At 42.1% G+C, this 62,576-nt stretch overlaps 1 long non-coding RNA gene across 2 annotated transcripts; it reads right to left on the bottom strand.

Moving 5' to 3' along the window:
- Window positions 1-1,981: 1,981 nt before the first annotated feature.
- On the bottom strand, window positions 1,982-21,711 carry LOC109310575. 2 transcript variants are annotated; one of them, XR_002101255.1, is made up of 4 exons: window positions 21,571-21,711; window positions 18,071-18,154; window positions 16,301-16,390; window positions 1,982-5,684 (listed from the first exon to the last, which is right to left on the bottom strand). It is a non-coding gene; the product is annotated as an uncharacterized LOC109310575 (long non-coding RNA). The 2 variants fall into 2 exon arrangements; XR_002101256.1 differs by lacking the exon at window positions 16,301-16,390.
- Between the last annotated feature and the right edge of the window lie 40,865 nt (window positions 21,712-62,576).

Below are 62,576 nucleotides of genomic sequence, written 5' to 3'. Positions count from 1 at the left end.
CCTTTAAGAAAAAAAAAAAACAATGGAGAAAAGACTTGGGACTTTCCACTCCTGCAGCATCTTTGGGGCTTTGGGGGGCTTGTGCAGAGCCCCCCCACACAATGCAGGGCAATGGGGCCAAGAGGGATCACCCCCCACTGGCAGGAGCAGTGAGTCTGGGGTTTTTTCATTTTTTTTTCTTAAAGGGACGGATCTGTAGCAGGCGGGGCAGCCATGGGGGGCGGGTTTGGGGCAGCAGGTGGGGGGTCAGGGGGCTCATGCACAGCCCCCATGCAGTGTGGGTAAGTGGGGAGCAGCAGGGATTGCCTTCCTCTGGCAGCACCTGCTGAGTCAGGGATATTTTTTAACAAGTGCTCATTCCCTGAGCCACTGTATCAATTCCCAGCATTCCTCAGTCAAGTTGTCATTAATAATAATTTCCAAATTGTCATTAATAATAGTTCTAGTAGAATATTTTACAAAGTACTTTTGGTTGTGAAAGCCCTTAAAAATAGTAGCAGCTCTTCCTAGGATACACATTATTATACCCAACCACAATAGAGACATTAGGTGAGCTGCCCAAGGTCACACAACAAATCAGTAGCAGAGCTGGACTATAGCCAAGATGCCAACTCCTAGTCTACTGTGTAACTACTAAACTGCCCTCTCTCTCCCTTTGCTATTAAAGCATTACATGACCCAGCTACTGCGTTCAAGCATCACAGAAACTGGTGTAGAAGAAAGGGCATGATATCAAAAGAATCAGTTGTAGGGACTGGGCTTGGAAACTTTGGCATTGTGAGCTTTAGTATATAATGGCAATTCTAGTGTGTCTTTATAAGAAGTCGACAAGGTAAGACTGTGAGATGCTAACATATGTCTTAAAAGCGCAGAAATTAAATCCTGCTCACTGACACTTGACTAAAAATATAACTCAAATGACATCAAAAGAAAAACAATACACAGTTGCTTAAGGATGCAGTACAATGTTGCCAGTGATGTGATGCATAATAGGCATTTTGATCTCTAACACTCTTCTGAGTGTTAATGAGAAATAAATGTTAAAATGTAATGTTAAAATTATCAGGAGCAATTAACAATAATAGTATCTGTAAGTCTCCATAGCAATTAGGAAATGAATCAGATTGCTATAGCATTGTGCAGGCCTTCTTCCTCCCCCCCGCCCCCCTATCCCACAACACACACACACACACACACACACACACATATGCACGCACACGCACAATTGGCAGTTAGCTGATCTTAGAAGGCCTCCTTGTTTGTCTCCTACCTAATGTTTGTTTGTTTTTTTTCTCTCCCCCTTTCCAAACAGTAACTGGACTCAGATCAGGCGTTGTGATCTGTAATCTAGCAGCCATTTTTCTGAACATAAGCAGCTTGCATTTAAAACTCTCCTGCTCATCTGTCTTCATTTGAAGACTGGGTTAAAAAATAAAATTAATGATTGCTATCAGAGAGAAGATGAGCAGCATCACCAGTGAAAAGTAGCACTGCCACATTTTGCCAAGGCTAACATTTTTCACTGGCTGGAAATGGCTGGATATACTTGTAAACATTATTAAAAATAATAACTTAATGTTTCCTTCCTGTGACTAGCTAGCATTAGCAAGGTATTTTCAATTAGCATTTCCTCCAAGCAATGTAGGTCTTTTACTTCATTTTATTTAAAAAGGGATTTGTTTTCTAATTTTTTTACTTCTGCTGTTGTCAATAACAGAATTCAGTGGAATGGCTGCAGCTTTTTCCGCCCATCACTTACAGTTTGTAAGTCACTGAATGGGAATGTATGTGTTTGATTTTATTTGCTTTAGCATAGCTGTCCAATGAAATGCAAAGGCATAAGTATGCATTCCAATCTACTGTATAATATTATGCAAGGCTTTAAAATACAAGTAAATAGCATTGCACACTTATATCAAGTCATTTTATTTTTAGGGTAAATAAACAAATAATAAAAAGACAAAACAATATAGATGCCTTAGCAGTTTTTTTTAAATGTGCATTATGAACAAAAAAATAAAATCCTCCAACCAGCATTTAAAGCTCCTATATAGCGAAGATTATTACATTCTGCAGTTGTAACAAGTCTCTCCTTAATGGACTAATCTTACTTCATTAAAGTAAACTATATATATGTTTTTGAATGCTAAATAAGGCACACATTATTGCAAATGCAAAGTTGTATCATGGATTTGGCAGACTCAAGGTAATAATTTCCTTCAACTTCAACACAAAGTTGTTGAATATTTCAATTGATTGCATTGGGCAATTCACTAGTCATTTAACCATATTAACATACAACTTGCATATTCAACATCTATGCTATCTAATTCTATACAGTATGAAAAGATTGAATGCTATATGAAGAGCTCCAAAATGCTCACTTTTAGGTTTTCACTAATACATATATATTACATAATTGATAACTGATTTTGTGTTTGTATTTATACAATAAACCTTTTGAAGAGAAAAACTGATTCTTTAACTGGAAGTAAAGAAGCATGCTTTATTTTAGTTTTTATTCATAGTTCAAGAAAAAACTGCCATCCCCTTTATTCACACATGCAGCACCTACAAACTAACTTTGCTTTTAATTACAGCATGGAACCCCACTGTTAGTATATATTTCATATACTCCTTAACACTAAAACACAGTGAGCTATGCAGTAAGTTTGCAACAGTTTTCAATATAAGCCCCAATTCAGCAAGACACTCAAGTATATGCTACTGTCTCATTTACTTCTGATGGTTTCTAAACAAAACACGCCCAAACTATTATGAAGTAGAAAGACATACAGCTTTCTCTCTATGCATTAAAAAAAATCCTTAGTACCTTATTCTTTCATGTATAAAGACTGGACCCAGTCCAAGCTTTTATACAACTATATGAAATCAATGGAAATTTAAGTATGACTAAACAAGTTCCATTTAACAGCAGTCTTTTCGCATGAGCAAAAAGTCCCAAGTAACCATAATTAGATAAATAATATTAGCCACCAAACAACAGACTGGACACATGCTAAAATCAACTCTTAGTTCACCATCATAAAGCCACAGTTCCTCCATGGGAATGATTTTGTTGGCTTAATAAAGCACCACGCTTAAGTACACAGAACAACTTCAACTTTGATCCTGCAATTGGCTGCATGTGGAATAACTGTACCCATGCAGTTACTTTGGAGTTACCCATGAAGAGAGTTGATCCATCTACCCTACCCTGCAGTAGGCAAACTGATATATATTGCGTGTGTTACATATACTGTACTGTATCAAGCACAGTAGGGCTCTGTTCCCAAACTGAGGCTTCTGGGTGCTGTCTTACACAAAGAAATAAGAAAATATTCAGTTCTCCACCTGGTAACTCCATTGGTATAATCCATTCCAAAATGTAATATTTGAATTTTACATAAAAATCTAAAACCAATATCAGGGCAAAGTTGACGTTGTTCAGGGGCTGGGTCAGTGAGACCATGCCTATGATGTTGTAATGGTTATATATTAGTAATTGCACTAGTTCAGGTCTGGGTTATATGCCAGACTCTCCCAAATTCTTAGCTTCCACCCCTTTTGGAAATACTGCTGATGGAAAAGAGATTTCTGTAACCATAACAGCAAACAAACAAATTTTGTTTGGAAATAAGTACAAAATGTATGTGTGTGTATCCTATGCAAACACATACTTGTTTCCACACTTGCCATAGAAAGGAAACCATTATATGGCAAGGATCCAATCCTTCACATTATTTCTCTGGCAAATGCTAAAATGTCTGTCAACATCATGTAAACAGGCTGCCAGGGAATTTTGAAGAAAGAAAATGAAAGCTGCCATTTATTCTGTGCATGACACCATTCAAACATTTTTCAAAACATTAAATGTTGCATTGCCATTTAAAATTTTGAATCATTCATCAACATGACATAAGGTGGAATGCACATCCTTATAAATTTAAACAGATCAATCCCACAATGACCTACTAAAAAGCAATCAAGAACCTCAAAGCAGGTAAAGGTGTTATGGGCTATGGCAGATAGTGAACTGCTAAGTGGGTGCTAAACACCACATCTGGTTTTGGTCCTCCAAATGGGACAGTCAGCATTGTGGAAGAGAGATACCGAAGCCAGGACAATTAGTGCTTCTGTGAGTGCCTAACAGGATGGCTACTTAAACAAGTAGCCTCTTAGCTGCCCGGACTTGTTAGATCAGCTTAGATCATTTCGGAGGTTGATGTTCCCTTGTGAATAACAGTCCTATACCAGTAATGATGCAAACCAGGCCTCAGAGTCCTTACTTAGCTGAGCAATAAACAAGCTTTGTCACATAGTACCCTTCATTTCTAAGCAAAGACACCTTGCTTGGGGCACAGAAGAGTTATTTCAGCCATAACTTCCCACTTTTTGTCTTCTATTGGGTGTGGCTTATGGCCAGCTAGAAGTTGCAGACGTGGTGTCAAATTGCACACTCACTCCAGTTCTGAAGTTTCAGTAAAAACTCAAGCAAGAAATAATATCATTTAAACATTCCTTTGAATACATGCTGCTGATCCTAATGATTTGTTGGGTACCTCAGTGTTTGTTGTGTGACAAGTTGGACTTTGGACAAGGTCAGCTCTTGAATCTTGATTATGTTTTTTTCCCCTTGAGCCAGAAGACATTGATTTGTACATCTAGTTTACCTTGTTTTCTTAGCCATTTGTGACACAGTACAACAGTTCCCATCGAAAAAAGTGTCATGTAAATAAATTACAACTTAGGACGTATACATTAAATAATTTTATAAATGAACTTTAAAAATGAAGGAATAAAAAATGCCAGTCCCAGCTTCTATGGCTGTAGTGATTATTCTGATCATGTTGTCATGTGTAATGAAGCACAGTCCCATCATTAATCAAAAGAACCAATCAGATAACTAATTTAGGCAATATTCTTTACCACAGGACATGTCGGTCAGTAAAAATGCATTAAAATAGCAAAAGATCAATAGTAGACACTAGGGACTGTGTTTACAAACCAGTCTTAAACTTTAGGGTATTATATTCTCAGTCATACTGGCCATCTGTTTTTTTAAGGTGAAGGAAAACTTCAGGCAAATGCCAGGATTTTATTTTACCTGATAAAATACATCAGAAGTTTTCTGTTACAAATGTATGAATTGTTTCATTATTTAATGATCTATAAACAAGTGTGCTCAGGCCCCTTCTAAAGGCAGGTAAAATATTAAAAAAAATACAATAGAACTGAACCAAACAACAAATGGTTGGCAATCCAAAGATTTACTGATGTGTGCCTTCAAAATCTTAAGTATGAGCCCGCATCGAATACTATACCTGGCAAACACTTATTTATGTGCTGCCGGAGGCGGCCTTGTGTTTTACATAGTCAATACCTTTATTTAAATGCAGATGAAAAGGACCCTGTTGCTAATGCCAAACCACACTTTTTTTACTTGTTATTCCTTACAATGAGAATTTTCTAAAATTTATTTTAATCTTAAAAATGTGCAGCCTACGTGTGAAATTGCTCTATTAATTTTAATCCTGTTGAAAAGTTAAACAAAAGAAAAGAAGACAAACATGGTGTGAGGAGCTGTTGTAGTCCAGTCACTGTCGCCATTCATGTAGCACTGCTCCTACAGAAGAGTTTCACAGGTTGACTTCGTGGTGTCTGAGAGAGCCAATTCAAGTTGCCTTTGTCAAAAAGAAAGAACAATGATCAAATCCATCACATAGCCGTGGCACTGAGCCACTATTATAAAGTAGAAAAAAAATCCTGGAATTAAGAGCAGAAGCAGCATTCTCAGCACCTCACCTCACAATCACAGTGAGGTACCTTTTAAAACTTTAACATTAAATATGTGAAAGAAGGGACAGAAAGCAAAATGAAGTCAAGCACACCATGAGCAGGCAGGATGTATATAAACTGTATATTTGGAACTTCGCACATGATTTCAGAAATTCTCAGAGGTTCCTATCGCCTTTGAAAAATTAAACTCAAGAACATCTAAGTAAGAGACAGCCCTGCAATAAAGCTAGGCATTTGTCACCTTTAGCTATATTGCTATGGGCAGCTACAATATGCAAAGGCAAACTGGGAGCCCAGCCCAAGGTCTCACTTTTACGTGCCACTATGGCAACTGAAGTCAGGTGCCGTTTTTTAGCAGGTCCTAGATTTGACCACCTACAACCAGTGACAGAGAGTTCTTGGTGCAGGGCTCTTAGCTTATACCACATATCTTCTTTCTTTGGTGGGAGGAAGGCGAAGAGCCTCACGACCTCATTAAGTCAAAGTCATTATGTCAAATTATTTGAAATAATTTTGCTTAAAAAGAAAACATTGAAGCACTAAATTATAATTCACAGACTACCAGTTCTACACAACGAAGTGTATGGACACACACAAGGAACAGTCTCACTACCAGTATTAGAATCAGGAAGCTAATCAAATGGACCCCAAGTACAATTGTTCTTTTTCCTCCACAGATGGGAAATGTCTTCAGGCCTTGTTTTTTAACACTGATTTCAGCAGGATTTTAGAGGCCCCTGAACACAAGAAAGCCCAGATTACTATAATTTGAAGGTAAAGGCTATAAGAGAGGGTCTGTGGATGTGCTCTCTTATTTTGATGATAATCAGGGATCCAGGTTTTCCATTTGACACTAAAAAACATGGTAAAACACGGATTTTCTCATTTCAAGAAGAAAAACGCAGATGTTCTAATTTTAACATTACAATTAAAATTTTAATGTTAAAATTAGAACATCTGGCAGATTTCTGCAAGGGGCTGGGGGGAGTGGGAGGAGGGCAGTCAGGCAGGGGGCTCCATGCACAGCTCCCTGCAAGTAAGTTTAGGTGGGATGGAAAGATTGAGGCTCCCATAGTGAGAGAGAGCGTTGGGCAGGGCTAGGGCTAGAGCTAGGGCTAAGGCTGCTGCCCAGCTGGGCTGGTGCGTGGGGTTTGGAGCCTGGGGCTGGCATGCATGGCTGCAGGGCCCAGGCGGGGAGCAGGATGTAATGCAGGTGACTTGTCTGGGGAACTGGCTCCTCACCACTGTGCACACTCCCAGGACTCCACTGGGGACATGTGCCCCCTAGATTTGTGAATGGGGCAGGGGTGGATGCCGGCTGCCCGCTGTGGGCTCAGGGCTCCCTACCCTGCTGTCCTCCCCCTGGGGCCTCTGCAGCACTGCGGGTGGGATCTGGCATGGCAGGGCAGAGCAGGGCAGAGAGGCTCAGTGCCACGGCTATGGCAAGGCATCCTCTGCCCACCCAGCACTGCCCGCCTGCCAACTCTGCACTGCCAGCCTTGCTGCTGCCAGGCAGCATGGGGTGCCTTGCCATGGCAGCACAGGGCTCCTAGCAGCAGCACTGAGCCTCCTCGCCCTGCTCTACCCTGCCATGCCAGGTCCTGCCAGCTGGGCCATGGAGGCCCCTAGGGGCAGGGCACCAGGGCAGGGAGCCCCAAGCCCACTCCAGGCAGAATACACCCCCACACCATGGGCTCCAGCCATGCCACCCATGGAGGAGGGGGAGACAGGCTTCACTGCAGCAGTTACCACCTCCCATGGGCAGCAGGTGGGGCGCAGATGCTGCGGTGGGGGGTAGGGAGCTGTTGACCCAGGTCCCCGGACCCATAGCCCTAGCAGCTGGGGGTCCCCTCCAGCAGGTCTGGTGGGGGCAGGGGGTTGTGGGTGGGAAGTGAGGGGCACCAGCAGGGCCAGGAGGCTGTGGGTTGGGGGTGAGGTGCACCAGCAGCAACCAGGGGGCTGTGAGTGGGGAATGATGGGCACCAGTGAGGCTGTGGGGCTGTGGGTTGGCAGTGAGGGCCAATGGCATGGGCAGAGCACTATCATGTCAGGGCTGCTTAGCACAACAAAGCAGTGGGGGGATAGCCGCAGCTGGACCTGCATCCTGGTGAGCAAAGGGGACAGGGGGAGCTCTGATTTTACAGGATAAAAAACACAAAAGCAAATGCCAATATGTATAGGTATTTAGAATTTATTTTATTATAGTAATTGAGACACTAGTAAGCTTCCAAATTGCTTTAAAATTGTCAATATATCCATAAAGCATTGTGTTCAACTGATACCTTTATAGTGGTGTTTCATTTTAAATTGTGAAAAAACATAGATTTGGGGTTTTTAATCATAATTTGTGATTTTTCTTTCTAAATCAGAGAATTTGCAATTTTTAAACAGAGAAAACTAGGATCCCTGGTGATAATGTTAAATGTGCTTAAGGTTAAGCAGGTATCTAAGTACTTTGTTTGATAAAGGCATGGCAAAGGGGCAGCCAGAAGTCTAATATAGCAGCCTGAAACATATCTAGTAATATTTGTTTCCAGAGGGATAAGAGGGCAACTAAGAGGTACTTTAGCTGCTAAGGAGCTCTGTGTTTGGCAAGTATTCTCCTGTTGTTCTGAGGGTTTTCCCTAGATCATATTCATCTTTGTTTTCCTCCAAAAAAACCAAGAACTTATTTTATTGTATGTAATTCAATTACTTTTTTCCACCCAATAAAATAATCTCATGCAAATAAAATCAGGATTTCTTTCCTTTTTTGGCTTGGGTACAGCATCTTTTGTACCCAGCTAAGCAATCTTCACAGTGCTTGGCAATGATCCTGCTTAGAAGGGCAGGATTTAGAACAGATGCAGACTTCTCCATGCCGGGGTGCTACCAAGTTCTCTTTTGATTAGTAGGATGCATAATTGAGTATGACAGAATATAGATTTCTGGCAGAAAATCATTTCTAATGGGAGAAGCCACTTGCTTCATTGCTGTGGACACCCACTTCAATTAAAGGAGGACCAAATCCTTAAGTTAGGATGTTAACCCTGTGACTTCTTCAATATACACCATGGCTGATTTTGCATTCAGGAACCACTGTCTGGTTACAATTATATTATAGAAAACTGACAACAAAATAATTCAAAGCCAGGAAGAGGGGAAAAAAGGTTATCATTATATACCGTTTCAAGCCTAAGTTATTTTTGATCCTACTACCAAGTTTGACTCTAATGACATGCAAATTTTTCAGGTGGCTTCAGGCAGTGTTGACAGCTTTCATGGACAACCACCTCCTTGTAACCCAGTGGTCAGGGACTACTGGTGTAGATGTATGCACAGTGCTTTGTTTGTGCAATTACAGGTACTAAAAATACAAACTGATCACAAAAGTCCTTCTTGACTGTGCTTCTCCTTCCAGCCCAAGTCATCCTTACACTTCGGCCACACAGAAAATTTCTAAAAACTAGAGAATGTTTTCAGTATTGAAAATCTAAAGCCTAGTCCAGGAATGTCTTCCTATCAATTACAGTGGGATTTGGATAAAGCTCATGGTGCTTACCATCTATTACTATAATACTTTGTACACTAGCTATTTCTAAAAATGGTAATAGCAAACAAATTTTATCTCAATTTAACTAAGTCATTTAGTCTTTTAAAGTTAGTATTAAAAAGGAGGAAGACAAGGGTGAAGAGGCATCTAATTCATGTATTCCACAGGCAGACAACTCAGATGTTCCAGAGAGTTGGTGATATCACAATTACTAGTTAAATTTTAATAATATATGATTTCTATAACATAGCTTCTACTCTGAATTCCATGGAAGACTTGCTTCTAAAAGGCAGCAAATTTTAGAGTAAAAGTACATAAAGTGCTAGTAGCTTAACAGGACCTAGTAACATTACAAACCAAGATATGAGGCATATTCATTTGACACTAGCAGGGAATTTTAGATGCAGAATGTCTGAACTGAATATGTCCAAGTTCAAACTGGAATTTAGCCAGCTGCACCACCTTAAAAAAATGAAACAAGTCATTTGAACCAAAAATAACTAGGGCCTCCTCAAATTTATGTTTTACAAGTATCTTAGCATAGTATTTCCAGCAATAGTCTCCTCCTAAGATTATTTGGGACATGAGTTCTGTGTTGACTCACAGGGAAGAATAACATCAGCACCACTACCTGATGTATAATGAGTCTCTTTAAACATCCGTTATTGAAACAGTGATGCAGCACAGCTTGTGAGATCTACCAGCACCACAGCATTAACTGGTACAGTTACACTACAAAGTCCTAATAATGCATCTTATAAAAGGATCTTTCAGAGAATCACGATTTCTTAAAGTAAGCTTTTAAACAATAATGTCATATATTTCTATTGTACATGCCATGTGCTTAAAATAATAAATGACAATAAACTATAGAACTAAAGTAAATTGTGATGTGTGGCATTGGTTAATTTTTCATTTGCAGAGCTGAACATTTTTCATCAAAAACTATTTTAAACAAAAAGCTGAGTTTACACAAAAACCTGGAAATGCAGGATTTGGGGCTTTTTTGCTTTCCTCAAAAAAAAACAAACAAACCTGATTTTGTTGGAAAACTGAGCCAAAGTGTTCCAGAGAAGGAAAAAAATAATTCTATTAGCTCTTGGAAAAACGTGTACTGGTGGAGTTGACCGTCAGAGAATAAATAGAAAATGGTAAACCAATTCCCTTAATAAAAGCATGAAGCAAGAAATTCTAACCTAAATGCCTGTGTACAAGATGGCATAGCTGTTGTAATGCATAGGAAGCCTGCACTAGCAGAGAACCCATGTTATGACATTCATGCAGGATCCCTTTGCAGAGAGTATCAGTGTGTGACCAAAAGCAGTGGCTAAGTTCAACAAGTCTTAGCCTCCTAAAGAACTGAGACACTGGCAGCCTGCATTATTTGAAGACTGCCTTAAGTTACATGGGGAAACCAGATCAATACAAAGCTGTTTTAAGATACAAGCAACTCAATGGCCAATATTATAAACTATGCTCTTGTGTTGTGCTATATGGTCCTCAGATATAGCCAAGTACCTAGCCCACCATTTGGAAAAATAACTTGAAAAAATAGAAAAAAAAAGAAAGGATGGCTGTTCGTTGAACTGTCAAATGCTGCAAATATGTTTTCCTGCAGAGAAACAAGGGGCCCCAAAGAACCTCAAATCCTTCTAGTCCTGGCTTATCCCCCACGCTGGCAGAAAATAGTGCTTTATACATGACCTCAGTTTGTGATAAGTGATAGATAATACAGATTCCAAAACAGACATGTTTCTGCACACTGAAAGGCCATCTTAAAACTGGTGCATCTTAAAAACAAGTGTTTTTAAAGTTCGAGAAATTTTATGACAGGGTCCAGCAGAAACAGATGTTCCCTGCGAGTCGCTTCTCCCATCCCACACATCTTTGAAACAATATTCAAATTCCGTTTGGCACTTATCCTGATATTTTTTCCCAAGATAACACAGTTGTAGGAAAACGTGTCTCTTATCTCACTGCTATAAATATAATAGTAATATTAGAAGATATCACTCATATTAAATCTAAGAAAGTGAGACCATGATAATCATGCATAGTTTTATGTTAATACCCTACTAATATCCTTACCTTGTGCACACTGCCTTGCTTGCATTAATAGATAGATTAATTTGTGAAAACTTCACTTTGCTAAAGATTTTACACCTGTGGAGTTATCTGGCAGGTCCTTTACCAAGGTGATATTAGAGTGAAGGTTTTGATTTCCCAAATGCAGACAACAAGCTATAGTTGGTATAAACTGGCCTATGTCTAGGGTGACCATATGGGACTATGGAAAATCCAAGACTCTGCCCACTGCAGCTGTTGCAGGCAAAGCAGGAACAGCCCCACACTGCCCCTGCCCCTGCCCCAACTTGGGCAGCCCCCAAGTTAAGCTCAGAAAAGGGAAGAGGCAGTGAATGGGGAAGGAGAGATATCCCCACAGAGAACAAGAGCCCCTCTATCCACCCCCAGCGTGATCCTGCCACCCAAAGGGATCCAAGTGACAGAGTCCAGGCTCCATGAACATTGTGTGCCTTCCAAGGCTGAGGGAGCACAGCGACCATGCACAGGCGGCAGCGGCAGTGTTGGCATTGGGGGCATGGTGGTGGCGAGCCGGGAGCAAATGCTGACTGGTGTCAGCCCACAGACACCACCAGCAGAGTCAGTGGAAAGGGGATATGGCAAGCGCCGACTGCCTGCAATCTCAGGGGGTGCACTTGCACCTGTGTGCACCTCCTACATGTTGCAATGCCAGGTTCCACACCTGTTCCAGCTATACACTGCCAGAGCAGAGCCTGGAGCCACCCCACCAAACACAGGTCTCTGGTAGTTAGGTATGCAGGAGAGTGGGAAGGACCACGTGGCTTCCTAGTCCCAGCTTCACTAGGATGCAAGTCAACTGGGGCTGCAGTCCCAGGGCAAGGCAGGGATCCACACTTCACTCAGGGCAGGGGTACAAAAGAGACATACACCTGATGGAAGGGAGGGGCCATCACCAAGTAGGATTATACCTCCATTGCTCAAGACTATAGGGGGGCTGTCAGGAAGGCTAAGGCAGAGATGGAACTAGGACTAGTGAACAGGATCAGAGATAACAAGAAGCCCTTTTTTAAAAACATAGGGAGTAAAAAGAAAGCACCAGGTAACGTGGGGTCCCTGCAGGGCATGTTTGGCAATCTGGTGGTTGCACCAGATGATAAACCTGACCTCTTTAACAAATTCTTTGCCTCCATTTTTCTAAGCAGGAACTGGGACAACCCCCCCACAGGGATTCTGGATGGACTCAGAAGAGCCACAGCCAGGTCTAGGGTCAGAGAGGACCTAGTTAGGGAACTTCCGGTAGGGCTGCATGTGTTCAAATCAGCAGGTCCAGATGATCTCCACCCCAGGGTACTGAGGGAATTGGTGGAGGTCATTGGACCCCTGGCTGGCTTTATGAGCACTCATGGTGCTCTGGCCAGGTGCAAGCAGACTGGAAAAGGGCCAGTGTGGTCCCCATTTTCAAAAAAGGGAGGAAGGAGGACCCGGGAAACTGAGGAACTGTTAGTCTTACCTCGGTCTTGGGGAAGCTCTTTGAGAAAATTATCCAGGAGCACATCTATGAGGGACCAGCAGGGGAGATTATGCTTAGGGGCAACCAACATGGGTTCATTAGGGGCAGGTCGCGTCAGACCAACCTAGTTGCCTTCTATGGCCAGGTCACAAAATCCTTAGATGTAGGTGTTACGGTGGATGTAGTCTTTCTGGACTTTAGGAAAGTCTTCGACACTGTCTCTCACCCCAGGCTCATTAAAATAATTAGGCAACTGTGGTGTTGATGCCTACACAGTAAGATGGGTTGCAAACTGGCTGGAGGGCCACATCCAGAGAGTGGTAGTGGATGGGTCATTTTCAACCTGGAGGGACATGGGCAGTGGGGTCCTCCAGAGCTTGGTCCTTGGGCCCACACTGTTTAACATCTTCATCAGCAAGTTGGACAAGGAAGTGAAAAGCACCTTGTTCAAATTCTCAGATGATACTAAAATGTGGGGAGAGGTGAGCATGCTAGAAGGAAGGGACAGGCTACAACTGGATCTGGACAGGTTACAGGGGTGGGGGGATGAGAATAGAATGGGATTCAATACTGACAAGTGCAAGGTACTGCACCTAGGGAGAAAGAACCAGCAGCATACCTACAGGCTGGGGAACTCCCTTCTCATCAGCAAAGAGGCAGAAATGGATCTTGGAGTATTATTGATTCCAAGATGAACATGGACTGCCAATGTGAGGACGTGGTCAGTAAGCCCAACCACACCTTGTCATGCATCCACAGATGCGTTACAAGCTGGTCCAAGGAGGTGATCCTCCCCCTCTATATGACATTGGTCAGGCTGCAGCTGGAGTACTGCATCCAGTTCTGGGCATTGCACTTCAAGAGGGATGTGGACAGCATCAAGAGAGTCCAAAGAATGACCACTCGCACGGTCAGGGGGCAGCAGGGCAAGCCCTACAAGGAGAGGCTATGGGATCTGACCCCACATGAGAAGGCTGAGGGGGAATCTGGTGGCCATCTATAAAATTATGAGGAGAGACCAGTGGAAATGGGAGAGTCCCTGTTCCCCCAAGCACTACCAGGAGTAACTAGGAATAACGGCCACAAGTTGACAGAGAGTGGGTTCAGACTAGACATCAGGAGGCGCTACTTCACAGTCAGGGCAGCTAGGATCTGGAACCAACTTCCAGGGGAAATGGTGCTTGCTCCTACCTTGGGGATCTTCAAAAGGAGGCTCGATAATCACCTAGCTGAGGTCATTTGACTCCAGCATTCTCTCCTGCCCATGGCAGGGGGTTGGATTTGATGATCGGCTCAGGACCCTTCCAACCCTACCAACTATGAAACTAGAAGCCACCCAAACCCCATCCCCCTAGGAAGCCCCTTCCTCACCTGAGCTTCATATGACAGTGCCTAACTGGTCCTGACTGCACTGGGCTGCAAACTTCTCACACACAGCAGAGTCAGTCAGGGACAGTTTTATGGGTGGGCAGTGTGGGCGACCACCCAGAGCACCATGGTCTGAGGGGTTTGCACACGTGTGAACAGCCCACACTCGGGAGGAGCTGGACCAAGCATGTGAGAGTGGGGTGGCACCAATCCAAGACATTTGTCCAAATGTTCATCTACTGGCCCAGATGCCAGGACACTATGAAATCCAGAACTGTTCCAGAGAAACTGGGCCATATGCATGGGTGAAGGGAGAAAATATCATTTGGGGGGGCTGAGCACACGTGTGTGTGTGCACCTATGTGTGTGCATGCACACACTCAGACACACCCCCCCCCTGCCCAGCAGGTAAGTCTCTGGAATGAAAGGAGCAAAGGAGAGGGAAGGTGGGGGGCATATTGAGACCTGAACAGTGAGTGAGGGAGTGGGGAAGAGGCAGGGGGGCAGGTGTTGGGATGGGTGGAGCCCAGGCAGCTCATCCAGGGCTCCTGCTGATATGCACACCATGGGAGGCATGTGCCCCCTGGATTTGTGTGTGGGGCTGAGGCAGGCCACCACTGTGGGCTGGGCTCTGTACCCTGTTACTGTTGCCCCGAGAGACACGCGATGCCAGGATCCCACGTCTGCCAGGCTGCGTGGTGTCCCCTGCCCACCTGACAGAGGCACAGCCTGCATGTCTGAGTCTCTTCACGCCCCTTTCCCCACTTCACTGCAGCTGCCTGGAGCCCACACCCGGGCTGCCCTGCGGCCCTCTGCGCTGCCACCACTGCCCGTGGTTGGGAGGACTAGGCCCTGTTAGCCCCGGCCTTCCACCACCTACGGGCATATGGTCTCCCTACCTATGTCCCACTGAAGATAATGAAGCTAGGAAAATTTATGCTGGTTGAAAATCTGGCCCAATATAAACTGAAATGCTAATTTCCAGTGTAAATCTATGACAAAAGTACTGAAAGATGGAGGAGGAGGTGAACCTTTGAAGAATTTTTAAATGCTTTTCTGTCAAGAGTAGAACATGTAAATAAAGGTAGATTGAAAGACACCAACTATGTCACATTATCTTTTACATGTGAAAGAACTTCAAAAAACAAAAGAATGGGATGTGTGTGTGTGTGTATATATTATACAGTTTAATAACTCTGCTCTAACTACAAATTAATTCAAATCTTGTACTTGCATTAAAAATGAACTCTATCTATTTTATGTTGATCATTAACTAAGAATATTTCACACCAGAGATTTGTCATATTAAGGAGAATTGAAACCACTTATATCAATTAATTGTATTATACATAATCTCTACGTAGATTACCAAAAATAATTTAGATTCTACATTAAGGAAGTATTAAATACAAATTCTTTAAGGAGTCATGGCCCAAACTCCTATTTGAATAATATTTGGGGATGAAGGGACAAAGGAAAGAGATGAAAGAAAAAGAGGCAGTAACCCAGAACTGTTTGCAAATTTTACAAATACAATTTTCTGTTGAGAAATGCCATTTCATCAAAACCTAAACATTTGCTCAAATATATCACTTTCATTAGGGAGGGATTTTCAGCTCTGAAGCAAAAGTTCTAAATCTTTTAAGAACAAGGGTGAGAACTCCTGTTGTTTTTAGTAGGGGGGAAGGTCAGAGGTACCCCGGTCAGATAATTGCCTAGACAACTAATAGAGATTTGTAAGACTGAGATTCCAGTTTCTGCTCTAAATTAGGCAGAGAACAGAACTGAACCTGATTCTCTCATGTCTCAGACATGTGCCTGAACAACTAAGCTATTGGCCATTCTAATATGTTGCTCTCTGTCCTGTAGCGTTCCTCTTTTCCCCCATAAAAGATTCAGATATCTTGTGTTTGTTCTTATAGGACTGAGGAAAAAAACTTCAAAACCTTGACATTTTTCATGAAATGGAATTATTGATAAGAGGCACCCATGAACACTGTGAAAATAAAGGTAAAAAGATATTAAATAATCAAAAAAAGAAAGTTCACTTTCTGTCAGAGGTTATGATGTCAAGGACTCAAGAACTCAGGAGTCTGTAGAAACAGGAACTCTGAAGACCCCACTGAATAAATAAATCACTGAAGCAAAGAGATGGGCCCTGTAACAACCACCAAAATATTTGGAACTATCTAAAGATGACAATTGAATGTGATATCCTCCACTCCAAATACAATGTCTGGTGACCACTTCATCAGGAAAGGAGAGGAACATGACAATGTTGGATTCAGGCAAGGGTATCAAATTCATCTGGCCCCGGAGACCAAATGAATGGTGTTGGTATGGTCCCTTTTAGGTGCAGTGTTAGGTGCAGATCCTGCACCTGTGGCACCTGCTCCAAAGCCATGCTGCAAGCAACATCCATTCCAGCTAGTCCTCGATCTGCACCTAACACTGCGCTTTACATGGCTGGACTTGATGCCATTTGCAACATGGGTCCTGGGACAGACAGTGCATGTGGTGTGGATGCCAGACTGGCTGGAATGACCACTGTGTGTAGTGTGGGTCCTAGAGGGGCTGCTGTGAGGAAATCCACGTGGAGTGGGTCCTGAAGCAGCTGGAGTAGGCACCACGTGTGGTGCAGGTCCCAGTCCCCGAGCACTGGGCTGGTCCTGTGCATGCCACATGCAGTTTGTGGGTCCACTTTGAGACCCAGGGGCAGCATCAGGGCTGGACAACAGGCCTGTGTGGGCCGGATCCAGCATGTGCGCCACATGTTTGATTCCCCTGGTTTAGGGAAACAGGGGCGTGAATTTCTGTTGCCTATAACTGAGCAAAAATAAGCAAGCTGCACCTGTAGGCAAGAGGTTATTAAAAGTTATACGGGAAGTAACCTGTAAAAATAGCAGTAACTAGAGTATTAGCAAACCAGCCATTAGGGCTGTATGAAATTTCACCAGCTGTTTCATTTTGATGCTGTTTAGACTCTTTTTGAGCTCAAAACATTGAAATCAAAATGAAATGAAGGGCTTTGAAACAGCCTCAAAACGAAACGAGGGCAATCGAAACATTCCAAAAGTTCCGAAATGTTTTGAGTTTCAAAGCTGAGGCTGGGCTTGCCTGCAGGGAAACAGAAAGTAAGGAGAGGGAGGGGGAAAAGGCGGGAAGGACTGCTCTGATATTGATTGTGACAGTTTGGCTACCTGATATGCTGCTGGTGCTACTGTGCTGCTTACTAAGTTATTACCTGTCGTCATTTAAAGTGGTGGACTAGAAGAGGCTGTAGGGGAGGGGGAGAAGGCCTCATTGGGGCACACTACCATGTCACGTAGATGCCCCAACACCTTACACACACACAGACAGTCATACGTCATGAGTTTTGCTTGTCAGCAGCTTGAAGTGCAGTTTCCCAGAAACCCCTATACCCACCTCCTTGAAACTTGGTAGGCTTCATGGCTTCAGAAGGGGCTATCATCCCAGCTGTTTTCATTCAAATCTGCCACAAAATGACAATGTTATAGGCAATTTTGTGCTTCCCCGTTATAGCCTATGGGCGAAATACCAAAACAGTGTCGAAACAGTGAAATAGTTTCAATAAAATGAAACAGGACAGTAGTTTCAAAGTGAAATGAAACTTGAAATCAAACACTGTCCTGTAGAAATGACGAAATGGAAGTTGAAATGAAACAGTGCTGTTTCGCACAGCCCTACCAGCCATACTGCTTCCTATGATGTTGCAATAGGACAGGATGTATAGAGAGGGAAACGTCTGTAAACATTTACACAATGCTTCAAATTAAGTCTGTTTCAATCATACTTACAGCAGAAAGAAGCTAGATCCACCAGACACCTCATTCATTGAAAATTATTCACTGAGCTCCAGTAGCAGCAGTAACACTGATGATCTGGAATGAGCAGTAGAAAACAGCATAAGTGGCTTCACCATGAAGATATGAAGTCCATATGAAAATATGAAGTCTTGTGTTCAGGAGTATGTGTCACATGAGCTAGCAGGAAGAACCTGGATCTGTTCAGCTGCCAGAATCAATGTATTTGACGAAACCCTCTATAACAGTGATTCTCAATTTTTATTTACTCACTCCATCACGCCTTGTCAGGCTCAAGGCATCCCTCCACAACTGTGGTGAATTGAGTGGCATCCCATTTAAAACATTTTTTTCAAACATTATTTATTACAATGTTTACCTCCTTGCAGGGGGACCAGACAGTAGGGGTGGGGAAGTGGCCAAGCAGGTAAAGCTTGATCCCGTTCTCCTCCTCATACCTGCAGCCTGAGACTGCCCTTACCTGTTTATATCCTCACACTTCTTGTGGCCCTCTTCAAAGGCTCTTGTGACACTCCCAGGTGCCCTAGCAACTTGGTTGAGAATTATCTCCCTACAACAATGTTTTCACAACAGAACATGAATACAGAATGTTTCCTATACATACATTCAGCCCAGGTGTTGTGGTGCAGGACGTAATATTCATCTTTAACCTGACATGGCTGGTCCATTGAAAAAAATCTCTGAATAAGTTGGCAAGGTGTCCCTGTACCTGAACATCCTGCAGCCTGCAAGAACAAAGAATCTGGAGGCTGCACATGGTCAAGGGAAAAACAATAACCCACATCCCTGCAGAGGGCAAATTTGCTTGCAGTATTTTAACACTGACTATGTAACCCATCAGCAGCAACTAACTGCACAAGCAATACTTAGAGAAAGGTTTTGGTAGAACTTTCCAGAACTTTTACTGGCAATATACTCAACTTCTGAGGAGAAATGCACCACAACAGACAACAGGGATTTTGACATGAGCTAGTTAGCTAACAAATAAAAATAAACAGACCTTGGTAAAGTGAACTACTAGTGAAAAAAAGTGAACTACTAGAGAACTTCCATTAATATTATATGCTCTACATATCAGAGACAACAAAAACATAAGCAAAAATGCACTGTTTCCAAATATTCCTTACATCAAACTCTATTACTCAGATAACATTGCTCGAACTATCTTATAAAATGGATAATCATTTGTTCTTTTTTTTTATTTGTAAACTTAACCTTTATCTGTGGCCAAATGCAAAAAAGGTGCCATTGTTTAACAAAACTGCCACCTAGTTCAGAAATAGACCTTTGAAACCAAGTAGATTAATAATTTCTAGTTATTATATCTACCAGAGATCCTCTCTGCCAACTGCCTAGAAGCTTATGGGCTCTGAGCTTCCATGGAAAAACCACAACTACCTTCAGGGACTAGAGAAGCAACAAATGCTTATTTTGCAAACCAACAGCTCCTTTGGGTAAACTGAAACTTTGTTAGCAGTAACCAGGTGAAATGGGTTGCTTTCAGTAATTAGAGACGTATTGTAGGGCTGTAATTAGAGACATGGCGTAATTAGAGACGTATTGTAGGGCTGTGAGAAGCTTTGATAGCCAATTCAATTTTAGGAGATTCAACCTGATTCAGGGATCAAATCTCCGAATCTCAATTGAATTGGGAGACCAATTAAAAGCTCCGAATCAATTTGAGGCATCCGAATCGATTCAGAAATAATTCAGAAAAGATTCGGTGATTTGGCCATAAACTAAACACGCAGCTGACACAGCTGCCTCCAGCTGGTAAATCTGTTGGGGTTGGGGGAAGACGAAGAGAAGAAGGGGGAGGGAGGGATTGGGGCTGGGACAAGCCACCCAGGGCAAGGGGGTGCATTACTTGGGGACAGGGGTGGGGGGCGTGGGCATGGCAGTGCAGGGAGCAGGGGCTCTGCCCTGCTGCTGCTTGCCCTCTTCTATGTGGATCGAGCTGCTCCCACATCCCGCCACCCCCCTCCCGCCCCAGCCGGGAGCAGGGCAAAGCCCCTGCTCCCAGAGCTGCTACACCTGCATCCTGCACCTGCCACCCCCTCCCCAAGCAATCCCTGGGCAGCTGATCCTAGCCCCAATCCCTCCCTCCCCCACACCCCTTCTCTCTCCACTCTCCCAACCCCACCAGACTTACCAGCTGGAGGCAGCTGTCAGCTGCCTGTTCAGTCTATGGCTGAATCTCCAAAGCTGTGCCAAATCTTTCAGATCTGATTCTGCCAAATCAAATTGGGAGTGATTCAAATCTCCAAATTGAATCACTGTCCTCTGCATCGGCCGAATCCAAATCCAAAGCAAATACTTGCTGCTTCACACAGGCCTAGTGTATTGCAGCTCACAAGTCCTAAGGGTGTCCCAGAGAAATAGTGGAAGTCTAATAATAATAAGGGCATGGAAAAAAGACATGTTAATAAAAACATATTTTATATCTTAGAAGGCAGTTTACATAGTTGTTTGTAAAATATTCAACTCCAGTAATGTTTTTTAATGCAAAACTGTGCTTTGTTCTATTCATTTTAAAAAGAAAATGTTGACGCTGTTTTCAATAACATTTTATAGTAATTTTTCATTTACTAAAAAAAAGGTCAAAGCAGATTTTGATAACATTTTCAATAGATATTTTCCATCCTTGCCCCCAAAATTGTGAACAGTACTGAAAACACAAAATGGTCCATATTAAATAAAAGCTAACTCCAATATTCCATTTTTGTCTCAATTGAAGACTCAATTTTTACCATATCTGTTTGTTTGTATTCATACTTTTTCCTACATACATTTGATTTTCTTAGGAACAACACGATAAAGTAGTGGAACTTACAGCTGAAGCTACAAATATTTCACTAGCTGTGACAGTTCTACAAAACTTTTAGAGTATTTCGAGTACTAACTACACTTCCTATAAAAGTCGCAGTATAAAAATTTGATTTTTTTTTTATTTGTTCTAGTATAATAAAGAGACTTCAGAATATATGAGTATTCTATTACAGCAATGGGAGGAACATTGGTTTTAGACCAATAATCTAAATAATACTCAGGTAGAAAAAATAATGTCTTCCTCAAATAAGACACTACTAAAACTTAATGCAATCATTGATAATCAAGGTAAATCACATTTTAAGTATCTGAATATATACAATGTGCATGTATGCATTGCAAAGCAAAATCATGGCATGCCTTTGCAAACTTATAAAGTTTGTAAAGTAGTTTTTTTCTTGCAAATGATTGCAAAATTCTAGCAACCATCTTTTCATTTAAAAGGTAGGGAATAACCTTTAAATATTTTTTAAAATTTCCTTGGAGCATGCATTTTAACACTATCCTCCAAGTATGTAGTCTTGCTGGCCTTACTCCAAAAAAGGAACTTTGTTAACAAACTTCTTACTTTCATTCTGATGATGCAATCTCTATGTGGCCATAAATTTTACAGGTACAGAAAAATGACCTCTAATTTCACTCACCTAAGTCAGGCAAAGATCACTGTCCATCAGATACTCACAGAAAGCAGCCTCTTATATCAGAAGCTTATTTATGTTTATAGTTTGTTTTACTGTTAAAATCACCTATCTTGCAGCTCTGAATCCCTGAACCAGTGTCCTCATTCCCAGTGACTGAATTAAGTGCAGCTTCAGGGGAAGGGTCTTAAAGTGATAGCACACGAAGAAAGGCATGTTAAATAAGTCCTGTAGTACATATAGATTTACCTTGATACACACTGGTCACTGAGCATAATCAGTTACTAGCATATTTATAAGGAATACTTATAAGTAAACCATCTGAGAATACATGTGACATTACAGACAACTTCTCTTGGCTTAGCAGAGGAAGGATGGGTTTCCTCTTAAGTATGTGCTCTCTCTTTCCAAATTGAACTGCTCTCGCTTATTTAAACTGGAGCATTGTGCAGCTCAGGTACTGTGGAAAGGCATCCAAAATATTTACTCTGAACCTCACTTGAACTGAGACTAGGATGTGAGATCTAGGGTATTTGCACACTTCAGTCTATACTTCCGTAAGTTCAGCAAAGGTGGACTGAGGTTGTTTGCACAGCTGGTCAACTGGCAAATTCATCCTCACTCCAGCTGGAAGACTGGCTCTCTCCCAGCTACTACCAGGTCTGTATTCTTAATTAACAATGGGGAGGAATTTATTGTTTGAGAGAGGGCATCCATAGAGGATTTCATATTTCCCTTCAAATCGTTTGACCATGGAGCTCGAAACAAACCTATAGGCTAGGGACAGAAATTGCACACAGACCAATTTAAGCGATCAGAAATTGGTTGAAATCACTTCAAATCAAATCAAATCGCACCAGGGTGGGTGGGCTAGCTTTGGCCTAAGCTGTCTGCTTCAGCTGAGTTGGGAGGCATGCTCTAGTGACCCCTGGCTCCTGGCCTGGCCTCTGCAGGCATGTGCTGCATTTCCAGACTCAAAAGTGAAGGTCTATTTACTTGCTTATCAGTTCAAATTATACAGCTAAGACTAACCCGAGAAGATTGAATAGATTCAACCATGGGCTTTTTGACTATCTGTTTCATGAATACCATTGTCAAGAGAATTGGGCAGGGCTTGCAGAGTCCTCCTAGAGTGAACTTGCCTGATTCATCATTGTGTTTCTAAACTTGGGGTCTGATCCTCTTCTCATTTCTACTGATGTAAAGCAGGCAAAACCACATTGGACTAACACTATGGAAGGACAATTCTTGAATTTCTTTACACCAGGAAATCGGATAAAATTAGAAATAGACAGATAATACTGATCTTAATTAAACCAGTTCTTGTTTACTCTCTACCACCTACTTTGTCTACTGCTTTCTTTCAAGTAATTCATACAACTCCTCTTTTCCACCCACTCGACACTTTAACTGACATTTGATTAAGAAATAAATTTATACCTAATAAGAAAACTATTGTTTAAATAAGCAGTAATACTTTAAATTAAGCACTTTAAATACACCTAATTATGCATTTAATTTAGATTTATCAGGACAGGCATTGTATGCTAACTAAACACAATTAGACAGTTTAAAAGGTATTTATTGAGGTCTAACAACTATGTAGAACATAAGTATTTGCTACAAGGCTGGCAAATGTTATAATTTGTTATTTACTTTACATACCAGTAAATTTAAAAAATATATATTTAGTTGTGTTAGGCACAGTGGCATTACATAGTTGCTTTAATATATTTATTTCCATTATATATAACCACACCAATGGTGTATATATATCACATTATTTTTCACAACAGGGCATCACTTTAAATAATGATGCCAGGGGAGTTTTCTAAGGCCCTCGCACACAGAAGTTTATAGTCCGTTTCCCATGGAAATACGAACTGACTTACAGTGCCTTGCTAGATTTTTTAAATTTGTTTGCCTGCTGGCAGCTGGACCTGGCTGAAACTCAACATTTCTGGTTCACAAGACATTTCAGCATTCCGATTTGCAACGAAGAGACCTTTTTCAAATCTCCCCCCAAACTTCCAGCGCTGAGAAACTTTTGTTTTGGAAAGCTCAACCCCACTAAAATATGCTGCCCACTACCAGGCAACAGTGAGACTGATTAGAATCATGTCTCTTTCAGTCAATATCTGCTGGGGTTTCCCTGATCCACAGCGCAACGACAGCCCTGCTATAGAGGTGGGGGACCTAGAGCTACCAGCTAGATCTCTGAGAGTCAGGTGACCGAGAAGTCTCAATGCCCTGTGGTCCCTAGCCCCAGGGGACTTTGGGGCTACTCTGGATCCATGGACACTGGAAATCTCTGACTAAGAAAGAGAAGGGCAATGGCCAACAGCAGCAGAATGTGAAGCCTGGATTTCCTTCTTCCAGGAAAGTGTGTACAGTGAGAATGTCTAGAGTGGCAGATTTTGGCAGGCTGCTGAAGACCCAGGCAGGTGACCTGGCAGGAAATCAGGCAAGTTTCCAAGGAAAATCTGCTTAGCAGGCAGCACTCTGTTGGAAGATTCATTGAAAGCCAGATGTTTCCATGAAATGTTTTGCTTTTGACAAATCGGCACTTTCTGATGGAAAAACATGCCGTCAGAACATTTCTGACCAGTTTGACTAGCAACTGCTGCAGCGAGGAATCCCCAGCCTGCAACTGAGGAGGTTACGACAGTGTTTCAGATACAACTTACCAGGTGGCATCTCCCACTAGCTCTGCCTGCCCCCACTTCATCTTCCTTCAGAAGATAAAGCAGCTGCCTGCCATTGTCAACTATTTCATAGATGAACCTGTCTCTATCTCTCTCTGGTTAGATGATAACTGAATGATGGATGAACAGGGAGAGATGCCTTAAGTGGAGATTGCCTCCATTCCACAGGCCATCTGTCCTTCTCAACTCCTTCTTCTTCCCCTAAACTTGATTCTAGAAAATAAAATCAGGCATAGCAAGGGCAAACATATGTACAGGGTGCCCCAACTACCTTCCTCGCTCAGAGGAAGATTTTCTAGGCTGATAGACAGGCTTGTAATCTGCAGGATTCTACCTGAAGTTATAATCATTTTAGCCTCCTCACTGATGGAAGTGTTCGGGTACTAAGCCAAAAGCAAGCAGCGTCTTTACTAACTCCACAGTTCAGTGACACCAGAGATCAGACTGCTTATAATGGATTTGATACCTTTTTTGAAGAAGTCCCACTCCAGCCAAAGAACTAGGAACCAAAACAAATGTTGGCAATTCAATAAGCTTTGTCTTCAAGGTCACCTTTCATGTTCAAGATCAGCCCCACCCAGTGCTGGGTAGACACAGAAGATAAAGAGGATGCAAGGGACCAAAACTTGGGCAGCCTCAACAATCCCATTTGAAGACAAGCATCTGTACAATTTTAAAGTCTGAGAAATAATTCATAAAAGAAAGAAAAGTATATGAAGGCCAAGAAATGCACACAGGGCACTGGAATGTATTTGACAGTGATGCCCCTTCCCAGAGTCCTGGCTATTATAACCCAACTATGACTAAAGATAGGCAATGGAAAACATGTATGAAACTTTGCTTAGAGGAAGACTTCTTAAAGTGCCCAGTGTGCCAAGATGTATTTCAGCATGGCAGGCAAGGCAACACTGGTATCCCATGTACCAGGGCAATGGCAATATTCCAAACAGCTACTCAGTATACAGTTTTCAGAGCCATCGCTATTATTTAAATGCTGTGCAGAGTAATATCATTATTCTATTGAAGTAGCTGTTCTTTAAATCAAAGACCCTTTATTTTTCTAATGCAGTGTATTCAAATCTGTTGATGCCAGCTTGTACAGAACACCTGTCCATGTAATAGTTCCCAAAGTTCAGAATGTATATCAACTATAAATATACTAGGATGTCTAAATAATTGTGTCAAACATTGTCCTTATTTGTACCATTGACAGGCAGTTGAAGCTCACTGTCGTTGGTGAGAGTATTACAGATGCACAGTAATGTAAATAACGGCAGAATTTTGACCCTGTATTTCAATTAACATTACAAATTAAATCTATATTTGAAAATGTTCCCTAGTTTTATAAATATTATTGGTCTACAATATTAGACTAGGACAGCTTTGCACACTAGCCACTCTACAATATGTGGGTTTTTTAATCAAACAATAATTACAATTACGCTTGAACTGATCCTCCTTCAGTCAGCTTCCTCAGTCAGGTTAAATGACTACTGAATGTTAATATTTTTCCCTTTTGTCAGGAATTGACAACAATTTCCAGCAAAACACCGGGAGAAGGATGAATATGGAGGGCTATGCCATTCCAGGTTCCTGCCATTATTCCACTTACATGCTTGTTCTATGGAGTTTGTATTTGCAGTAATAAATAATGTTTTGAAACAAACAGGTGATTTCTGTGAGAAGAATCGGCAGTATTTTTTGAAGGCAGTGGTTTCTGTAGAAACCTTTCCTCTCTTTGTCCTCTCCTATCTGCAGGGTATTGACAGCTCTGACAAGACTTTGATTATCTAGTCAGCAGGAGTCTGAGACTTGTCACTTGTCAGGTGTGAGCCGACAGTCACACAGCTGATGAAACAATTGAAAGGAGATAGGCTGAGCATGAGGAGGATCAGGGTCATCAAGCCCAAAATGTGCTGCTGTCTGGTAAGGGGATGGCTTACACCCTCATTAATGACCCCAATAAGGCAGAGACCGTGAGGAGGGGAGGAGCTAGATAAATACAAATGCACACAAAGGGTGGGGATGGTGGGAAAACTCCAGTTGTCAACAGCTGTTTCTTCCACATGGCTACACAGCCGGGGCCAGATCCTGCAAAGGGCTGAGCACCTGCAGCTCCAGCAGAAGTCAACGTGAGCTGCAGGTGTCCGGTCTCTCTCTGGATTGGGCTCTTGGTTATTACAGGAGTGTAAATGGGATGATGCCACTCAGTAATAAAGACCTTCAGCACCAAGCCTGTTATTTAATACGATTCACCCTCCCCCCCCACTACTTCATCCCTCACAAAGAAGCTGGATTATTTTCAGGCAGAGTTTAAATCTGATATTGAATTTCAATCTGATTTGATTCAAAACTAGAATGACGAGGATTTGGTTTGGGGTAGAAAGACAGGAGACAGGGAAATGATTTGGACAAATACAAGACTGAATAATGAAGATCCTCAATGTAATGTTGTATGGGGTTTTCAAGATGAGATCTAAGATGTAATTCCAGGTGATTTATTTCTGGTATTAGGAGGGAAAAATTTTCCATCCAGCATCCATGAAAGGTCAATACAGTGACTTCACACACACTGGGAAAATTAATGCCAGCCCAGGATACTTCTGAGGGCTACTGGCTCAACTCCTTGGTACAGCAGATAGAAATCTCAGCTGGGGGAATCCTTAGTCAATATGCTAAGTAAGAGGTGTTTGTAGGGGCAGTTTCTGGCTACCTGTGATGCAGAGTTAGTGTACCAGCAATGCTGATGATGTGCCTAGTAATCTATGCTTCAGTACTATCTTGCTTACAACAGAAACCCATAGACAGCATTTAGTATTCCATAAACAGGGCTTAAGCAAAGAAGGTAATATGTAATAATAGCCATCATCCTGCAATTGGCAGGACTTAGCAAAATGCTTTCTAGTAAATGTCCAAATCCCTGACTAATATTCTCACTGTATGTATACATTACACAACTAGTGGGTCAGTGGATAGAAGCTTAGCCTAAGAACATTTCACACAAAACTGGATTAGTGCAGTATGTTGTGTACAGGAGGATCAATCTGCAGCTAGTTCAAAAAAACCTGATGCTTCCTTTGCTTAGCTGCGCTTCTCACAGCAAGTGCACAATATGCGTTTTCTGGGATCTGCACTGCTTCCCTGTTTCTGACACTAAGGTGCATATCTTGAGGTGTAGCACCAAAATAGTGCAACCTCAGAAATCAAAGTAAAAAGCAAACGCAAGACTTACAAGCCATTTTCCACAAAAATTTAGACTCACTGGCTTGCATCTTGAACAAATGACACATTTCTTGTTTTAATATACCTGAATTTATGGGTGGCACTTTCACGTCAATGCTCTTTGCTATTTGGTTTCAATTTAAATGGAAGAAAGGTGCACCAACCAAGACCGAGCCACTGTAGAACACGAATACATTTTCATAAGCTAATATTTAAAAAAAGGCCAATATGCAGGAACGTAAAGGGTTAATGGAACCTTGTGATGGATATATTTGAAACCAGGACAAAAGCTTATTTTCACAGAAACTCCGGTACAGCTCTTCAATTTGCTCTCAGTTTCAGTCATCGGTCAAGTCTCAATGATTCAGAGTATCTAAGTCTCATTACCTGGTTGTCCATCTTCTAGCTCTTTCCCAGGGAGGTTTCTAAGGTACATATCTTATATCTTTGTTCCAGGGACCATAAGGCATCATTTTCCTATGCATGAAAATACATCTCCTAGAGGAGAGTCTTGTGAATATCTTAAGCTGTTTGGTATCTAGAACGTTTCTTGCACTAAGCTATCACATACAGGTCTGGATCCATTTGAGAGACATGTTTCATTGAAGTTTTCAGAGCACTTTATAGGAGCTTATAGGCAAGTGTCATTAATAGGAATTGCTACCTGCGAGAGGGAACAGTAGCAGAAATATTTAATTTCAGGCTATACACTGCTGTGTTATATTCCAAAACAGAACCCCTATTGACTTCAGAGAGAGTTCTTTGTATGTTTCCAAGGTGGACTGTGGCTTCTAACTAGTACATAGATTAGCTGTCATATGGTGGATTTTAAGGTTACTCGTAACTACAATGTAAGAATGGCATTTTTTCATCAGAATGCTAGTTCTGAATTCCCAATCACTGATTCACTATGGAATAGATATTTGATACAGGATGACAGTATGATAAAACACTCACCAAGAATAATGGAGATGGTGTGGACAGGTGCAGATCAATGGACTCTCAAGCCATGGTTTCAGCCTATTTTTTATTGTTGTTAATATTTAAATTTAATCTCTGGCTTTAAAATAAATGATATACATTACTGAAGTCTTTCAGGTTTGATTTCCCTCACCTTTAAAAAATTGAATCGGAAATATAACCAGAAAACAATACATTTATACTAGCAATATAAATTCAGTTCAATGAATTTCCTGTGCCATACTTTAGGATAAACTCTGCTTTGGCTGGAGATGTTAAAAGTAGCAGGGTTGGAGCTATTAGTGTCCCGTGGGCCTGCTGGCTAGGACAATATTTCTTGACAGTGCTATTTGGTGTTATGTGGGGCAAATTCTGTTGTGCCTTTGAACAGGAGCAGTGATTCCCCCCTGTCCCCCCTGGGCTAGTACATGTACTAGATGACAATACATTCATTAATATAATTGGGAACTCATACTCCCTAAACAGCAGTTCAGAAGCCCTTGGGACTCCAGTGAACTGCCCAGCTTAGCAGCTTCCTTGTCAAGCACTAGATACTGTCGCCATTCTTCCTGACTCTGAGACTGCAAGTGATGAAAAGGCCTTTGGTTTCTTTACCTCCGTGTCCGTAACTACAACTGTAAACCCCTAAAGCTAGCCTTGTACTTCAGTTATTATAAGAAAATAAATTATGGCCTTTTGGAAGTAAGCTTTGCTATAAAACTAGTGAACCTAGATTACCTAGAAATTTAAGGGCGCCTATACATATGCATTGAGGCTGCTCTGATATGCTGTAATGACAGTGTGCAGGAGCATGGTAAGTACCATGCTCCAGCAGATTCCAGCAGACTCCAAGTTCGATGAGCTTTAGTTAAAGCACCCTTCTGCCAATTCTCAGCATGAGGACACTGATACACGTGATACTCCGGGCACTTTAATTAGAGTGGCCCTCCCCCTGGCACACATGTATAAAATCACTAAGAGGCTATGAAGGACTAGTGTCTAGTGTAAGGAGACACTCATATCGTGCTGTAAGAGCTCTTAAATATAGATGCTCAATAGTTCACCTCTACCCCAGGGCTCACTTATGTCTCAGAGATATCTAGCTGCTGGAATATCCCCTTAGACCTCTTGGCAGTGAGTAGTATTTAGAGAAGCCCTGAGGCTGCTCTAAGCCATGTGAAGAGACTTGTCCAAAACAGAATAACTCTAAGATTGCAAGTGTGTTTTAAATTAACCTTTACAAAAACCTCTCAAACTGTACCCACTGCCTTTTAGCTATAGCTTTATCAGTTGGCTGTGAGGTTCTTTATAAGTGAAGATGAATCTGTGCCACTAGTCAAGGTTCTGTGTGTAACTGGTGTTGTAGTCTGATGGGAGGTAGTTAGCCATGCCAGTCTGCAGTCAGGCAGAAGTCAGGGTAGATCCGTACCCTGAGATGCATAGCTTTCATAAACTAGCATCTGATGAAGTACATTACTGTTTAAACAAGCTTATGCATTTCTAATTTAGTTTATAAAGTGCAAATCTACCCTGCTTTAGCTTAGTGCCATTTCTTTTTGGGGTCAACCAAAAAGTATCTGTAACACCATACAAATACATAATTCTGTCTGCTGCTGCAGCCCTGACTAATATAGTAGAATAGTTTAGCTCACTGAAGGAGTTCAATCAACATCCATTGTCAGTCAGAATAATTTGTAAAGGACGGCAAAGTGATTTGTATGTACTCTTTGATCACTTTCTGTGCCCTCACCATTTTGTGGCAGGAATGGTGTGCGTGAGTAGACCTAGATATAAAACTATCAATACACAGCTATCAATGTACATATTTTTTAGAATATGAAATCCTCCAGTTAATATAATATAATTGTGGAAATGGTTGGCAAATTAAAGATGGTTGTTATAGATTCCAAAAATACTTTTGCTTTCAGCAAAATACATTTTTAATTACTTTCCTACTAGCTGTCATTTTTCATAAACCAGTCTAGACAACTCGTGCCAAATCATGCAAAAACTGATTTCAATGAAATGCCTTCTTCTAATATCAATGATCAGAAAATGTTCATTTTATTTGTTTTTTTTTTCTTTTACACATTTGGAGTTTAACAAAAGAGCCTTAAATAAACGTACTCCTCATGGAACTCTAACAGAAACCAAAACTACAATTTTTGAGAAAAATTGGTGTAATAAAGTAAAATACCATTCCCTCTGCCTGCTCTGAAAGAAACGTTAAAATATAAATAAGTCCATATTGTATGCAGTTTATTTTTATTTTTTCTTTTCTGATAATTTGTTATCCCCCAGATTCAAATTTCCTTTTCCCAAAACAGATTACTAAAAAGATCAAACTAGCAAAATCTGCATAACCATAGCTGTAAAAAAAACCGTACATTTTCCAACCGTGTCTTTTATCCTTATTTATCTTGAGCACATTAAATCGAGGAGGGGGTGGAATGAAAAAAATAATTTAAATTTGTGTTTCCTTTACAGTTTTGATTGAAATGATTAAACCATGGTATAACACTAGGAAAAAAAGAATTATGTATAGTAAAGAGTGTAGATTTTGCTTTTAGCGTCATAATCAATGTCCAAATCTAAAATTGATATAATTGACTGTTAATTAATTCCCTTGATATTTTCATTAGCACATCCAAGCAACAAGTCTTCTGTTTGGCACTTCTGAATTATTCAGTAAGTATTCAGATCGCTATAATGAAGGCGTTACTGCCTGATACTGTGCTTGCTAATAAAGTTAAATGCAAGGCGTGCTGTTATTTTTCTATACAGATTGGACAATCAAAGATTTCCCTTAAGATATGTGAACCAAACTTTCACAGCTATGCAAAGATGTCAAGAGAAATGGTTGAAGTTACTTTTTATGGAAAAAATGGCTACCCAGCCACAGTACTTGTTCCTTACTATGTCTTTCCTCTAAGAAGTTGGAAGGCAAACTATAATAGGTAGCTTTACCTAAGTCGCCCATTACCTTAGGTCTCTAAGGATTTATTGGCTGATGGAATTTATTTTCTTCATTTAAACCCATGGCCCTAGGAGTACCGGGTCTCTCTGCCCTCTCCACTGCCAGACCAAAGAGAGCGGCTGCAGGGAAGGTGCAGGTTCCAGGGAGCAGGCAGCAGGAGGATGAGGTGCCCCGCTAGGCTCCATTCCAGCCCCTCCTGCTAAACAAGGGTTTGGACATGTCCCACACAGCCACCCCATCATTATGTGACTGCCATTGACATTCAGAATGGTTGCATTGATACAAAAGTGACATTTACCCCACCGCTTAAAACCCACTTACACCTTAAAAATACAAATAAAGAGGAAACTGAAATGGTTCATTGGCTTTCCACCATAGAGGTGAATTGCACCCTCACTGAAGGGAAGTTTTTAATCCGCTGAGTGTAATTTATCAGTGGAGTTACTCTAGGAATGAATCTGACCTAATAGACTAAGCCTTGTTTTCAAGTTTTTGAAGCACTTTCCTACACTTCATTAGCCTTACTTCCCCCAGGGCAGTGGGCCTAATCATAGGAGTAGCAAGTAGTCCTTAATCATGCTGAATTTACTTTGGTGGTGCTACTCACCCAGTTAATGACTACTCATGCCACTTTGCAGTGTTCTCAGGATCATTCCCACTTTTCCCATAAATCTCTGGGCTGAACTCTGAAGCCCTTACTCAGGCACAAAATCTTCAAAGACCTCAGGAAGGTTTTTGCCAAAGTATGGACTTCAGAATTCGCCCCAATAGGCATAACTTAAGCTTTCTGTTATTCAGTGCTTCAGTGAGCTGCTGTGTTGAAATCTAGGATTGCTGGTAGGGTTTATGCCAAATCTGGCAGCTTTGTGTCTTTTTTAATGTTGTTTTTATGTTGTAAGGTACTAAGTGGCAGAAATCCCATAAATCTTGCCACTCCAAAAGAAGAGGCTCGAGGGGACTGGGTGGTACACTTGATGGATGCACTGTCCTTAATGCACTAGCCTCTTCCCTAAGGGATTATGGGTTTGAATTTAGTGCAGAGAATGAACTGATCCTCAACTGAAGGCAGTAAAAGTTCATAAACAAAAAGGAGTTTTACCGTTCTGGCCATCACATTGTTTTCTGACTTGAACCCGCTCTTTACAGAGTCTTCATCTCTATTCACAAGTAAAATAAATAACCAAGCAGAAAGGTGATTCCAAATCTCCCCCCCCCGCCTTTTTTTTTTTTTATAAACAGAATACTGCTAATTTTAATTAATGTAATATTTGTCATTTGGGCACCACTGCCTGCAGGACAATCTCAAATGACTTTACAAAGATTAATGAAGCCTCCACACACCACTGTGAAGAAGGAAAAGAAAGAATCAATTCATCCCTCCCTGAAATGCAGTCTCTTCTGGGGTGGAACAAGACAGCTATTTCAACAGTGTATAGAGGAATGTGAAAATCAAGGAACCAGTTACTACAAGTGACAGTATTAGTCTTGTCACAATAAAGTTTTGTTCTCCTTCTCAAGAGAGTACTTTACTGTTTGTGTTTTCCTTTCAGCTCTCTTACCTGCTCAAAGGTCTATAGGAACAGCAAAATTACATAAATGTAATACCAGGAAAGGAGGAAAATACCTCACTGACTAGCACATCACTATGTTCCAAGCACTACCTGAGATGAAATATACCCTGGCTACTGGGACACAGTGAATCTTTGAAGATCCTCAGAGATCAAGTCCTGTGTTTCAGAAACAATACCTATAGCTCCCCATTTACCAGGTAAATTTTGTCCCAGTGCAGAAAGGCACTATCAGAGCTGTATACCCACCAAACCATACTTAAAAACCTTCTTATACAGGACCTCTGCAGAAGGGTGAATTTAATTCACAGCCTTTGGAATTGGTTCATTATTGACTTGGGGTAAACTATGCCAGTGCAGGGATGGGATGGAGTTATACAGACCCAGAGGTAGCACAGAGATGCAGACTTTTTCAGGAATCCCCACCTTGCATGAGTCTGCCATCAGCTATATATTTTCACAGAGGTGCTCAAGTGAATTCAATTCAGGGCCTGCAATTCTGACTGGCTGTTTTGTGGCCTGCTTAAAGGCCATGCAAATAACCAGACCTCAGAAGGACAAAGTGCTGCTTCCTGAATCTCCATGACCAGCTCAGCATGGTATTCAGAAACTAGAGAGAAAGCAGAAGCTGGTGCAGAAGCAGCATGTTACATTATGTATTTCCTTTGCTCCTAATAACTTGGAAAATTATGTAAATCAGAAATAAGAGTCTATTTTTGTAGATGCGGAGAAACGATCTGCTAAGCTGACATCATAAAGCCTTCTCTGACAACTGAGTTTCAATCAGCCTGGCAGCTGTATCAATGGCCTCAGGATTGCTGCCTGATTGACAGCTAGCAGATGGTGGAGGAATGAGGTTGTCACTGTGGCTGCTGATCGCCCCTGAGTTGTTTGTAATGACAGCAAACAAAGAATGGCTGCCCAAGGTGATCTCTTGTTTTACAAGCAAGGCATTAGAGTACACCCACCGTTACTTATGTAAGCACTTTGCCAACATTTTACTAACTATCTCAAATGAAACTGCATTTTTTTAACATAAAGAACTGCCATCCGTTTTGGAATATAGATTCCTTTGTATTCACTGTGTTGATTATTATGCAAGTGTTAGCATCATTCAACTATAAAGAGAGCTCCCATATATTCTGTGATGCTTTTATCAATTAATTTGGACTTGTAGTGATAAATAAATAAATAAACAAAAATCGTGTTTTAGATTTGATCCTGATGGTCTTAAAATATTAATCAGACACATGTTCATTTTTTTTTTTTAAATCCAATTGGCTCCAGAATGCTTAGTGACAATTTAGAGAAGGGTTTTGGAAATTAGTAAAGGGAAATATGTAAGTAATTATGATACTCTCATTGCTGGGCCAAGTGAAGTAAATTAATGTAACATAAATGTTTTGTAGATTTGTTTAATTATCTGCAAGTACAAATTAAATCATATTGTGCTAGATGGAAGTTTTATAAATTGGGATGCTTCTAATGTACATTTCAGGAACAGTCTTTGCAAAGTGTGGATACCATTTCTTGATGCTGTACATTCATTTGCTGAATGAGTGACTAAGCAGGCTGTTCAGGAGTTTTGCAAATGTAAATACGCCAATTACTTCGAAAGCTCTAACTAGCTGTTGGTGAAATTCCAACCCCTCGCCCATGTAGACACCTAGCACAATATCGACTCACCATTTAAATCCAACTGGATTTACAAAGAGCGAGAGAGAGAGTTTAAAGGAAACTGAAGTAGGTGCCCTTCTGTAAGAAGAATTCAGCCATCCCTGACTGCAAAAGGGCCAGGAGTTCACTGCTCGTGTTACTGTACGAGACAGTAAGTGATTAAACTTAACTGGCATAGATTTGCAGAAACTACACTATAGCAAGAATATTTGCAACAAAAATGCAACATTGGCTAATACGGCTGTGCGAAACGGCACCGTTCCATTTTGCCTTGAGTTTCGAGGTCTTGATGGAACAGTGTTCCGTTTTGAATTTAATTTCAATTCAAAACAGCTGTTTCGTTTTGCTTTGTCGAAACAGTGAGGCTGTTTTGATGCTGTTTTGACTTTTTGCTAGATTGGGCTGGGGATCCCCACCCCCAGCCTGATTGTAGTGCTGGGGAGAGGAACTGAACAACTGGGATCAGTTCCTTCCCCTAGCCTGATCAAAATGAGTCAAAACAGTGTCGAATCAAAACAGCAGGCAAAATTTTGCACAGCCTTATTGGCTAACTCTACTCCCACTGACATTAATGTGAGTTTTATCACATTTACATCAACAGGGGGTGTGAGATAGTCCCACAATTGACATAGCTCAAGTGAGAGGCTTGACATCCATAAGTCTGTGGGCCCAGATGGAATGCACCTGGGAGTCCTGAAGGAGCTGGCAGATATCAGAGCACACCTTATGGTGAAGATATTTGAGCACTCATGGGGCTAGGAAGAGGTACCAGAAGACTGTAAAAGAGCCAATGTGGTCCCAATCTTCAAGAAAGAAAGGAAGGAAGATTCAAGGAATTACAGGCCAATCAGTCTGACATGCACCCCTGGAAATATCCAAGAGAAAATCATCAAGGCAACAGACTAATGGAAGACAACTTTCTGAGTGCCAGCCAACATGATTTTGTTGCTGGAAGGCCTTCCTGACCAGCCTCATCTCCTTCTATGACCAGACAATGGAGATGAGGTTGATGTCATATATCTGAATTTCAAGAAAGCCTTTGACTTGGGGTCCCACGGTGTCCTTATGGTTAAGCTGGAGAACTGTGGCCTCGATCATCTCATGGTCCAATGGCTCTGGGGTCAGACCCAAAGAGTATTAGTTGATAGGAGCAAATCAACATGGTGCAAGGTGACCAGTGGCATCCCTCAGTGCTCAGTACTCGGGCCAGTATTCTTCAACATCTTCATTAATGATCTGGATTTGGGCATCAGATGCAGACTGGCAAAGTTCATGGACAACACTAAACTATGGGGTAAGGCAGTCACACTGGAGGACAGGCTGGTGATACAGGCTGACCTGGACAGGCTCACAAGGTGGGCAGATCTAAACCTGATGACATTCAATGTAGAGAATTGCAGGGTGCTCCATCTCGGGAGGAAAAACCAGCATCATACTTATAGGATCGCAGTACTATGCTTGCTAGCACCAAGACCGAAAGAGACTTGGGGGCCTTGATTGACCACAAGATGAATATGAGCCACCAATGAGATGCCCTAACCAGTAACGCCAGTCAAACTCTGGCATGCATCCACCGATGCATCTCAAGTAAAACAGGGATGTCATCCCCCTGCTTTACTCGGCCTTAGTGAGGCCGCAGTTTTGGGTCTCCCACTTCAGGAGGGCCGTGGATAAGCTTGATAGAATCCAAAGTAGAGCCACTCACATGATAAATAGCCAAGAGAGCAAGCCTTATGAAGAGAGGCTGAGGGACATGGGACTTCTCAACCCGGAGAAGAGAAGGATCAGGGGGAACTTGGTGGTAGGCTATAAGTATATAAGGGGTGTGTACCAGGATCTGGGAGAATAGTTGCTCACCAGGGCTCCCCAAGGGATAACAAGGTCTAAAGGCCACAAACTTCTGGAAGGCCAATTTAGACTGGAATAAGGAAAAACTTCTTTATGGATTAAGTGTCTATGGTCTGGAACAGACTCCCCCAAGAGATGGTGCAAGCACCTACTCTGGATTCATTCAAAAGGTGTTTGGATGTGTATCTTGCTGGGATCATTTGACCCTAGCAGACTTCCTGCCTATGGCAGGGGGGCTGGACTCTATGATCTTGTGAGGTCCATTCCAGCCCCTAACATCTATGTAATCTACGAAATCATGGACCTCAGTGGGAGCAGAGACAGACCAATGCTAAGCAGTTTTGAAAATTCAACTGTACTTGACTGTATGGTCCTAAAATAGAATGTGAGCTAGTGTTTCTTTAAAACTATCCAGCTATATTTTAGTACCTTCACATAGTGGATCCAGGAGGCTGCAAAGTGGATCCAGTGGCAGCAGCAAACTCACTGCTCATAAGTCTATTGGCTAAAACCAGAATTCTCTAGGGGTATACCGATAGAGAGTTTTTTGACCAATACCAATGGGTGATTTTTAACAAGCCATATTGGCCAATAGGCTGCATGTCTGGCTGGCAAGTCTGTTGTAGAGGAAGGGACAGGAGGAGGGAAAAGGCGTGGGGTGAGGCAGATTGAGGCCCTCATGGTGAGGGAGGGAGTGGGGCTGAGGCAAGGACAGGGACAGGCACTGCCCAGCCAGGGTGAGATGGGTTATGAGATGGAGCCACGAGCAGCTCATCTGGGGCTGGCACAGGGTGGACAACTTCTGCCACTGCGTGCACCCTGGGAGGGCATAGGGGCACGTGCCCCTAGATCTGCACATGAGGTGAGGGTGGGCTGCTGCTGTGGGCTGGGTCCAGGACAGCACCGAGCTCTTCCCAGCAGGGGGCTGGTCTGTGCTTGAGGTAAGCAGCAGCAGCACTGGGGAGGGGGCTGCAGTTACCCCCAAATTTGCTGTAGGCTCCCCCCATAGCCTCCCTCCCAGCACTGCTACTGCTGCCTGCCCCAAGCTTGTACAATCACTTAAAGTAGTATGTACTAATTGGAGTAAAATATTACTTTCTCTCATTTTTTTTCCATCAATACTTGATGGAAATAAATAATATTTTGAAAATTTGGTGCTAGAGAAAAATCGATTAACTGTTTTAAACAGGCCAATTGTGAAATCAGCTATATCATGTAAACATTTGGAGACCTTGTTTATATTATAACTTGTTTATACCCCAGTCTGAATGCTGATGACCCTGAAATTCATTGTACTACAGGAGTCAACTGCTTTTTCTACTTTATTTGACAGCCTCTTTATTGCTAAAACAAATTGTTGACCTGACTTTTTCAGCTTAAAAAAGATTAAAATGGATGAAAATTTAGTATATAGTTTACAACATTGTCAGTTTACATTCTTCCAAAGTTTACTTTGGATTGAACTATCAAAACTTTCCACCAACTTTCATAAGAGTCCCTTTTTGGGGTTGAGTAGCTTTTTCTGATTCATTCTAAGTTTGTTTTTCACTGTTTTACTAGCATTAGTAAGCAGCAACCCTGATTTCTTGCATTTAGGGGCTAAACTATTCCTTTTTTCTTTCTATGTCCAGGAATTTTTTGTGGAAAAATATTAATGGATCTTTCAAATATTAGTTTTACTTTCTGTAATCTGCTTTGCATGATTTCTACTGTTTTATCAAAAAAGCACAGGATGTTTGTCTACTTTTCAAACATATGGAGAAATATTGTATCTTTAGGTTTCTTCTTCCCCTAGCACCTTGTTGAAACTTTGATATTTCAAATGCACTCTTAACTTAGTAATGTCAGCAAGAAAAGTTGATTTCTTTTGAGCTCTTTCAGAAACACACTAAACACAAAGTGTTCCTGACTATGGCACCGCATTCAAGTATTTCCCTAATGGTTCCTTTGGAGGGCTATCGATTGGTAGGTACATGCCTCTTGAACCTGCTACATGAAACAGTACACTAGGACCTCTTTCTTAAATTGATGGACATAATGCAGGTCCTGATTTTTCGAAGCTTTCAACTGACCTGTAGAGAGATGGGGATGCACGTGTGTGGAGGGAGGCACCCAGGGAGGTGTGTATCATGAGTAAGAAGGTGATCTGTTATTGAGCTTATAAATTGAAAATTTGATATTCTGCTCTTTTGGTTTATTGATGTATTCACTGCCTTGGTAACAGGATCCAATATGCTTTTTAAAAAAGAGCAAGCAGCTGGTCTTAGTTGATTCTTTGATACTCTGACTCAAACCCTCAGTATATAAATAAATGTTACCTAGGACAGAAACTGGTTCTTCAAGTTGATAGGACATATGGATCCTTCTTTTGGTGTGAACTTTTCTCTCTTATTCTAGGTTCCCAGAATATAGACCAAGCCTCAGAGGGTGCATCCAGACGAGTGCACACGTATCTCTTGCCCCACCTCAAACCACTTTGAGGTGGGGCAAGAGGCACATGTGGGTATGAAAGAATGTTCCCCACGCTGCAGGTTTGCAGCATGGTGAGAAAATTAGACCCCTGAATATCCAGGGGTCTAAAAAAAAGGAAACAAACAAAAAAAACCTGGGGTAGGGCATGGTCCTGGAACATGCCCTGAGGCAACCAGAGGCTAGGTCCTCCAGGGAGACGCTCTGGCTGCAGAATGTCTCCACGGTTGGCCCCTCACCCTAGTGCTGAAACACGAGGCCGGGCAGGACGCATGTTCAGCACCAAGGGCTCCAGTGATGGTGAGTCAGGGGGGCTGGAGGAGGGGGGAGGGGACCATGGAGGGAACTCCTGCCCACTCCCGCAGCCCCCTGATCCATGCCCAGCTGAGCCCTGCTGCCCTTGGGGCCCCTCTGCCACCTGACCTGGCTGGGCAGCACAGGGGCCCCAAGGGCAGCAGGGCCCAGCTGGGCCCAGCACGTGGTCACTGTGTGCCGCACTGGGTCCTGCCAGTTAGGCCCCAGCCTGGCTGGCTGGCAGAGGGGCCCCAAGGGCAGCAGGGCCCAGCTGGGCCCAGCACGTGGTCACTGTGTGCCGCACTGGGTCCTGCCAGTTAGGCCCCAGCCTGGCTGGCTGGCAGAGGGGCCCCAAGGGCAGCAGGTCCTGCCACCAGGGGCCCACCTGGCAGCAGAAAGGCCCCAGGACTCGGCTGGGCCTGGCATGTGGACTCCAGGTGCTGCGTCTGGTCTTGTCTGATTTGGGATGCTGCTGCAGCAGTCCAGCTGGCACAAGGGGTAATGTCCCCAGATACCAAGTGGCTGACCCGCAGAAGCTCCGGAGAGCTAGTAGCCCTGAGCTGCTTGCCAGGGCAGGTTTTTGTACTGCTGGGGCCAGGACAGGTGCTGGCCTCAGGCTCTAGCTCCCCCTGGCTGCAGATCTGGGAGAAGCCAGTCAGGGTTATTTTGCCCAAAGTGGTACAATTTGCTTCACAACAAAGTGCATATCCAAGCATGTGCACTGAGGCAAAAAGCCCTGGCTCAAATTTGAACTGCTTCTGTAAGTGCATGTGCTGCTGCAAGCATATGTGCTTACATGTGTGGACATGCCCATAGAGTTTTAAAAGGCACAGAGTGTCTGTATTGTTTTCTAATTTGTATTATTAAAATAGAACTTTAATAAATACAAGAAACTCCAAGTTTGGAAAACAAATAAATTCCATTATTTCAGTTCCCTTAAAACTGCAGTGACTTGGAGACGGTATTTAAAAACTGGGTTAAGATTGAGATGGATTAATTTTAAATGCATTTTCTCTAAAAAAAAATATTTTAAATCATTTGCCAGGCTAAGACCAATTTAAAATTATTTCTCTCTCTGTCATTGTATCCCATACAAATGTGTCTAGTATTATGGGTCACCATCAAAACAGTTATTTAGTTTCTGCTCAAGCCATCAAACCTGTAATACTAATAGCCAGATTTTGTTCTACCTATTAGGCATCTAAGTGGATTTAGCCACGTAAGTTAATTGTGTTCAAGTCCTTGAAAATCCATTAATACATCAACTTTTGTAACACACTGTCATCTTTTAAGGAGTCTCAAAAAAACAACAAGGAGAAGGAGGATGCACCCACTTTTTACATTAACTGTTTTTCAGGGATTCAAGGATGGTGGAATACAATCACACTTAAGTATCTAAGTTCACTTGCAAGCCCAATTGGTAGAAAAAAATCTTTAACTCATGCATGCAAGTAGTTTGTGTGATCATGACTAAGAGAGTATAAGGGTCTTAGAGTTCACATTGGTTGCAGACAGAAGTGCAACTTCTTGCTGCAACTCAGAACACTTTTTAAGAAGTGTTCTGAGTTACAATGGCCCCCTAGACCAAACAGAAGTTCACTGTTTGTTGAAGATGGAGGGGAATCTAGCAGGTGTCTTGAGCCTGCAGCCAATTTCCCCTAGCAATGGCCCCCGTCCTCCCTCCCAGCCTGCATTGTTTGCAGAATGGGAGGGGAGCAAGGGAGTGGAGAGAGCTTGTTGTAGAGGTCCCCCAACTGGTGTTGGGGGGGGAGGGGCTCCATTCCACCCACTCCACCCTCCAACATGGGCTGAAAAAACCCAGCTCAAACTCCCTTGGCTCCCTTTCCCTGCTCCCATTCGGAAAACAGCAGTAGGCTGGGAGGCAGCACAGACAGAAGTTACTGAAGATGCTATGCTTTGAAATGCTTTCATCTGAACCCTCATGTGTTGCACTTTTGTTTGGTCATAGCTGTGGAGTGCTTTCAGGGGCCAGATTGAGCAAAACCTGTCACTTCTGCCTGTACCTACAGTTAAATTACAGTTGAGGCTTGCAGCACTGGTGGTACTGAACTACATAAGCAGGAAGGCAGACCCCATGCTTTCATTTTAGCTCTGCACATTAATGAGTTAAGTATTTTTTTTCTACTTTAGAGATTTGTATGGGGAATAATATACACATGGAGCAAGCTTCTGTCTAACATACAATGTGTGCTCTGACAATGGCTTTCCTTGTTATCTAAAATCTTTTAATAAAGTATTAATTATAAAGGCTTCTAAAATCATTGTTTAAGGAGTCTTAAAGAGAAGTGCATTTTTCCTGTCAAATACTAAGGATTTTGTAACAAGTAGATTTGTCTTGTATGGGTTAGTTGCATTTTCCTGTGAAATGATTAATTTAAATGGGCTACAGCTGGTGCTGACTATGCCTGTATTTCTTTTATCCTGACTCAGTGTAGAAAAGTGTGTGTGTGTGTGTGTGTGTGTGTGTGTGTGTGCACGCACACATACTTATGTGGTGATGATGGAAATCTCTTAACTTCAGGGTCCTTAACAGAGGCCTCTGTGACATATTACACATCTATATAGGAGAAAGGAAGACATGTGAGATAGGATGGAGAAGTGACCATTTTGGGCAATGGTTTTCAACTTTTTTAGATTAAAGACACCCCACGCTAGACTCAAGGCACCTCTTGGGAAATGTCAGGTCTTTTGACGCTATGGATTTCTATTTGAAATCTCTGAGTTATTTGGTGTATTGTGTATAGGTGTTTGCATAACTAACAGTGCTAATATTGCGTGGCATCCTTAAAAGAATCTCACAGCACCCCAAGGTGCCGTGGTTGAAAATTACTGATTTAGGGCAATGAGAGATTCCCTGTGAACCATGGGAAACTGCTTACTGCAGAACACCTGGTACCTATCTTAAGTACTTGTACTCTCATCACTGTAGTTTCCAAACACCTCAAAATTTCTGATTTGATACTCTTGCAGTTGTTCTGTAAAATATGGATATGCTATTACCTCTACTACACAGAGTATGGAACTAAACAGAGACTTGTGAGTGATTGCCTAGATGCTTTTGAAATTCCCACTAGATGCGCATTTGAGCATTTTTAAAAAGGTACTTAAATACCTTTGGAAATCTGGCTGAAATTTGGAAGACTGAAACAGAAGCCATCAAGTAAGAATTCCATCCCTACGCCTCACTAAAGAAAAGAGTTTTGTGTAGGGTGTGTGTGCATGTTGTACATAGAAGCCTATTTGTTCATGGTCCTCCCCAGTATAGTAAATCTAAGTCAAAAGTACTTTCTTCAACCTACAGAAATAAGCAGGGACCTGCATAAATTGCAGCAAGATGAAGGGATTTTGCAGGCTGCTTGTGGCATGTGGAGCTGATTTCATAGTCTTTTTGCAGCAAGCCCCCCCACCTGCTGATTAGCCAAGGGGGCCCGGATGCCTCACCCTTCACCACTGATTGGCCAAGAGGCCAGTCACTCATCTTTAGACTCCAGCATGGCATCAGGTTTCTCAAAAGATGGTACCAAAACCCTTTTGCTTTCCTGACTAGTGCCTTCACTCAGTTTCTCTCACTAGCTCAGCCTCTCAGTAGCTCTCTCTCAAACCACATGCACTATGGCTGCAGAGATTACTGCACTTTCTTTGTATTCTAGTAAGCTTTTGTTTTTTTTCAGGCGATTCTGTACAAAATAACAGGAAACTCCTTTTTTTTGTGGAGATTGCGGAAACTGCAGCTTTTCGCAGTTTCTGCAAATATTGCAAACCTGCGATTTAAGTAGGTCCCTAGCAATAGGTCAGAAGTAAGAGCAGGTTAGAAGAAAGAATGGTAAGGAAAAACTTTTTTATTACATATGGTTGTTGAGCATTGGGGCTTTGTGGAAAAGTGGGGCTTAATACATCACACAAGCTGCCCAAGAAGAAACTCACATATGCACAAAGAGATCTGAACCATCCTTCACTATACCTCTACTCCTGGCCAAGCCATAATGACAATATGCTTTCACTGAAATAACAGTACTGGGAACTCTGCTCTTGGCTTGGTGGCCCTTAATTACCCAGGGTACGATGGAAGGAGAGTGAGGTGGCATGAGAGAATACAGTAATTCATTTGATCCCTTTTGATGTGAGCTGATTTTTAGTTTCATTGGTTGTTATTGCATCTCATGAGAGGGTAAAAAGCATCATACAACTAACCTCCTCTCTACCATTCATTATTTTAAATACCTCTATCATGTCCCCTGTTGTCACTCACTAGAAGAGCAAACAGATTGGCAGATGATTGTACAAAGAGGCCAGTAATAGAGGCATTAACATGCAGTTCCATTTAGCTTTAGCCAAAATGGAATGAAGAGTCTGAAAAAAAAAATTCAGAGTATCATCTGAAAGCAGCACTGTCTCTAGTATGTCATGCTGTGTAAAATGAGCCTTCAAAGGGAAAATAATATCACTTTGTGATGGTGATATTTTGCTGAGTTATTTATTTTGTGACAAAAAAAAATCATTGTGCTGAATGAATGAATGAATATGAATTTACTGCTCTTCTAAAAAAACCCTTCAACAACAAACAGGAAAATACCTGGATAAAAACTTAACTAGAAAATTTTCCTTTAAAATGTGGAAAATACTGCAACCAGGAATTAAACAAAGGAAACAGGAATATGAAATAGCTTTCTGATATTCTGTGGTGGCACACAATGACTTTGTAGATTTTGTTCTACAGATTCATACAGAACCGTACAGTCCAGAATACCAGGGGGCTGTCACACCCTGTCTGTCGAGAAGTGACTGGGATCCCAGGTAGGGCAGTGGAGATACAGCTATTGCTTCCAAGTTGCCCAAGATCACACAGTCCATGTACTGCAGCTAGCTCCTGGCTCCATGCCTGTGCTGTCACCAACAGAACATGCCTATGTGCACTGCTTTGCTTGCTTTAGCAGCTGATCTAACAAGCACATTTCCAGAATGACAGTTAAATTTGACAATCATGATTTAGCATAAAAAGTTACACTTTGGAAAAGAACCCTGTCTAGGGACTGGTAGGACACCATTTGGAAGAGTTGCATTAGTGAAGAGGAATAGTATAGTACCAAGGGAAGAAAAGGCTGAGTGGAATCTCTGGTTCAGAAAGTCCTGTCCTGCTCCAGCTTTTTCCATGGTATTCACCTCCCGGGCCTGTCCCTCCCTCCCACCAAATGTTCCAAGAACATGTGTGTGAATCAAGTCTTACTAAGGGCTGAGTGCTGTACAAATCCAGAATGAAGAGACAGTCCCTACTTAAGGACTTTATCATTTAAGTTTCCCCAATGAAACATAGTCTGACATCAACCCTGAGTGCCCACGAGTATGGGGGAAGGAGAAATAGCACTAGCTTCGTTGCTCTCTTGGTTGCCACGTGCACTACTGCCACGTGCAGTCACTGCCACATGCACCACTGTCATCCAGGGCACAGAACTGTGCAGTTCTGCTTCCAAGTTTGGCACGATAACCCTTTCATTATAATGGGCCATGTCTAAACAGTAAATTTACTATACCCAGTAGCAAAACCCTCATCCTCCTCACCAACAAGCTACATAGTGAGATCCTTCCAGCACTTCAGGGAGAGCTAATTTGTGTGGGGGCCAGACTGATGGCCCCAGACTCAGCAGGTGCTATTTAGCACCACACTACTTCCAGTTTAAGAGGAAGTCTACCTGGAATAGTTGGGTACACTTGGCAGTGCTGCTGCCTGGCAGTAGGGTTGTGTGAAACGGGTCATATTTGATTCAGATTTGGCCTGAATTGGGGACAGTGATTCGATTCGCTCAGCAATCAGCCATGGGGGGGACCCCGGGTACCCCCCCCGACCCAGGAGGCACCAGTCACTGAGTCGGGGAGGAGCAGGATGGCCCCCCAGCATGCTCCCCATTGGACCCAATCTGCTGCTGAGCATGCTGGGGAGCCTCCAGCACTCCTGTGGGATGCTCTATCTACATCACCATTTCAACATTCATGAGTCGCCTGCTACCTTGAGGTATGTAGAAAAAACATTCAAAGCTGTGTCTGTGTCTGAATCACCGAATCTTTTTGAATCTCTCCGAATCAATTTGGAAGGTTCCAATTTGATTCGGATAGATTAAAGGGTCTCCTAATTCAATTCAGACTCAGAGATTTGGCCACCAAATCAGGCCAAATCTCTGTCAAATCGAATCACGAATCAAAACTTCTCACAGCCCTACCTGGCACAGCAATTCAATCATGTTGACTTGGACTTAGAGACCTACATTATCACCTAAGTTGAGTGCTTTGCCTTATCAAAGCTAATTAGCACCCCCAAGTGCTGTGCAGAAGTGGTTACACTGTTGCTTACAATCACGGCTCTTGCAGAAAATGCAATTGTATTGGACTACATATGAACATTTCCTGAACCTCTGGCCCAGAGTAGCCTTCATATGCCCAATGTATGCATAAAAAGGTAGCATTATCCTACAATGTGAAGTATCACACTGAATTGTCTTTTCTGCTCACCATAGTGGGTTCTAGAACAAAATGGCACCTCAAATCCCTACCCTTTTAAAAACACCACTCCAATTGCTCTATTCATATCTTCAATTGTAAGACTGATATGCTCAGAGCAACTAACACAACTAACACTAATGTCTGGATATTATGACTGAGATGAGAAAAAATGTGCATTGTACCTTTTACCTTGAAATGGATATTATATACTCTGCTCCATTGTTCTCCTTTGATGCTAAGAGATAACCAATATGATACTACCTCTGCATTTTTATTGAGCAATGCTATGAAAAGATTAATCAATTTGCATACAATATAAATCCACATTCATCTTTTATTATTGCACAATCAGGGAGTTTTAATGTAATATAAATTTCAAGTGCTGTATGCTCTGATTGCTCTTCGTAAAAATACTTAAATACTGTTCATTTGGAAGGAAACTTATGGCTATTTTCTAAACGATGTATGCAGAATTAATTTCTAAAGTTTCTCCAAAATCTGCATATGCTAGCGGGTTAACTGTCTTTCACAAATACATTATGTACTGGGGAGCTTAATGAGCAGAGGTATTCATCAACATTTTTATTTTTAATATCGTAGAGAGAACAAGGCAAACAACAGAGAAAAAAAAACAAAGGTGCTGATATTCCCTAGCAATTTATGATGTGCCATGAATTGAAAATGTAGGCATTACTCGGAAGCATAGCTGCCTAGCCACCAGTGAATGTGAGTGATTAGCAGACTTCATACTACATGGCAGAGCTGGGATTTTCACATGGGGGTCTCACTTGTATGTCTATTGCCCTTTGAATAATTCCGGCTTGAAGACTACACCGAAGATGAAACATTTGCAACAAAAAAGCTGCCCCTAAATTAGAACTTAGATTTTGGCAGGGTTTTCAAAAGGAAAAAAAAAAATTCTTTAAGAATCCTAAACTGAAGACATTTTAGACAATCAGAGATCTGGCCAGCCGTGTTGCATGACATGAAATGTTTGGTAACAAGGCAAGCTGAACCTTAGCCTGGCCTTTTGGTTTTATTTTGTTTTGAAACAAGTTTGTTTCAAATTAAGTTTACTTTTCTCATCCATCTTTCATCTCTTGCTGGCTCTTGTTGGGGCCAGAAATAGAATGAGAATACTATGAGCAATGAAATTCATGCAAGCCCCCATTCTTATGAAATGTCCAGTCCAATTTTATATAATCAAGAAACTTATATCGAATCTGGAGAAGTGTTGAGTGATTATCTGAAGAACACTGACAAACCTTAATTATTTGCTAGTAGCAGGGTATTAGCTGCTGTAGCATTGTAAAGAAAAGGGGAGATAAAATGCTTTCTTAAGCACATATGTGATTCTATGTAAATCTGAACTGTTGCCTGAAATGTTTGCCAATAAAGATGAAAGTCCCACAACATAATCACAACATGATATCTATCATATGGCTTCCTGGCTGTTGTGTATGTTTTTGCTATGTGTAATTGACTGTTTTGGTGTTTGCACTACCTAGAATTTGCATATTAGCTCAAATGAAATATTCTTTATAGGCCTGATCCTGTGAACTGCTGATTAAGTGCCTTTAGCTTGCCCTGAAACCAATGGGTGTTGAGGACGACCATGAACACTAAGGAGGCTCTGTGTGGCTCTGAGAATGTGGACCTTTAATTAGGCTATTGATTCCTGAGTATGTGGTCCATAGATGTAGATATACTTAAAATACCTTACAGTAAAATATACTGCCAAGTAACCTGCAAATTGCAGAGAGGTAGCTAAGAAACAGAGGTTGGTATTTTCTGAAGCCACTACTAATTGGGTACTTTAAAGAAACCTGACTTTCAGGAAGTAGGACCCTTCACCATCTGGAAACTGGACTCCTTGAATTAATCTTAATTTGTGCGATCAAAAAGACAAGCATCCCAACCCATCTTCCTACTTTTCCAATGGTAGGAACATTTTCCCACAGTCTGAAGGGAGAATCCAATTCCTCTGGATGGGTTATGTCATTGCATTTTGAGAAGACAACAATAAAACACAAGGCAGTTTCTTGTACAGTCAGTCCAAGGCATTCGGTTAGCATAGGGGCAGCCCACTGTAGTGATCCCCAAATCTTCAAGTGTCCTGGCACTCAGCCCCAGTTTTTAAAACTCAGTTGAAAATATTTGGGCCTGAAAACCAGGGTGGAAATCTAATGAAAAAACTGTGTTCACAGACATAAAGCAAGCAAACTCAAAAAGACAAGAGAGGGGAAATTAAGTCATGAAAAGCTGCTCTGCCACAGTCATTTACAATAGCAGACTCTATAAACAGCACTGCTGTCCTTTCCCCACCTAAATTCAAGCACCAGTGTTCAGGTCTTGGCTTCACACTTGGCTCTGCAAACCGTCTGTTCCTATGGCTCTCTCTCTGTCCACCAGTGGCACAAGGCAGCCAAGCTGAATCAGGGTCAGAGATATGAAATTTTATCCACTAAGCAAGTATGACTCATTAATAGAAATTACCTTGTGGATGACTTGACTGCTTCTTGCAATGTTGCTACATATGTTGCAACAAGTAGGAGAAGGAGACACAGCAGATGCTACTGGAAACAAAATCCTGAGAAGGAAAGATGGCATGTTGCTAGTAGCTCTGGTTAGGAGATGAAAGAAGATGCAGTACTTACTGGACCTGCTGCTATTGCCATTGAAGCATCTGCTCCATTACAATGATTAAAGAATATGTTTTCACTTTTACTGCTGCTACTTTCCTGGCATTTTCTCTGCCTCTTTTAAACTGGAAGGAAATCCATAAGGTCTTTATGCAGGTTCACATTATTGAGGGGAAAAAAGAAATCAGAGGTAAAGCATCATCAGCAAGCTCATTGGGTATGTATAACAAGTTAATGATCCATTTAAAAAATAAAATCTTGACCACCAGTTAATAAGACCTCCTGTAGCAAAATTCAGTGTAAATACAAACACTCATACACCAAGTGTAGAGGTTGGTTCAGGGTCATAGTGCTTAAGGCAGATGAGTGGGAAATGTGGAGTCCGGTCCTTAGCATAACAGAATGCAGCTTCCTAAACACCATATCTAATTAATTACAACATCTTTTCTGGCTCACTCCTCAACAATTACTCAGAGGGAAATGCAACAGAATCAAAGACCTTAAGAAGGTCCCTTGGTCACCAAACACACAAGCTATCTTTAAGTTATGGCCAGAAACAGACTTCAAGAATAGTGGGTAATAAAAGGAAAAGAACAAAGGACATTTTAGGGTGGAGGGATGCCAGTAAGCCCATGCAGTTATTCCTTTCCTTGAGTCAGCAGGGCTTGGTGGGGCAGATGCATCCCTAAGATGCAGGGTTAAAGAAGTAGTAGCTTGTGCCTCTTCCTTTCAAGGGCATAAAACCAGTACTGAGGGTCCAGCATTTCCTGTAGAAGGAGGAAGGCTGCAGTGGCGGAAAATAAGCACAATGTCCTTTCTAAAAAGGAGCCAGTACCACCCAAAAATCATAGATGCTTGTCCCAGTTGTGAGCAAGAATGGAGACCTTCAAGGGATAGGGTAAACTAAAAGGGTTTTATTAAAAAGGCTTTTCCAATACATTTAGCTGGATCCTATTCCACCTATTCAGTACCTAAGGTTATGTTTCCACCCTGTACCCAATGGTCACAGGGAGAAGCATGCCTCACCCCAGCCGGGAACGTGTCAGTGAATCACGTTGGGAGCCTCCCTGCAGCTTAGAGACAGAGACTGAGACCGAGACCAGCTGTGAGGAAACTTCCAAGGCAGTTTTTATTCAGTCCCTGAAAAAATTGTAAGGCATCTGTCTTCGTAATACATCTTTATTTTTCCCTTGAGGCTAAGTCACAAAAAATGGCAAGGACTCACCCACCTTTCATGTTGACACCTTATCAGGGACTTGTGGAGAGTGGGATAGCTTTTGCATTTGGACGCTTCAGGATCTGGCCCCGGTGTGCACACATATGCATGTTCACACATGTGCAGCCACTAAAGAGTAGTCCATCCTAAACGGCCACTCCACCATTAGCTGAGTACATTTCTCTACTCCTTCCAAGTCATATTCCAGACTTCCACTGAGATGTAGGCCTCCCTAGTGCATGTTAAATCCCAGAAATGAGGTGCTGTTGCCATCTTAGAGAGCCCCTGTACACAAGCTAAATATACAAAAGAAAGAAACCCTGGGAAGGGTCCTGGAGTACACACTCAGGGCAGCTCTAACTCAGTGTCACTACCCCATTTCTCAGAGTTGATGCATGCTGAGTGGGTGCTCATGGGCAGGGTATGATTCTTGCTGGTGGTCCTGGATGCAGCATGAAAGCCACATGGACAAGTTGTACCTGGGCATGACCAATAAACACCTGGGGGTGGAGAGCATTGGAAAAGGCAATCCCCGCCTGTCACAGTCCTCACTCTGGAGTGATTTGTAGCACTGAAATCACTTTGACCAGTGGACGAGGAGCCTTGACACCACCAGGTACATTTGCCTGCTCAGGTAGAGAAACTCAGCTCAAGAGTTGGTTTCTTTGAACTTACACCAATGCATATGAAAGGACACCTTAAGATCTTAAACCATGTTAAATCTGTAACAGCTTAAAGTATTTTAACACCAGAATGCAGTTCAAAGAATTAACTGTGTGCAGGGCCCAATCCAAAGCCTATTGAAGTCAATTAAAAAACTCTCAGAGACTAGAATGGGCTTGGAATGAGCTTTAAATCCTTAAAGTGTTGAATTTGAAGCAGTTACCTCCCTGGGACCCAAAGCTTTTAAACCTTTAAGCAGTTTATAAGGGAATGGCAAGTAGAAGTTTCTTAGAAAGGGAATTAAAAGCCATATCCGATACCACACCTAAATCTCCTTGCTACATTTTGTGGGTTTACAAATCCTATTTCTCTCCCTTCCTCTTGCCTTGTAAAGGCCCAGACAAAGGGAAATCCCAGTTATGCAAGTACTCACATGCTTAACTTTAATCAATGTGTTACGTAAAGTTAAACACGTGCATAGTTGTTTGCAGGATCAGGATGCGACACCAAGCCAGGATTTGGCTACAAATAAAGTGCTTTTAATGTCCAATGTAAATAAACAAAAATGCTTTACAAATATTTTTTCCCACTTAGCATCTCTCAATTATAAATATAACAGGAAGTACTTGTAATATTAGTAAGTAAAATATTTTCAAATATATTTGGGTTCTTTTAAAAAAAGTGACAGGGTCTATTTAAATTGTTAAAGCTATTTAAAAAATCTAAAATGTTTTGAAGAGTTTGAAGCAGAATGCAGAAATTACAAGATCTCCTTTAGGAAAAGGAAGGCTGCCAATCATTTCCTGGTTAAAATAAATACATCTCCAGGACCTGACTTTAGTTCTGCCCTAACACACTCACTAATACATTTTGGGGAGCAAGAGATAGATCCCCAGTACTATTGTATCACATCATTCCATAATTATCATTCACACAATATAAAATCAGCCATCTGGCCAGATTACAGCTCTGTCCATGTTTCCTTGAATTTATTGGTCATTTACAATTGACTGCAAAGCTTCCTTGTTTTCATAGATTTCATAGACATTAGGGCTGGAAGGGACCTCAGGAGATCATCGAGTCCAGCCCCCCCACCCGAAGGGCAGGAAGTCAGCTGGGGTCATAGGATTACAGCAAGATAAGCATCCAATTTGCTCTTGAAGGTGTTCAGTGTAGGTGCTTGAACCACCTCTGATGGCAGGCTGTTCCAGACCTTGGGGGCTCGGACAGGAAAGAAATTCTTCCTTATGTCTGTCACAGCGTGGGAACCTAGGAGCGGCTGTGATTTCTCCTGGCGCCCCTACCGTGCCAAATTGCCCATCTAGCACCCTCGTTCTCACCCACCATGACTTTGATGGTTCTATAATATTAATGGGAGGCTGCCGTTACTTGACCCCTTGGACTCGGTGCTCTTGCCCTTCCGGTCCCTGCTCTGTACAAAATAGGTTCTGGTGTCCCCCACAACCCTATGGGCATCGCGTGGCTCCTTCCACCCCTAATACCATGCCCCAAGCCTCTCAGTTGTTCCGGATGTTATCTCGTCTATGCTCTTGCTCTCTAATCTGGTACTTGCCCTCACCGGGCTCTAGTCATATACTCGCCCTCGCCGGGCTCTCTAATCTGGTACTTGCCCTCACCAGGCTCTAGCTGTACGCTTGCCCTCACCGGGCTCCTAATTCCTGTACTTGCCCTCCCCGGGCATCTTAGTGTGCTCACCTCAGAGCACTCACCCCTATCGGGGCCGTCCTGTGCTCCCCATGTGCTCACCCCACAGGGCCCTGTCACGTATTCCCTGTGCTTATGCCGCCCGCACTGGGCTTCGTCTCCCGCGCTTCCCGCGGCCGGGTTGCCTGCACTGGGGCTTCATCTCCCATACTTCCCGCAGCTGGGTTGCCCACACTGGGGCTTCGTCTCCCGTGATCGCGATGCCCACACTGGGCTTCGTCTCCCGCGCTTCCCGCGGCCGGGTTGCCTGCACTGGGGCTTCATCTCCCGTACTTCCCGCAGCTGGGTTGCCCACACTGGGGCTTCGTCTCCCGTGATCGCGATGCCCACACCGGGCTTTGTCTCCCGCGCTTCCTGCGGTCGGGGCTCAGGTAGCCATAGCCATGCCTGGCCCCCCGGCCTTCCTCAGGGGTCTTACGCCCGACTTGGGCACTTCACAATTGGGCTTACAATTCCTGCGGTCGGGGCTCAGGTGGCCTCCGCCGTACCTGGCCCTTAAGACCCCTTTTGTGGCAATGGGGTCAGTGCTTCCTGTACGTTGTACCCTCACTGGGCTTCTTGCTTGCACGCCCCTCCCTAGGGCTCTACTTGTGCTCATGCCCACACTGGGGCCTGTCTCGCACTGCATGACTCTGCCCCACTGGGGCTGGGGTCTGTACAAACCCCCAAACGCGGCACCCTCTCTGGTGCCAGGAACCCCCACTCTACTGGGTAGCCCCCATGAGGCCTCCTCCAACCCCTACAGCCTCACCCGGTCCTCCGGTGTTACACAAACAACCAAACAGCAAATACAAAGCCATAAGCCAACCGGCTATAACATAAATTCTGTGCCACCCTGGCTCTCCTTCATACCTCCCTGTCAGTGTTCTCTCCACCCCGTACCATCATGCAGATGCTCAGGCGGTCAGGCTGCGCTGTGCTGTGCTGTGCTGTGCTGTGCTGCGCTGCTCTGCAGAGCTCCCGCTGCTCAGGCTGCCAGAGGGGAACTGCCTGGGCTGTTTATATACTCCAGGCCCTGCCCCCTCCTGGTCAGCTGACCAACTGCGGTTGCCCCAGCAACCGGCACCTGTATCCCTTCGTAGGAGCAGGGCACCAGAGTGCCCCTGCGACAATGTCCAGCCTGAAATGGTCCTGCAGTAGTTTATGACCATTTGACCTCGTCATCCCTTGGGGCGCTCTGGTGAACAAACGTTCCCCCAGATACTGGTGGTCACCCCTGATAAACTTACAGGTGGCCATCAGATCACTCCTGAGCCTGTGCTTTTCCAGGCTAAAGAGCCCCATGGCTCTCAGCCTGTCATCATAAGGCTGTTTTCCTGACCTCTGATCATGTATACAGCTCTTCTCTGGACTTTTTCAAGCTTCTCCACATCCTTTTTGAATTGCAGGGCCCAAAACTGGACACAGTACTCTAGCTGCGGCCTCAGCAAGGCTGAGTACAAGGGGAGAGTGACGTCCTGGGATTTGCTTGAGAAGCATCTATGGATGCAAGCCAGCATTTTGGTCACTTTACTAGCCGCAGCATCACATTGCAGGCTCATATGACCCCCAAGTCTCTTTCTTCCATAGGGCTAGCCAACGTAGCAATACCGAGCCTATAAGGATGCTGCAGGTTTTTCCTTCCAAGGTGGGGAACCTTGCATTTTTCAGTTTTAAACACCATCAGATTCTTGTCCGCCCATTTGCTGAGCCTGTCCAGGTCAGCCTGGATCACCCACCTGTCTTCTGGTGTGGATGCTTTGCCCTGAAGTTTGGTGTCATCGGCAAACTTGGCCAGTCCGCTTCTGACTCCAATGTCCACATCATTAATGAAGATGTTGAACAATATGGGTCCAAGGACAGAGCCATTGACTTCCATTAATTACCACCCTCTGGGTCCGACCATGGAGCCAGTCCCAAGCCAGCAGATCGTGGTGGACCCAAGGCCACAATTGGTCAGTTTTGCCAAGAGGTGGTTATGCTTTTTTGAAGTAAAGATACATGATATCAATCTCTTCTCCCTTGTCCAGGTGATAGGCCACCTGGTCGTAGAAGGTAATGACATTGGTCAAGCAAGATGTACTCACAACAAACCCATCCTGGCTATCCTCAGGATGTTGACATTGGCCAGTCCATTAAGGATGGCCTCTTTAATAAACTTTTCTAAGACCTTCCCCAGGATAGAAGTCAGGCTGATGGGTCTATAGTTAGCCAGATCCACTTTCCTCCCTTTCTTGAAAATAGGCATCGCATAATTCTGGGTGCTTTTGTAAAATCAGCATATATAAATATAACAAACAGTCATATAGAAATAACATTTTGGTTTAATTTTCTGCTCAGATACCTGTAAGTATGGGAGTCACAAAACAAAAGCACCCAGAATTATGTAGGATACTCACAATCCTGCTGGGTTTATTTCTTCAGGGTAAGTACATGTCCAAACTGAGACTATAGATCCTTCATTTGATATGTAAATAATTGTTCAGCAATAAAAATGAGGAAACAGAGGAAATGGAAGTAATTCTAAGACTGAAATGACTGATGTTCTGTAGCTCACTGGTGAGCATACATTGCAGGGTCCCTTTTGTTCCATTCTGCAGAGGACATGAATTATTACAGCCCTCAGCTACAGAGCCATGTCTCTTTTGGTCAGATGGCAGCAGCTCAGGCTTTCAGTTCTAGAGGTTCCTGACACAGTGTTCAAGGTAACAGTCATTGTAGTTCCCTGAAATGAGGAGCATTTGAGATATGCTAGTGCTGTATAAGCTTCCTAGGAAATCTAATTTTAAAACACTTCTCCTAACCTAACTAATCTTGCACCTCTCTTAAGCAGTTCCTGACCCTGTGATGGTTTTTTGAGATGAGAACAAATTGAAAGTAAGAAAAAACAAGAAAGTATACTTTCCAGCTAAGTGTCAATTATAGTTCCTCAGCAGGTTCTCAGCTAATCCCTTAGCATATTATGCACGCATGGTCTTAGCTTTAGTCCCAGAGGTACAATGTCACTTAAGTGCTCTCAGTGTCACAGATACCAGGTATCTGCCCCCATGGCAGAACCCACTTCTCTGAGTTGGGGGTCTTGGCTTCCATTACAATTCATGGAGAGAGGTGCCTTAAAAACAGCATTCACTGAAGGTGAGGGCTGGAACTGAGCTACCCTGTATGGAACAGGGAGGTTTCATAAATCTTACATACTTTAGTATGGTTTCATCACCTTCCTCCACTCAAGGGTCACAGTCTAGAAGCCTTTCAAAGGCAAAAATCCTTTAACACCCCTCCCCCCCAAAAAAACCCCCCAAAAACCAAAGGGTAGGAGAGGAGGCAATAACAATTATATTTGACACCTCCCCTCCCCCTGGCCCTGGGAGAGGTAGGCAGGCTTTGCTAAAAAAATTAAAATAAAAAAAATAAAAAGTATTGGGCCCCTCGCTGCTTCTGCCTTCAGCAGGCTCCTGTGGCCACCAGGACAATAATGTATGGACAGTGACAGAAAAATAAAACCCACCATTTTAAAACCTCATTGTTTCAATGTAGCGGACATAGAATGCAACCCTAAGATCTAAAATCCCATCACTTGTACAAGTTCCCCATGGTTTTGAACTTACAAGTCCAAGTCCTATTGCAGATACCTGTATCTTTTTGCAGATCTTTGCCTTAGATATTTGGAGCTGTAATGTGACCTAAATTAGCAATCTTTTTTGAAACTGCTATATCCCAGTCATTGCAAAGAGGTAATAGTCCAGAGCAGAGACCAAAGTTAGTTTGAATTAACAGCTAATGGATTAGATTCTATACCTATTTTAATACCTGTTCAAAACGATGTGAAAATCAACCACAAGAGGAACTCAATTTTGTTTTTCATTAATATTCACTTTGTTAACATGAACAGATGATTTCTGGGAGCTCCAGTTGCCCTTTTAATTTGTCTCTCTATAATGTGACACAGATACCTTCCATTATTAAACCGATTAATAAGTTCTATATTTTCTTTCTTGTACTTTCTTTCATTATTACAGATGCAGAACAGTTTGTTAGATTTGCTGAAGAAGGTGGTTAAGAAAAGCACAGTTTATAAAAATTCAGATAACTGTTCAACCACAAGTGTGTTAGAAATTAAAGGGTATTATTTTATAGCTTCTAGGAACAATATTAAGGTGGCCATTTAAAGGACAATGGTAGCAGAATCCAGGCATTAAATAGCTCTCTCTTGAACTATAAATGGAGAATTGAAAATTCTGTGCCCCTTTACGGGCTGATTTCTGCAACCAGAATGATAACTGGGATTATTCAGTCCCAAGAATTATCTCTCAGCCTAGGAGAGTCTTCTCCTATTTTTATGTACCAGTCAGAGACAGAGAGGGGAGAAGGCCTTAGGAAACCGAGGCCAGATTTTATTTCTGGCAAGGATCTTCAGTGTCAATATAGGAAGTAGTCTTTTTTTCTTGGAGATAGGTGCTAGATCTTCAGAGAAGCAAAGGCAAAAGCAGCAACTGTCAGTGATTCTCAATCATTTTAAAAGCTTTTTGACTGTGCCAGTAACTTCAGAATTTAAGACAGGGCTGGCCCACTTCAAAGCACCCAGAGATCACAGGCCCCACACCATGGGGGCAGCATGGATGGGCACCCCCCCACCCCTGCACCACATGCATGCAGAGTGCACTTTCATCCTGCTGCAGCACACACACAGATAGGTGCTGTTCCATGCAGCGCGGCACATTGCCTCACCTTCAGCTCCATACAGCACCACACCATGTGGGCACTGTGAGTTGTCAGCTCCCCTGGCACTGTGTGCTGCTCTGTGCCCTGCCACATTGCCCTGCCTTGTAGGTTGGGACATGCAGCAGAAGCTGGGGGAGCAAGAGAAAAGTCAAGTCCTCAGCTACTACTGCAGGCAGAGCAATAAGAGCAGCAGTAGTCAGGTGCCATGTTGGGGGCCACATGTTAACACTTTGTGGGCCACCAGTTGGATGGCCTTGGTTTAAATGCCACAAAAATTCAAGTAAATTAAACCAGGGAGAGATGGAAAAGATGCAAGGAGTAACAGTCCAGTGGAGTCTTGTTTGAGCATTTCAGGAATGATGGGGAGAAAAAAAAAGGAATAAAAAGAAGCATTTCCTGTGATTTTTAAACTCATTTCTGCAGTTTGGCAGCAAATTCAGTACGTTTTTCATTGCTGCACAGACAGGGAGATATGGTAATCACGGCAATAGGGAATAGGGCCAGAGTTCAACAGGTATCTCCCAAAAGGCTAGGTATCTATCCATTGGCTTTTTTGTCCCCTCTGGCTCATCTTCCTCTTCCCAGGAGCTGTGCATTGCTGAGAACATCAAGTAGATACCCAAAATCTCAAATTCCCTCTATTCACAGAGCTCTCCAATCTTATGTAATTAGGACTGGATGATGCTAAATGATCAAAATGGCAGAACATTAGAACTAGGGGAACACTAATTAAATTACCCCGCTCCTCTGCATTGAAAAGAACATGAAAGAGACCTACAAGCCATGAATTTGTTTAGGATCCATTGCCTTTGTAGGAAGAAAACACAACATGAGGAACTGATACCCACCAAAAAGATACAGCTGGGACATCTCCAAAGAAGCAGGAACATCCCCTTTTCAATCTTTTTTAGCAGGATCAACTCTGGAGCTAATGATTCAGCTCTTATTCACTCTCCTCATTTATAAGATAAATAATTTTGAGATGTATCTAAAATTACTTTACAACCTTTTAATCACTGGAAATTGTGTATAATTATTATACCTGCACTCGGGTGCCAAGATCTGCTGTGAAATACTTGGCTGCTCAAAGTGTGTGGAGGAAATGCTTCAATTCTGTATTAATTAAAGAATTTTTATCCCCATTCCTGTCCATTAGCAGCCACCATGCTTTTGCTATGAACGGTCATTATTACAGAAAGAAATAGGAACATAAATTTACCGATAATGAAAATGTCATTTGGAGGTGCAGTCTATCATACTGTGTGCTGATATGGCCAGACCTTTTTTTGCTGCCTCGCATTTTACCTTGTTTCTAAAAGACTAACATGTAAGAGGAAGCGTCCTTTATTTATAGATACCTGTGAAACATCCCTTTAAATAAAATGGGAATGCTTTTCAGGATTTAGAGTAAATTTTGCATTGATTTTAAAATTGCTCTCTTTACTTATCAGGCATTTCAGGACCTTTGTAAAAAGAACCTCCCTGACCTTCTCACTCCTCAGCTTGGCAGTCAGTTTCCTAGCCCCCATCCCCCTTTTGAATCCTGAAGCAAATTTCCTGCTTCTTCTATGCCTTCTTCCGCAGCTTTATGAAGCAAGAGCTTTAAGTCAATATGCTCAGAGTCTCTGGAACTCTATTCCACCCCAATACGTGCAGCTCCATGTGTCACGGTTTTTAAATCTAGGTAGAAAACGTATCTTTTTGATTTAACTTTAACTGCTTAATGAATTTAGTGTTGGGTTATAAGCTCCAATGGCGCTTCATCTGTTGATTAGTTTTATTAGCTAAAGCACCTTGTGATACATTGCATGAAAGGTACTATAAAAATAGTCTACAGCATAGTTGTGACACTACAGTGAAGCTGCACATGGCTTTAATATTTATTAAATCATTCCATAATAAAATTATATCAAAAGGGATACAGTTAGGAGTAATCCCCTTGGGGATGGGGGACTTCACTTTAGAATTGTTACTCATTTATTGTCTTTTTTTTTTTTTGCTCTTGTAAAATAATCAAAACTATCAAATGCAAATGCTCAGTGATGCTCTTTTCCAAGGCAAAGATAAACTACTCTACACAATGCACTCAAGAGAAACATGCAAGGCTGAGAGATTATAGCCAATGGTGATTTTGGTTTTTTGCTACTCTGCTGAATGAGGGCACAATTAAAATGTAGTTTTCAACCTCTGAGTGACTATGGACATATTTGGTATCTTTCCAGACCCTTATTTGATTTGTGTGCCACTGCACTCTTGCCTGTGTCTAAAAGGAATACCTATATGGAGGTACATAGAGCAAATTGCCAGTTTTTCTTCTTAATCAGGCATATAATACTCATCTCAACTCATGTTTAAAAGATCAGCAGTAAAACTGCATATTGCCTGCCTACATATCTATTTTTCTGAATTAACCAGAACTTGTATTCTTTTTACCTAATATTTTTTCTTGATAACACTGGTGGCAAATAGGAACATTTTCTTCATCCAAGTCCAAATGATTGGTGTGATTTGGCAGCTAAGTGCTAAGGCCATCATCCTACAATGAGGTTCACAGAGGTAGACCATGTGACTGTGACCGCACAGCGACTGACAGATTAAGGTCTAAAACATGTTATGTGCAGGACCCGAGTTTCCTCTGATAAAAAAATCCTCCATTTTCAGATTTTAAAAAACAACTCAAAATCCACATTTTTTCTATGATCAAAATGAAACGCCACTAATATATAGATATATATATATATTTAAATCAGAGAAAACCAGGATCCCTGGTTATGCGACTCTTGCTTACTCCGCAAGGAAATACCCAAGGCCAGGTACAAATATTACACTTTTACTGGTATAAGTGATTAGAAGCGTGTCTATATCCATAAAAGAACAGAAGTTTGGCACACAAAGACTGGTTTAAAAATGGTGGACCCCTGTCTAAGATTCCCCCCTCCAAAGAGAGAATGTGTTCTGTTCAGTACCGATTGAAACTATGGCGCTTACAGAATACCGCGTAATGTAGATCAATTCCGCCTCAGGCTTTTTGAATGTCTGTACCTAGACAGAGGGTAAAAACAGATGGTTCTGGCTGATCCAAGTACATGTTCCAACATGTACAGTCCTTTGTACATGTTGGAACAAAAGACAATTAACTCAAATTAGGAGGGATTTTCTCTGAGGTTTAAACAGATGTTGGATTTCTCCTGGGATGTCTCCCATTTTTTATTATGGCATCCTATAGACACTTAAGACCATTAAGTACCTGTAAAGTCCCAAGATAACATTTTTGCCCCAAGGGCACTAGGGGCTGATTCAGTGGCTAGTTAATGGCCATTCAAGCCGTGTTTGTAAACATCTGTGTCCCCCACAATGTGTCTTCAGCCTTGATGGGTATCAAAGCCCAGAATGATGTCTGTTTTTAGCCTGAGAAACTACTAGTTAGTTGGGGGGTTTTTATAGGAAAATATTTTCATATAGCTGAACCAATGAATTATGAGGACATAAAGACACGTCACATACATCTGTCTTATGCCCTACTCCAGCTGTATTTCCAACTAATATTTGAGCGTCTTTATAATTTTTAAAGCATATTTAAGCAGATCACTCCAAAATATGGTATTGTTCCCTATCAAGTAACTGCAGTAATTCTAAAGTTGTTGTCTTTCTGAGTAAACAGCAATGAAACATCAATGGCATAACCACAGTACTCTGTAATATGTATGATACTTTGTTTGCAAGGTTGCCAGTGAAGATTATATTGAGTGCAGATATAAAAAGCATAGTGGAGTCATTTTCCAAAAAATTGTCTCTAACTTTTCTAAAGAACCTGGTTGATTAAATTTTCATGTAATCTTACAGTTCATAACAAATACTAAATTGATAATCCTGAAAATGGATGAACTCAGGAAGACAAGGTATATAGAGGTAGCATTTTTTCCAAAAAAGCTTTGCCATAAATGGTGTCTGTAGCAAGGTAGTCTTACCCTTTAAGTTGGGCAGACAGCCCTGGAGTAGGAGCCCAACTGTGGGTAGATGGCTGGCAGTTAAAAGCCCAAGGGAAGAGACCTTGAAGCTTGAGCTGGGAAAGAAGCAGTTTGCAACCAGAAAGCAGACTGAAACCCAGAAAAGCTTGCTTCTAGGAAGAGCCAGAGCTAGAGGGCACTGTCCTGCGCATGGAGAAAGGCCAAAGGTTTTGTTTGGCTCATTTGTCTGTTGTTTTGGACAAGCCCTATTGTTTGTATTATAAGGGTTGGCTGAATGGTTCCCAGGGAAGTAGAAGCTAACCAGTGAGGCCACAGGCACTCAGACCTCTTCATAGACTATTGCTCTTACTGGCTGTAAGGCTTGTAAGGGGACAAAGCATGTCTGCACAGAAGCAGGCACACCAACCCATTTACAGTGCCACTATATTTTGGCTTGGGTTTTGAGATGCAAACATCTGTCCTATAGAAATTAGAATCTTTACATATATGCCACCTATCACCAGATAAATATCATTATTACACTCAGTTATCTTTGACTACCACCAAAAAAACTGAAGTTTATCATTTTCAGATATATCCAAAGGTGGGTCAAATGCCAGAAATCTTTAATGCCATATGAGCCAGTTTGCTTCTTTTAGCAGAGCAAGAGAGAATTATCATTTCCATACAAGTTAATTGTTTTTGTGTAGCTTTTCTAGATGGATATATGCACCTCATGAATGCAACACCATCCTCCATTTACAAAATGCAAACAATTCTACTGTCTACATGACCAATCATAACTAAACAACATGTAAGTCCGATTTCAAGTCAAGTACTGAATACTCCCAGAACTTTGTTCCCAATCAGTCCATACAATTAGCAAATATTGTTAAGAAGTTTGAAAAATGAGTACAATGTGAGGTAACTGAAGTCCACTAGAAGGAATTTGGGGAGTAAGTTACTTACTGCTTTCTCAGTCAGCACATATTTAATGGAATAACATTATTTCAGATCCATAATTAATGTTGACTATTTATTTATTTATTTATTGCCATTTCAGGGTGCAAGTGACAATTTATTCCAATACTACCACCTACCTTATTTACATGAACTCTGATGCTATCATTTGCAATTTAGTGGTAGATAGCAATTTCTGCTTCAGTATAAACTAGTTAGAAAGCTAACAAGGAAATTGAAAGATACAATGAAATATACTAATATGGAGGTTAAGTTAATTCACTTCCTTATCTTCTTGTTACATATTGATGTAGTTCAGACAATTCAAAAACATCTAAGTTGTCTACCACGTGCATATCAGATTTCTGACAATGAAAGCAATTTAATAGGTTATTTAATGTTACAATGTAGTCAGATCTCTGTGGATCTGTTTCTTTACTTGCTTTAGCTGCAGAATATCCTGCTTTTGTTTGCAAGAGGACACAGATGTTCTCTATTTATTTTGAAAGATTAAAAATTGATACAGCTCTAGAGTTGCCACTGACATTTGATGCCTTCCTTTTGATTCAGTTCTCTGGGTCTCTACCTTCTAGATCATAATCCTAGCCAGCAGCACATCTATGACGTTTTGTTTTATGAATATATGGGCATTAGCAACAGTGGTGTGGCTATATCCAGAAGTCTTTTTGCATGCACTATAGACATTTTAGTTATTTTTGAGTGGCAAAATGGAAGCTATTCTTAAATTAGCTTACTTTGAGTCTGTCAGTGACCCTCCCTGCTTGACTTTTACACATTTCTTACTCAAGATTTTTGTGGCTTTTAGACCCTGTATTGATAAGGCAACCAACATGCTCCACTAACGTACTCAATTCCTATAGAGCAGCCACATTAGGAGCTAGCATTATATACAATTGTAGTTTCATTC

The sequence above is a fragment of the Crocodylus porosus genome, unplaced genomic scaffold, assembly GCF_001723895.1.
Source record: "Crocodylus porosus isolate Cpor-Errol unplaced genomic scaffold, CroPor_comp1, whole genome shotgun sequence".
NCBI lineage: Eukaryota > Metazoa > Chordata > Crocodylia > Crocodylidae > Crocodylus > Crocodylus porosus.
Note: the sequence above shows the minus strand (reverse complement) of the source record. Positions and strands in the feature narration are given on the sequence as shown.